General features: G+C 38.5%; 1 protein-coding gene across 4 annotated transcripts; it reads left to right on the top strand.

The window, feature by feature from the left end:
- Positions 1-8,456: 8,456 nt before the first annotated feature.
- Positions 8,457-59,273, top strand: SCAF11 (SR-related CTD associated factor 11). Of its 4 annotated transcripts, none has more exons than XM_039726742.1 (15): positions 8,457-8,598; positions 25,435-25,510; positions 26,329-26,483; positions 35,326-35,403; positions 37,104-37,201; positions 38,230-38,297; positions 38,913-38,968; positions 41,290-41,396; positions 42,327-42,416; positions 43,753-43,859; positions 47,937-50,435; positions 52,504-52,847; positions 55,272-55,490; positions 55,935-56,054; positions 56,432-59,273. In XM_039726742.1, the coding sequence occupies exons 2-15, from the start codon at positions 25,450-25,452 to the stop codon at positions 56,558-56,560; spliced, it is 4,131 nt and encodes a 1,376-aa protein (XP_039582676.1). In that variant the 5' UTR covers positions 8,457-8,598; positions 25,435-25,449; the 3' UTR covers positions 56,561-59,273. The 4 variants fall into 4 exon arrangements, with proteins under 4 accessions (XP_039582676.1, XP_039582678.1, XP_039582677.1 ...); XM_039726744.1 differs by lacking the exon at positions 8,457-8,598 and adding an exon at positions 9,141-9,331; XM_039726743.1 differs by lacking the exon at positions 8,457-8,598 and adding an exon at positions 9,263-9,401.
- Positions 59,274-61,992: the final 2,719 nt, after the last annotated feature.

Here is a 61,992-nt window from a genome sequence, read left to right as displayed (position 1 = left end):
TAACTATAGTTTGAGAAAACAATTGTAGCTAGCATATGCAGTTTTTATTTCCATTTAAAATTTTCACAAATTATTAGTTCAGAATCAAATGAAAATTCACATTTCCCCTCTAAACATTAGAAATATGCTTTACAAAAACTAGCACAGAAATTCCCACAAACTACTGCCACAGGAAGTGTTCCCAGGAGCTGGGGGGAAGAAAGGGAGAGGGAGTATGTACAAGCTGGCTGACAGGAGTTTTCTTGTTACCACATGGAAGGCCAGCAGTGCTGTCCAGGCCACCACAACACCAGCCTCCCACACGATGCAGTGATAGGGAAAATGGCATCAAGGGAACACTGAGTTTACAGGGCTAAAGAATGTTCAACACATGTAACATTCTGGAGGGGTTGGCTGAACTCTGCTGGAGAGGGGCAGTCTCAGTGCTGGATCTCAATTTTGTTAAAAAAGTACAAAATTTTATTTGAAGTATCTTTACCACTTGTATTATAGACTTTAAAGCAGTTTGAAAGAAGTTGTTAGGCACAAAGAAATACTCCTATACTATGTACTTAAAATGTTAGTGGGCAGTGTACCTCAATACTTGAAAACACAAAGTTTGCCACAGCTCAGCCACAATTTTAATGCTGAATTTAGCAGGTCATTACTGACACCCCTTAACAGTTCAGTGTTATTAATAGCTACAAAATATATAATGTGCTCCCTCAGCAGAAATGTGGCTATTTTATTCATGCTTCATAATGCTTCTTTTTGACTAACCTGGGAAAATGGTCTTAATAGGATCTACTTAGCTCTTTTGGAAATTTGGAATTTTATAGGTTTATAGAACTATTCTAACTATTTTATTTGATAGTGGTTTTTTTTGTTTTTTTTGGGGTTTTTTTGGTTTTTTTGTGGGTTTTTTTGTGTGTTTTTTTTGTTGGGTTTTTTTTTTTTTGTGTGTGGGTTTTTTTTTTTTTTTTTTTTTTTGTGTTTTTTTTTTTGTGTGTGTGTGGTTTTTTTTTTTTTTTGCACACCTTCTGAAAAGCAGTTTGATAGAAAAGCCCGTGAGGGTCCTGATGGACACCCAGTTGAACATGAGCCAGCAATGCGGCCGAGCTGCAAAGAAGGCAGGTGTTAGGCAAAATATTGCCAGCAGGTTGAGGGGTGTGATCCTTCAATGGGGAGGTTACCATGAGCCAGCAATGCGGCCGAGCTGCAAAGAAGGCAAGTGTTAGGCAAAATATTGCCAGCAGGTTGAGGGATGTGATCCTTCAGTGGGGAGGTTGCACTTGGAGTGCTGTGTCCAGTTCCGGGCTCCCCACTACATGAGTGATATTGAGTTATTTGAGGGAGTCTAGCAAAGGACCACCCAGACAATGAAGGGATTGGAGCACCTCACATAGGAGGCAAGGCCAAGAGATCTAGGACTGTCCAGCCTGGAGAAGAGGAAGCTCAAGGGGATCTCATCAGTGTATACAAACACCTGCAGGGAAGATGAGGATGGAGCCAGGCTCATTTCAATGGTGCTCAGAGACAGAATCCATTACAACAGACACAACCTGAAACACCGCTGGTTCCCTCTGAATGTCAGGGCACAGATACATCAGGGCATATCTGATATATTTGTATATATATATATATATTCAGATATAACTGAACATCAGGGCTCAGATTGCCCGTGGAGGCTGTGGTCTCCTTCTCTGGAATACTCAAAAGCCATCTGGACATGGTCCTGGGCAACCTGCTTTAAGTGCCTCTTCCTGAGCAAGGTGAGGTTGAACCAGATGACCTCTAGAGGTCCCTCCCAACCACAAGAACGCTGTGATTCTGTGAATTTTGTTTGATAAACAAATGGATACATAACCATTCTGTGTAGACATATCACAAGGATATAGCTAATGTAAAAAGAAGACAGACAACGAAGGACAACATCCCACTAAGGAGCTGTGGGAAATGAGACCATTTACCTGCAGTCACTCCACCGAAACAGGTCTATGGTAGCAGCAAGGTGTGGGGGGAAGAACATAATTAAGATGTTCTTTCCTTCAACAGCTGGCTAATTGGGTTTGATGGCTGAAATCCCTTCTGATTTCTGACATTATATGATAGTTACAACGCAGTCCCTCTTTTTATCTGCTGGGTCTATTGGAGAGATTATGGCTTTTCCTTTCATACACCGCTCCAAATTTTCTCTTCCACTTCTGTGCCCCATAAGCCTTGCTTGGGTGATGGGTCCATACCACGGCAACCTCGCTGTTCTGCCAGGCAGAGCTGAGAGCAGCAGGGACAGGGACCCACAGCATGCAGTGTGCCACACAGCTCTGATGCCAAAGACTGCAGCAGAGTGGGTATCAGAAGGTGCTCAAGTCACAGAATTATTATTGGGAAGGCTACTTTCCTATTTTTAGTTAATATTTACAGGTGTGAAAGTACTTAGAGTTTCGGCTAAATTTTTCTTTCAGCATTTTAAATACAAAGGACAAGCAAACTTCAGATGGAAAAAGCTTCACTGCAAAAAATTGTGGCTGAAGTGACAAGAATATTTTTAATGTAACCATAGAACAAAATAAACCAAAACAGTCCAGAAAAAAACCCAGAGCATGGGATGATGGACCTAAGAAATAATCATATTTCTCTTTAATTTTATAACCTGTGGGTAATCTCAGCAATTCAACAAAACTCTTCCTAGAGCATAAAACTAACACCGCCTCTAGTCCAGCCTTGATGGTGGCTGCATGAATGTGAGCACCATAACATTAACAACTCCTCCACCTAGCTGCCTTCTTCCATAATGTCATCCTGAGCAGCTGCAGACAAGCAGAGGCTTGTTAAAGTGTTATTTTGGGGTAAATGTCAGAAATAATTAATTTCAACATGATTTTGAACATACTGTTCTCAGAGTGTATTAAGTGGGGTATACTTTTAGTAGAGTGGATCCTTAGTTCTTCTTTTGAGTAAAAAGATTGTTTAGTATGCACTAAAAATACTCCAGTGGTATTATTCATGATTAAGGGATGTTCTTTTTAGTGGTGCCCTTATTAGCAAGTGTGCTATGAACAAATGTGTTTATTTGATAGCGAATAGCACTTCAGTTTGCATTGGACCATCAGCGAGCAACCTCTCGGCTGACTTCACTGGGTGATCAGCTGGGGATTACTGTCTAGGGACTGTAATAACATAGCCCAGTTTGGGTGCAGTAAATCACTAATTATGCTGTCAAGATAAAGTATTTGATAATAATACAAAACTAAATGATTGTTTGGAAAAGCTGATGGCGGTGGCGTTGGCAACTGATGTAATTCATATGAGCTATACAGCAAGTAATCTGAAGCCTGAAATGATTATTTAAAAAGTTATGGCGAAGTTTTGTTCTTATTTTAGTCACTTGGATTATTGCCTGTTATGCTTAGGACGTGACATTTTGAATGCATTTAAAGAAACATACACAGTTCTAAAAGTAGTTAGTAGAAAAAATGGCCTGAAAGTTCTCCAGGAAGCTTCCCAGCCCCTGAGATCTGCTGCCTCAGAGCAATTCCTTTTTCCACCTGATAGACACTGAGTTACATTTCTGGTTTTTGCCTTCTGTGAAGAAGAGCCATGCAATCATCACAGAGAATCAACTTGGCTGACTCAGACTTGCTGAAAAGATGAAATTAACTATCTCAAAATCAAAACAAGTAAATTAAGTAAAATAATTTTTTCTCATCACCGCCTCACCAAAACATTACCTAAAGTGAACGTGAATTGTATTCTGCCCTCTCTGGATACTTCATGACAAGCTTTATTGACTGATGTGGAGCAATCAAAGAGGATATTTCCATCTCTGGTTATCTGCTGCTCCATTTTGCTCACGGTTACCATCTCGCAAAAGAGAGCAGAAACAATGTTTCAAACTGCATTACAGATTATTGTAAAGAACCATCAGTTTGTGATTTATTTGTATTGTGTGTGGTCATTTTTTCCAAAATGGAAACTGTTGGGAAAGGGACAGATTAGGCAGGAGGGGAAAGTAATGTCTCTTGGTATGAAAAGACACACATTTTCTGGAGGCACTGCTCTGCACCATGTTTGTTAACTTCTCTTACACCACATCTTGATGGCATGGTAGGTTGGATTTCAGTGAGTCCTGTTCATCCTGCTACTACCACTGCTAAACCAAAAAGTTATGGATACAGATTTCCTAAACAGGAGGAGTGGCAAGTGCAAGAAACTTTGAGAAGTCTGCTGTATGCAAAATCTCAAGGAAGGGCAAAGGACACTGCAGGATTCAACATGCTGGACAACTAAGGAAGATGAAGATTTCAAAGCACCTTTGAACTGTAGTAGTTAATCAATACTTTGGAGAAAGTAAATCTGTGCTAAAGATTCAGCATTTTAAATTAAATATAAGGAGCTCTTCTATATTAGAACGACCAAAGGCCAAAGAATGTTCTTAATCTCTCAAGGTTAAATAAGGGATTTCAGAAAAATCAATCTGTCCATATCTGTCATGTAAAAAAATCAACTAATGAACCTTTTTCCATCTGTTTAAAAAATAAAAATCTTTTAGACATTCATGTGAGTACAAAAATATTGATTCGCATGAAACAAGGCTATTAGATTGCAGTATTATAATGTTCTCCAGTAGGGTTCAGATTGCATAAACTCTTGATAGATAAAATGTTTTCATCCCTTGAGGTAAACAAACAAACGGAAAAATAGGGAAGGAACACTATTTTCTAAGTTTGTTGATGTCTGTGAGTGTTGGGACACAATAAAAAGCAGTTCCTCTGTCTGTGGAGTGCAGCTGCCTGGGGCTTGGCTGCTGGCTGGGGTTAAACCATGGCACCAGTTAACTTCATTCCCTCTCATCCTCCTCTCGCTCTGTCATACACAGTCCCAGGGCAAATCTTTTCATCCAATGAGTTCAAGCTCATGTGTGGCTTTAATTTGAGTTAAACTTTGCTTTTATGTAGCTATCTCCTACAGTTCTGCTATGATGAAGGCTGGTACTTACAGACAACACTTTAAACGATATTTATGTCAACCTGTTGTTACACCAAGTTTGAGTGAAACCAGTAAGCCTGTTCAGAATGGTGAAGAGAAATATTATGTAATATAGCTCAGCTTAAGTTCAATGGACTAAATTGGTTAGACAGGTCATCATCCCACAAATTAGAACAAATAATTTGGAACAAGGAAAGAATGGTGGCTATTTTTGCTAAGGAGTGCACTGTTGGATTTTTGTTAAAAATAGTTAGGTATGCACATAGTAGTGTTAAAAGCTCAGAGGATTTTTTGTCTTAAAACTGAATAAATGTGGTTGGTCACAGCACAGTACTAGGATGCAAAATGCTCTTGGGAGCTCTTGGAATAATTAAAGAAAGTTGACAGGATAACACCCATCCCATTTCTTGCTGAGGAAACAATATGGCTATATATTATAAATTATGGCTAATTATCTCACATCCTGTTTCCTCAGAGCCCAACACAGGAAGCCTTTTCTGCTTCCAGATATTCAATATTGCAGTTAATAGCATCTTTCATTTCTACAGTGGGATGCATTCCAGAGAATTCCAGTCTATCTCCATGGAGCACAGTCAAAGTGTGGCGAACAACCTGGCATAACAAGAGAAAAATTCCAGCCAAGACCATTACAAAATTCCTCTGAACCTATACAAAAGGGTTGCTGCTACCCACAAAGAACTGAGAAAGTCTGATATGCCAAGGTTTTGTCCAAGATCTTCAGCTTCAGAGCTAGAACATACTTTATTTGAACAGGAAACTCCTGGGAACTGACACGTGGGTATTGAACATAGAAATACTGTGAATCTGAAATGTGTGCTGTCAAATTTTCTGTGATCTGATCCTGTCCATCTTTTGAAACTCAGTTTTGTCAAAGATTAGGCCAACAGGGACAACTGTATATACTTTACTAAATGGCAAACGTGGCCAGTTCTAATGTATACAGCAGAACTGGTAGCAACTGACCAGTATCTTTGAATGAATTAGAAGACCAAAAAACCCACCAAAACCAAACCAATCAAACAACCAACCAACCAAAATATCAAAGGAGAGGCTTGATAACTTTGTTTCCAACATGGTGGCTAGCATTTGTGATTCTTGGGTTTGTCCTAGGGCTAGCAGTTGGACTTTCATGATACTTGTGGATCTCTTCCAACTCAGAATATTCCGTGATTCTGTGATTTATTAAAACAAATAGAAGAAAAAGGAAACAGAACAGTTCTCCATACTGTGACTGACTATACTCTCAAAAAATATTTTTTTTTCAGGTAGACCATACTTTTATATTACCTTTGGCTAAAAAGAACTCTGAAATTCCTCACCAGTCATCTGTGTTAACTTATCCAACTTACTTTTATTTATAGACCATCAGCCTGTATTTCTAAACAATGAAATTTGCAAGCAAAGACATACTGCACACAAACAAAAAACGAGTCTCTCAATCCAAGTTTTTAAAACAAGAAAAAATTAAAAGCTCCATCACTTAAATAATGTTCTTTGTGCAGCCAAGTATTTGAGGCATCTTAACAAAGAAAACATACAATTGACTTACTTGGAAATATATGTATGTATAAATATATAGCAGAATTTCAAAATTAAGAATTCCCTAAAAAGAAATGAGAATGCCAGTACCAAAGACAGAGACTTCAGAACACCACATTACTGGAACAATGAGCTAATCTACTTAGCTTATTTTCAGTTAATTGGGGTTTTTGCATACTATATAAACACAAGACAAAGTTGAATTTCAAACAGTAACAAAAATTTATTGTTGGAAAGAGGGACAGACAGAGACCAAAAAAACCTCTTTGAAAAAAAATATCAAGCTAACGATTTTTAATTATTTCAAAGTTAAGAAGAAGACAATGTCCAACACTAATTTTTCAAGAACAACTGCTGCCAAATCACTCTGGTTTCCTTTTATAGGAAAATATGAAGCCCCTTGGGTAGGGCAGACAAAGAACTTACCATATATTTGATTTTGGTAGACCTTTCAATGTTGTTTAACCCAAAAGAGATTGAAAATTAATTAAAAATGGTAAAAGCAAGTAAAAATCTGTTGCAAAGAGAAAGGGAACAATCTGATACCAGGGCTTATGGTGGACAGCGATAAATGAATGGGTAGTAGGAAGGATCATAGATATCAATCAGCACAGCTTTTCAAAAGCACAAATTTTAAACTAGAGAAATGGCCTGCTTGAGGAAGGAGACTTTGGAAAGAGAGTCCATGACAGGAGATCTTGAAGAACAGACTGAGTGAAGGAGCATCATATACATGGCTGACCCTGCACGGGGCAGAGAGGGTGAGCGAGCTGTGGACAAACTCAGAGTCCACCTTTTTTATGCCATTTGCATAAATATCTACATTCTTTAATACACCAGCTGTGTATAGTATGCCCTCCTTGCAACAAAACCTGACCCCTGTGACTGGCTAGGCAAGCACACTGTGGGTTTGCTGCTGCAGGTCCCCCTTCCTAATTGCTTCAGTGTCTAGGTCTAGTTCATTCAAGGTCTGTGTAGTCAAAACACTTGTGTTTATAACAAAGCTTTCTTTAATGCAAATTTTACTAACACCTTATTCCTTTGTTTATATAATCCCATTGAAGAATTTGAGGAATTTATTAACCTTAATCACATTAAGGTCAGATTTACCTTAAACATTTAATCTCCATTCCTAAATCTATGCTTTCCAATATTTTCCAACTATGGGAGTGTTCTTACTCATTACATTTCCCTGAAGCTTTCCAATGAACATAGTCTTTTCCTTCCTTCCTGTCACTCTTTTTATTCTGTCCCACAGCCTGCTCTTACTTAAGTAATTACGATTACTTAATACTCTCTCAGTAATCATGATAACTAACAAGGTATCATAATTCTTGATAAACAGACGCTGACACATTTTCCTCTGTTCAGGCCGTGACTTCACTGTGAAGGCAAGGAGACACAAACCCGAGCCTGCGGACTTGGGGAGCCGCCTCCCCTTCCCGCTTGTTGCTATGGCCGGCGGTTCAGCCGAGGGCTCTCGGGCCTGTGAGCCCGAGCGGCGCTGCCGCGGAGCCTGGGCAGACGCAGAGCCCGCCGCTGTGTGAGGCAGCCCTGGAGGGGCCAGCGCACAGAGGGACAGCCGCACCGCCCGGCTCTCCTGCCTGCGGACCCGGCCGAGCGGCCCGGGCACGCCGCCTGTAAAACAACTGCGTGAGGCAGCGCCCGCAGCCGGGCCATGGGCCCCGCGGGCCCCGCCTCCTCTCGGCGCAGGGCCGGACCCCGCTGCCCCTTGTGGCCGCAGAGCTCCGTCCAGTGCCCATCTGTGTTAGAGCGCTGCTATCACTGCTACGAATAAAACAGATACAGTTAAAAAAGGGTCGGCGCTCGGGGCGCCCCGCGTCGCGGATAGATGACGTCATCATCCGCTTCCCCCCCCCATGCCGCTGCCGCGCCCGGCCGCCGTGCCGCCACCAGAGGGCGCCCCGCCCACGCGCGGACATGTGGCGGCGCGGCGGGCGCTGAGCCCCGCGAGCCCCGGCGGCCCCGAGGCGGCGCAGAGGGCGCGGACACCCGGACTCGCCGCTCCCTGCGGGGCACAGAGCGCGCCAGGGAGCGTCGCGGCGCCAGGTGAGCTCCGGCGGTCGGTGCCCGCCGCCTCCCTCGGGAGTTTCCGCGCGGCCGGGGGAAGTGCTGAGGGCCGCGGGCGGGGAGGGCAGGCTGGAGGCGTTGCAGTCCCGCTCCGGCCGGGGCCTTCGCCCCCGCGCGGAGCCCGCCGGGCTGGGGCGCTCCCGCCGCTCCGTCGGGCTGGGGCGGAGTTTGCTGCCGGCTCCGGCCGCGTTTCCCCCTTCCCTCCCCTCCCCTCCCTCCCCTCCTCGCCGCCCGCGTCGTGGCGCCGAGCGGGAGCCGGCCCGGGCCGGGGCTGACGCTCGGTCGCCGCGGCGAGACGCGGGTCCGGCTCCCGTGCCCGCCGGACCCCCGGGCGAGAGGGGAAACAAAGCGCGGCCGCCGGGGCCGTCCGCCGGCCCCCTCCGTGCCGAAAGCTTTGAGAAGCCGCCCCGGGAGCAGCAGCAGCCGTGCCCGCTGAGCCGTGAGCGGGGCTGAACAAAGATACGGCCCGCGGAGCTCCGCCGTCCCCCCGCTCCCGGCGGGGCGGGAGCACGAGCGGGCGCCTGGAGCTGCGAACACCGGCGGCTTCTGCTGCAGGAGCGGCTCCTGGGACCTTGGAGTTGTGGAGGAAGTTGCACGGAGAGGTTCAGCTCAAAGCCTCGCTCTGCTTTTGTGCTGCTCTGGGATCGCGACTCGGGCATCAGCAAAGTTGTGCAGGGGGAGCGCTGGAGCCTGGAAGCAATTTACCGAGCCAGTGAGATAATCTCCAGTTCTTGTGTTTTATAGTACATGGTGTCCTAGTTTCTTCTTTTTTTCCCCCTTTGGTGAGTATTAAAGAATATTATTAGCCTGAGGCCAAAATCGGGTAACTCATCTTTGACAGTCTATGTCCACGTTTGTAAGTTCAAAACAAAGCAGTATTGTTAGGACTAAAATTTGTCCCCGCCCTCTCACGATGTTTTGCTCTTAGACTACTAATTAATTTTAAATTCTGAGGGACAACGAGATAACAGAGAGAAAGGCCGGGTAGTTACCGTGTGTTTAGTATCAGTAACTAGGTGCTGTTGGCAAAGAGTCATTTGCTTAAAATGTCAGGAGACCGTTAAGGCTGTGCCCATCTAAGTAATTATTATATGATGGATTGGAATGGCAGTGATTATTGAACAGCTATTTTAAGTTTAGAATTTTATAGCTTTGGTAACCTTAAAGGGAAATTTAGCTAACTGAGTATCCAGTGTTAAGTCTGTAGATTGCTGGTGTGTTAGGGGCTTTTGATTTTCTTTGCAGTGGCTCATAGTTTTAAGTATAATCTGACTTAAATTTTACTATGTAGGTGTTCAGCCTCTTACACATCAGAGAGTCATTTTGTCATGATTTCATTTGCTCTTAGCAGAAATTAGTAGTAGGCTTCTTAAATGAAATGGCAGAGGGACAAAAGATTTGCTGTTATTTGGTTGATTATGTGTGATAATCCATGTCTCTTCTTTTTTAACTGGAAAAGCTGTATTTAGGAACTCACAGTATTAAAAGAAAATGGATAGCATTCTCTTCAGTGGCATGGAAAACACTTGGAAATGATCCCAAGTACTTTATCAAGTGTTTCCTTTAACATTTCTAGGAATACAGTGTTTGATTTTGTGATTTCCTGAGATAAGATGAGACATATTGGAGGTGGGGAGGCTGTTTAGGCTTTTAGTCAGAATATTACATCTTTTTAAGCTTTCTTTTCAGCAGTGTACATTTGCTGATGTGTCAACTTTCAGAATGACAAATTACACAAATATAAAATATGTCCTTTTTTTTCATGTTTCACTGACCTTAAAGTCTGCTGTGGAAAGAGCAGAGTGGGTGACTGTGTGTCTGTGTGAGGAAATCTCTGTCTTCCAAATGGTCATGGAAGAGAATGTTTTTTCTGACCTTCCTGAATAGCAGTAATCCTGGGTTGAGTAGTTTTTACTTCATATTTGGGTTGTCTTTGGAAACACCTTCCCAAAGTTGCATGGTGAGTCTTTTGGCCATGATTTTATGGTTTTCCATCACATGTGAAGGTTGAGTTTGTTGCGTGTGTGAAGATGGTTGAGTTTGACCCAACAGGCAGTTGTAAGTTTATCTTATTCTCCGGTTAGCCAGCTATTGCCTTGCAAACATCTGGATGATAAAGAGTTTCTCTGTGCTCTCAACTGGCTGTAGTTTGGTGCAGTTGTTGCATGGCTTCTAGCCCCTGGTTCTATAAAACTTGCAGACAGTTCTGTGCATCGTACATGATTGCTCTTCTCACATCACCTATGTCTGTTGGTTTTTGGTTTTATCCTGTTACAGGGTTTCTTTGCAGAAGCTTCTCAGTCTTCCACTGTCCCGAGTACTAAAAAAACCTGTGCAAAAACTTTTAAGTTACTTAAGTTTGCTTTATATAGTAATTAAAAGGTAATTTGGCTTTCAAATAATGATGTATTTAAACATATTTTATATTAATAGGGGTGAAAAAACCATGGTTGGTAAGTTTGCAGGAATGACTTGACATAGCTACAGCAAAATTCTTGAAGCCTGGCTTTCTGTTCAGTGTTCAGATTTTCTTTGCCAACAGTCTAAGGCGAGGGACAAAAATTGTGTTTCCAATTAATACCTATAAAAGACATGCAGAACAATTCCTCATGATGGCTAAACTGACTGAATAGTCAGTGCTGTCAAACTTGGTTATCAATTTTTCTGAAGGAATTTTTAAATGGTTGTGGTAAATCTGCCAAACCCTTTAATGCCAGAACAATTCCTCATGATGGCTAAACTGACTGAATAGTCAGTGCTGTCAAGTTGTTATCAGTTTTTCTGAAGGAATTTTTAAATGGTTATGGTAAATCTGCCAAACCCTTTAATGTTGAAAAGTAGATTTTATAAATCTTGACATTGTCCAGTTTTTCTGCCTTTCTTTAAATTACAGGTTGGAGATGCAGTGTTAAGCATCCTCTGTACTCATCAGTGCCAGAGATATCTAAGCGCACATGCTTTCGAGCGCTTCAAAACAAGGGGTAGTTCCTCACTTTTCGGCAGTGTAGACACATTTTGTTTCATCTGTGTGTACTAGTCCGCCTTGCCCTGAAAAGCAGTGAGCTTGATTGGAGAGGGTGTGTGTGCGCTGATATTGTATCTTCCCTACTTGTTTAATCTCTTTTCACCCCTCTGGTGAGGATAGGGACACAATTTGCAAGAAAGTTGCTTAATTTTGATACCCTGAACCAATTGATTCTCTTATGTAGCAACATAGCTGCGGTCATGAAGTAGCAAAGAGAGGGCTCTAGGTGGAAGGTGAGTGTACCTCTACCTTTCTGTTCGCTGAAGCTGCAGCTCTGCTCTCTCCAACAGCTCTGTTTGAAAGGTTTGTCAGCTCTGCATCTGGCTCTAGCGAAGCACCAAAGGCATGATGAGGGCGATGCCTTGGAAGGGCTCTCAAAGGTTGAATGCACATGATCTGTAAGTGCCCCACACCACATCCAACAAGTAGTTTTTCTCTGTTGGGAGCTGCAAAAAAACCCCAACCAACCTTGTTGGTTTAATGCAGCCTGGCTTTTAGTGGGGGCAAAGGAAGCCGCAGAGGCTGCTTCTGAGAGAGAAGCTCCTTGAAACTTCTACTGTGTCCAGCAGAGCCAGTCCCTGAAGGGTCTGATGGTGGACATATTGGCTGGCCTAATTAGAGAAGTTGGTAACACCTCTGTGATGATATATTTAAGTAAAGGAAAAACCATGCGGGGCAGCTGCTGGGACCCTGCTGCCAGGGGCCATCCCGGCACCACCAGTGGCCACGCAGCCAGGGTGAGCCCCTGTGCAGCCGGGGCTATCTCAGCGTGGTCTGCGGAGAGCTTTTAACCAGCTGTGCCGCAGGCAGAAGGGCAGGGGCTGTGGCAGCAGCTTCTCCTTTTTGGCGCCTCTTTCGCCATGAAAAGAGGCGCTGAATGGAGCCAGCGGCGGTGCTGCCCGTGCAGTGCTGGAGGGGCCATGGCTGACAGCGAGGGGCACGATGAGCAATTCTCTGATGCAGAGCCCAGATGGGATCAACCTTTCAGCGCTACAAAACCCTATAAGAACTCTTCAATTGATAGAACTTGAGAGCAAACGAACCTACAAATGACAATTCTCTCCTGAGTCAGAGAAAAGGAATAGGTGAAGACGTGTGAAGAGAACACAATGGAGACACTAAGGGCTGTGAAAGGAGGGAGTGGGAGGAGGAGGTGCTCCGGACATCGGAGCTGAGATTTTTCTACAAGCTGTGGTGAGGACTATAATACAACAAATTTTCCTGTAATTCATTAGGTGCAGGGAGGGATGTAGAGGTCCATTTGCAGCCCATGGGAAAAGGTGCTCATGCTGGAGCAAGTAGATGCTGAAAGACTGTAATCTAGTGGGAAACTCAAACAAAGAGAGAAGACCCTTGCTTCCAGAGATAGAGAAAGGACCTTTGCTTCCAAAGTAGAGCAGCTCATCCTCAAAAAACTACGCCCCATGAATTAATGACCCACGAAAAACAGTTGTAAGAACTATTTGCCTGTGGGAGGAACTCACATTGCAGCAGGTTGGGCAGGGCTGCTACTTGTGAAAGTTGAAACCACGCTAGAAAAGTTCACAAAGAAGTGTCTCCCATGAGGAGGACCCCATGGCACAGCAGAAAAAAAATCAAACTCCTTTCCCTAATCAAACTGAAGATTTTTTTAAAAAAATAACAAACTTACTAAAGACTCCCATGCTTTGTCTCTGTGCTGTTGGTGGGAAGGAAGGAGGGGCTGGAGGGAGGAAAAAGGTGTTCTAGAGGTTTTTCTTAGTTCTCAATATCATCTTTTAATTCTGCTAATAAATTTTCTTTATACTATTTAAGCTTATTTTGCCCTTTTTCCTAATCCTTATCTCAACTCATGAGCTCTTAAGTTTTTCTTTCCCCTTTCTCTTCTCAACTGTAGCAGAAGAGAATGAGTGTATTGTATTTTTGTGGGTGCTTGGTGTTTAGCCAGTGTCAAATCATGGCACTAAAAAAAAAAATAGAGAAGAGGAAGTTGCCTCTTCTTGAAAGATTTAACTTTTCTATGTCCTTTTGTTGCAGTGCATCAAGTTTCCTAAAAACTTGCAGTTGGAGAAACAAATCCAATGTAACTAAATGTGGAAGTTGTCACTTCTAAATTTGGGAAATTGTTAACTGACTTTACAAAGGATGATCAGAATACTGCATTTAATTTATTCAGGAAACAAATACATACACACACACACCTGTGTAGGCATTGTACATCTATGTCTTACATTTGTATATATTGTGCTAAGTTGAGTATTTTCACCTGTTTATTTTTTATTAGCAAGTTAATGCCGTCTCAAAATTATTTTGATGAAACAGTAGTATTGTTCTTTCTTTTTTTCCTCCATGAGAACGCAGAACTGGAATTTGAACTCAAAAATACTGTCATAGCAAAAATGAAAAAGAAATATTTTAATTTTATGGTTCTGTGATTGGTGGTATTTCTTCTTAGCTTTCTAAGATTTTCAGATTTTGCGTGTGCATATATATCTATATGTGTGCGTGTATAAAAGAATATGTAGAGAGAATTTGGAAGTAGAAATGTTTTCCACTAGCTGTTTTCTAAAGCCTAATAAATTGCAGTATCTGATCACTTTTTCTAAAAGACACTAATAATGTCTCTCTTAATGCATTTTTTAGTTTAAGGATTGGTGAGCTCACATTAAAATGCAACGGTTAGGGGTGAAAGTACTGGTTAACTGTGATCTGCCTTTGCAGGCTCTATTTGTGAGTAAACCTGAGTGATGCATTTAGTGGTATTGGAAACTTTTTCAAGCTAGTACAAAATTGCTTGGAAATATCAATTGAGTTAACCCTTGTTGTCTCTGGCTTGCGACCTGGCTTTTGTTAGACTGCCAGCAGTAATAAAGAATGTGAAATTCCATGTGATCAGTGTCTGTTAGAAGTCTTCATCTCTGTCCATATCTTTAGATAGCAACACAGGCCAAAACTGGAGCAATGAAAACTTGTGCTTTTCTTGCTCTGCCACAGGAGAGATGGAGACACTTACGTGAAAATGAGTTGAACTAATATTAAAAATCTGGACGTTAAGGTAGACTCTGAAGGTAGGCATGTGGTCTGAATTGGCCTGCTCACTATTCAGAGTTCAACAGTTCTGTACATAGGAGGGGCAATGAAATTCTCCTATGCTTTCCATATAGTTACTGAATAAGCACTTTCTATATGCAGTTTTGCTTTTTTAAAATGTTCTTGGTTTATCAGTTGTTAGGTAAGAGATAGTGATCATTGTGGATAGGTGGGTGTAACAAAAAGTAATTGGAAGTCCTATGAACAGCTGGAGAAGATCAATCTGTTAGGGCCGCCTTGAGCTCATTGGAGTTTTGGTTTAGAGATGTCACCAAATAAAGATACCTATAACAATGAAAGTAAAATATATTCTTCTCTCTAAACCTATGCAATTGTGATTTTTAAGATGCAATTTCATTAGCCTAAGCAAGAAAGGTGCCTTATGCAAGTCTTGGATAAGTTAGTGGGTTCCAGTGGTTATTTTGTGGTTCTTATTCTGGCAAGAAACTTTGAATGACAATGGAGTTCCTCATTGTGGGGAGCTTCTAGTGTTGTTATATGGAAAGTTTAACTTCTTTTTGCAATGGCAAAGAATAACAATTATAATAAAGCCTATGTTGGTAACTTAAGAATTCACAGTAAAGTACGGTTGTGTTGTAGATAATTTCTTGATGCCATATATATGGTGAAGCTAAAAAGATGATTAGCATGACTGTCTATTAGAATCACTTCACAAATTGGAAGGAAAGGTGATGGAGTTCAGGTTGTATTTTCAAGTTCAGATCTGAGGTTGCCATCTTGCATTAGTAGTTTGTGTTACCTTTCTTTGCACTGCTGTTCATGTTAAGAAGGAACTTTTCTTACAAACCTGTCTTCTGTTCCTGGCTGGGGTTTTCTAACTTTATTTTAGCTGTCTTGAAAGTTATTGCTGAGTAAGGGCTGTGAAAACAAGATCAACAGTAATTGAAACTGCTTACTCCCCATCTATCTACTACTTCTGAAATGGCATTCAACGCATTCTTATTCTACAGATATTGTTGGTGATTTTGCACAAAATACAATAATGCTTAAAATTATTATAGTAGTAATAAATCCTTCACAAGCTCTCTTTTCTCACAAATACAGCATTTATTTTTGTTCAGGTTTTGTAAGAGGTTAGTGTAGGTCTTTGACCTGAGCTTACGAAATGCTGTTATTCAAAGCAAGAAGGAGCTCGAGGACTGTATTTTTGACACCATAGCTTTCATCTAGTGTCCTTTTTTTTATAAAGTGTATGCCTCAGAGAGGCAACATGTGCTTTTAAATGGGTATGTTATTTCCTCTCTGTTGTTTGTTTTTGACTCAGTGTCTGTATATTTTACTTGTAATCTGAAGTTGTTTTTTTTTTGCAGAAATGCAATTTTTTAAATCATGAACATGTCATAAACGTGACACATGTCTAAACCCTTGATTTGATGTTTCAAATGAAAGAACAGTGTACTTTCAATAGGGGACTCAAGTTCAGAGTATTTTTATCAAGGCTGTGTCTATCATTCTATGCAATCTCCTGTAGTCTTTTTTTTTTTTCCTGTGTAAGTTATAGGGAATCCTGTTCATTACATAAATTTTGTTAAGAGAATGTTCTTCATTTTGCAGGGGTTCAACATGCAGAAGCTAAAAAATAGGAGTACTGTGGCTTAGGTAAAAGAAAAAATAGTGGTAGACTGTAGTTGGACAATTGCATTCTGTTTCTTCCTTTGCTGCATTTGTTCTTTTTGTCGACAGCTCAAGATGCTTCTCTAATCATCTACCACTCTTGTTCTATTGCCCCATTACTTTTTGCATCTTAAATATGCTTCTTGCTGCTGCCCCTGAGCTTTTCATTTGAGCTCAGTCTTACTCCATCAGTTTCGCTCATCATTTTTCCTTCCCCTATTAAAAAGTCTTATTCTTTGCTTCTGTCTTTGCAACATCTCCTGGTTCAGCTCCTGCATCCCTGATGTTTGAGTCTGGCTTTTTGGGTATGATTAGGATGGTATTAAGAAAAATAAAGATGGTCTTTCTAGTTTTTTTAGCATCAGAGAGATGACTGCAACAAGTCCTGCTGTGTTGCCATAGCAGTGGCTGAAGTATGCTCATTCATCTTGTGGGAATGTTGTATGTGCAGTGTAGCAGTGGGATAGGAACTTAAAATTATTTGTGTATGCTAAGCACATATCAAGTTTGGGGCGGGGGGGGAAATTAGATGCAACAACTAGCAAAGATTTATTGACTAAATGCAAACTTCTTTCCCCCCAGATCTGTGACATGGCTGTATTTGGAAGGGTTACTTGTGTGGAAAGCATGTTCTTACTCTCCATGACCCACTGCCAAATGTCTGCACTGTGGTGGAAAGCATGAAAAAATACTAGTGCTTCCAAGTGGCTAGAAAAAAGTACTTTAAAAAAAACAACCATGTTCTTGGAAATGGCAGAGCCATTTTTGCTGACTTTGGTATGTAATGCTATCCCTTCCAGCTGCAAAAGTATGCATGTGACTAAGGAGCCTGAACAGCAGAAGGCAAGGTCTTGAGTTTAAGCTGATTCGATTTAGTTGCTTGAACCATGTGCACTTTGAAAATAGTACCTAATGCCTAATGAGTTCCTGTTATTTGTAAATCTCAATTTCATCCAGTTTAGTTACAGACTACGTAGAGAAACACCAAAGTGCTGAATTCTAGATTTTGTGAGAGCATGTTATGCACACTGTTTTCCCTTTCATATTTTTTTGTATTATCATAATTACTACAGTATTTTAGTGTTTTGTTGTTAGAATATGAAATGATGTGACTTAGCCAGTGGCAAACACATGTTCTTCCTACAGGGGTGGTTGTGGTGTAGTTCTTCTTCTGTTGGGAGTGTTATCATACAGGTGCATGCACAGGAGACACAGCAGCACAGTGCACATTGCCTTCTGTTCAAAATACTGGCTTGGAAAGAAAAATAGGTGGGCTTTTATTTTCTGTGAATAGATATTTCATCACCTTGTATCAGTCTTTAGAAGGTTTTATTCATCCTGTCTTCTGTATAAATGAAGCTGTTTTTTTCCTAAGGGACTTAACTACAGCTCCAATGAATGTTTCCTCCTTATGGCTATTTTGAGCCCAGCTGTGCACTTCTGTAAAGATTGGGTCTGGAATTGACTTATATAATTCAGAACATCTTTGGAAAGCAATGTTATCAGTGCACACTTGCTGAGTAGCTACCCTGCAAGATTGCCTTAGTTTAGCATGTAGGGAAGCTGCACAGCTTTGCCCTCACTGCTTTTGCATTGTCAAGAGCTGACAGAGGCTTGAGTAACATAATTTGTCCTCTAGCAGAGTAGGAAACTCTCACAGACTTGAGAAGTGTCACTAAAGAGCCAGCTGGAACACAAGCATAACTTTATATTACAGGTTAGATTGATCAACTGGGAGCATATACTTTGAATCAAATTAAGCTGCACTGTGACAACTAACTCCCCTAAGTGCCTTTTTTTTTGTTTTTCTGTTGCTTGCTGAGGCAAGTTTAGCTTATCTAGTTTTTTTGTCTGTAAATTGAATTTACTAAACACAGGGCCATCTTGGTTGTCAGTGGTTGCCCTGAAACGCACTGATAGTATGGAGGTGCCACATAGCTATCCTTTGACATGTAATGTCACATGGTCTTATGAGCTAACCTCACAGCTGCTGCCAGATACTGAAAATCTTGTGGGATAGTTGATGTACATTGACTTGTATACTTCAGCAGATTTCTCCACAGTTTATTATCCCTTTAAAATGAGTTCAGGAGAGATCCTAAACTTCTGCTATCCATTTTACCTTTTTACACTGTCCAGTAAAAACAGAATGTTTTGCTTGCAAAACTTTAGAGTTCAGTCTGATTTGTAGCAGCACTTCAACACCCAACATTCTGTAAAAGACATGGTGTCCCCCACAGTTTATAGAATATTCTCAAATATGTGAGGTCTTATTAAATGGCATCTTTCTTACTACTCTTATTTTTTGCCTAAGTGTTGCAGGAGTTTATTGAATATTCTCAAATATGTGAGGTCTTATTAAATGGCATCTTTCTTACTATTATTTTTTGCCTAAGTGTTGCAGATACTGTTTTGTTAAACTTCATTGAGGAGCACTGCCTATGCCACTGATTTAACAAGATCTGTACTGCAGGTTTTGAGACAGTTCATAGGCATTATATATAGGAAGGTGATTACCTCGTGTGTGTGTGTGTCCACTGTAAGGTTCTAAGTATTTCTTAAAACTCTTGATTTTCTGGATGGTTAGACAGGTTACTGAGGGACAGTCGCTGCATCTGAGTCACTGCAGCAGTTCTCAAGTACATTTTGATGGAGTTGTGCCTGCCTCCCCTGTTTAGGAGGCAGTTATGGTGTTGTCCTGTCCAGTGCTGACTGGACATGAGTGAGTGTTTGCAGCTGCCATTCATGTTGTTATTGTTGAGTGGGCCACAAAAATGGAAGCATTGATTCTAGCAGGAACATAGCTGTAGCCACAGCATCTATAATTGAGGTATACGTGTATCTTCCTGCTAGATTGTGGAAAATCTGAGGACCATATCATCTGTGTTGCTTTGGGTGGGGTGACTTTTTTGGGGTTTTTGTGTAGGGAAGGAGAAGAGCAACAGACAGCAGTGTGCTGTTTAGTATGGTATAGTTCTAGCCATTTGGCTTTGGTAGTTTTCTCCTGTGACTTTACCTTGCATTTTCATGGACCTGGCAGCTGATCTAGCTAGGTACTGCTGTGTCCTTGATGGGGATGCAGTTTGACAACAAAGTCTGAGCTTTTTTTGCACCTTACCACTGCCAGAAGGGGCAATGACTTTTTATGTCTTCCCTCACTCATTCTGTCTCTTGCACTGTCTTTGGACCCCTATGGCTCTTAGTGAGTCTGCTCACCATCACTAGTGGTGACACACATAGCTGCTTCTTTGGGTGGCAGCAAGCTGTCAGCTCTCTTGGGTAACTGCATCCTTAGAGGGTCTGGAAAGAGTCTTTAAATCAGCAGTATCTCCTTGCCTGAATAGCAGTGATTCTTTCCAAGACACTGGATCTACATGAATAGGCTTAAACCAACCTATAGAAAAAGACTTCTCTCTTTATTCCCCAAGGCATAGCGCTGGTCTTTCTTTCTCCTTATCTTTATTGGTTCTATTATGAATAGGCTTAAACCAACCTATAGAAAAAGACCTCTCTTTATTCCCCAAGGCATAGCACTGGTCTTTCTTTCTCCTCATCTTTATTGGTTCTATCGGATTTGATTTGGGAATGCAGACAAGGTGCAATTTGAGCTTACAAAGAGTAAAGATCCTCTTTAAAAGACTGCTTTTGAGTGCCGCTGTTGGTTCTGTTCTCACTAATGCTGGACCAAGAGATTTTACTGCACAAAGGAGAAAATCCAGCATAAGTGCTTCCAGATTCTCAGTGTAGCCCTCATTTTTTGAGGGGCAAACAACATTACTCAATTGTCACTTGAAGCAAGTCTACCTTCCAGGCTCTTCTGACAAATCAGATGTTTTTCCAAGTAAAAAATAAAAGAACTGTGAAGGTTCTTGATGTACTTAGATAAATACCCAGTAATGTGGGGGTTCTTTCTCTTTTTTTTGGTGTATCTCTTGTGTTAGGCGCAGTGATACAGGTAGGTCAAAAGCTTTTCAAATGTTCAGCTGCCATTGGAAATAATAAGTGTTTTCTCAGCCCATCTCTTAGACAGCACAAAAGTTCTGGAAAAATGTTTAAAATTTTTCATCAGCAGCTGAACATGTTCCCAGTAATGGTCCAGAGATTAGGATGAGCTTGTATGAGGAACTTCAGAGGATATTTGTTCTGTCATTAACTACTAAAACTACAATAGCAAAAACCACCACCATCAAAAATCTGGTTTTGTGAATGTGACTAGTTGTTGTGGTTTATTTCTTTAAAAACATATTTGCTGAGGAAGCAGCTTAAATGTCTTTCCCAGGTTTCTTAATGACTATGAAAATGCATAGGGAGAAACAGAGTCCTACCTATTACTGCCCAAAAATTTGATGGGACTAAAGGGTGTTGTTGTTGTTTGTTAAGCAAATAAATTCTGTGTACTAAATATATGTCTGTTGTTTCATAAGTGAAACTGATTGTTTCTCAAGTTATTAAAAAATCAAAACACAACTAAGAGTCCCCCAAATCCTTTTTAAAATAAAATATTTTTAATAGAAACAGAACAGTCAAGTAAATGCTACTCTGAGTATTAGTGCAACATGTATCTAAGAAGCTGAAAGTTTGATTACAAAAGTTTCCTGAGTTAAAGCTGTTGCAGAAAGGAGTAAGATATCTTTGGCATAATTTTGCACTTTCTCACTGGAGACTTCTCTGCACGTGTTCTTGATTTCCATCCCCCTTTCCAGCTGAACTGGGGTACTTCTGTGTAGATAAGTCTCTAGACTGTCTGTGTGTTGGAGGAAGAGTTGCATTATATTTACAGGGTATAAAGAATGCTTGTAAAGACTTTGTCTTGTAGTTAGGCAAAAAGGAGGCATGTGCTAATTTCATGTGTCACTTACAACTAGGCTTCTGTAATTTTTTTAATCCAATGCTTTTCCTATGTCTATTTAAGATTACAATATAATAGATTCATTAAGAAATTAAGAGGCATGACTTTGAACAGACCAAGTCTTTTCTTTCCACATGCACAATGAATTAGTGTTGAAATACATCTGTATTTTTAGGTTTTGAGTTATATGAAGTAGTTTGTGTGAATCACAGTTGTACTTTTGTGATATAGGAAATAGTTTAATGTGTGTATGGCACTTAGTCTGCTTCTTGGAGTTGAGTTCTTCATGAAGCTGTGTTCCTCAGATGGACAAGGGCAAATCTATTACCACAATCTACAGTCAATTCTCTTTAAGCACTTTTATTGGCAGATGCATTCCATTGAAACAAGTACAGGAATTTAATTTCCTTGGAAGAATAGCCTGGAAAGTTAAACTTTTAATTATTTTAAGAGAATAGGGAAATGAGGTAGTGTTGTGTACCTGTGCTAGTGTCTCTGATCACTGTTCTCAGTTTAATATACCAGAATACCCTTGTCTTTATGTCAAATATGAAATAAAGTAAGATATTTCTCTTAGAAAGTAATTCCATTGAGAATGTACAAGCACCAGAAAAATACCATCTTGGCTCTAATGTTATGCAGTCTTTAGGCATTCTTAGGAAGGATTATCTAGAGTTTGGAGAGGGGTGTGGTTTGTTGGGGGTTTTTTTGGGTTTTGTTTTGGTTTTTGGGTTTGTTGGTTTTTTGGGGTTTTTTTGGGGGGGGGTGTTGTTTGGTTTTTTTGGGTTTTGGTTTTTGTTCTTTTTTGTCAGCACAGAATTCACAGAATCACTAGGTTGAAAGAGACATTCAAGATCATCAAGTCCAACCCATGTTCTAACACCTCAACTAAATCATGTCAACCAGTGCCACATCCAGTCTTTGTTTAAATACATCCAGGGATGGTGACTCCACCACCTCCCCAGGCAGGCCATTCCAGTACCTTATCACCCTTTTTGTAAAACACTTCTTCCTAACTGGCACTGTCCAGCCTCACTGTCCCCAGCCCAGAGCATTGCAGGGGGTTATTGTGGCCAAAATGCAGAACTCAGCACTTGGACTTATTAAACTTAATGGACTTTGCCCATCCATCCAACCACTTCAGATCTCTCTGCAGAGCCCTTCTACCTTCCAACAGACCAACACAATCCCAGCTAAGCAGAGCCCTCCTACCTTCCAACAGATCAACACATGATCCCAGCTAAATGTCATCTGCAAATTTATTAATGAAAGACTCAACAGCCTCATCCATGTCATCAATAAAGATGTTGAACAGAACTGGCCCCAGCAGACCCCTGAGGGACACCACTGTGACTGGCCCCAGCTGGTGCAGCACTGCTCACCAGCCCTCTCTGGGCCGGGCCATCCAGCCAGCTCTGAGCCCAGCAGAGTGCTCCTGTCCAAGCCGTGGGCTGCCAGCTTTTCCAGGAGTGTGCTGTGGGAGGCAGTGTCAAAGGCATAAACATAGTATAGATTTGTTGCTGTCTTATCACATTTTGGGAAAAATAAGTATTCTATTTTTTATGCTGTTTGCTCTTTCTAAACCACCAGGTTCTCTTTTCCTAGCTCTGCTTTTAATCATATAAATGTAATAACAGTCCAGTATTAACTCTTCTGCTATTCTAATGCCTGTGATACCTCTTTCAAAGTAGTGGAGAAATTACATAGTGTGTAAATTTTGATTATATCTTTTACTTTATTTACAAAAATTTAAGTTGTATTAAATTCTTCTGCTGTGTTGTGCAAAATGCAATGTCAAACTGATGAAGTTGTGCTGTGCAAAGTGATCTGTGAAATGCATTAGCAGCACTCAGTATCTGTTTAAATAATAGGCTTGTGAGAAGAATGCAGTAACACCACATAAATGTTTTCAGTTGCTGCATGTCTTGGATTACTGATACTTTGTCAGAATTTTAGGATTTCTGTTTTTCTAATTATAAGTGTGTCAGAATTTATGGGATGTCTGTGTCTAGAAAGAGTACAATGGAGTAAAAGGTTACTTTTTCTGGGGAAAAACAAATTTGAAGAGCTTCTGTATTCTGTTTCTGCAGTCTGTTTTAGTGTATTCACAACCTCTGTTATAATAAGTGTGAACTCAAAAGCTACTCTTTAATTTGGTATCCAGGTTGTGTCTATTTAAATAATTTTTGTGGATGTATGTAGAGAGTAGAATTCTTCATCTTGTCTTGAAACTAAGGTGTCCTGGGGCTTCTAGGGTTGAAACATGTTTGAGTACAGCTTGTGGAATTTTCAGCTTCTGTAAAGCATTGCTGAGGTTTTAAGTTGTAGAGCAGAAAGGATGTTCTTATATTTTGTGTACAAAAGCATCTGTACTGCACACTGCTGCATGATTTACACTTTCTGGGGCTAAAGCCGCTTGTGCAAATCAGAGTGAAAGCAACAGACCACAATTTCCTAAATTCATATGTGGTTTTTGTGGTCTTACCTGTCCTAATTTCACACAGATTTTGCCTGTTGAAGACATAAAATTTTAAAGGAGCAGCTTGACTTGGGTTGGGTTTCCTTTTGCTTAGTTTGCAAAAGGTGGAGGTCTGGACAGTGGTTGTTCTGCCCACAGAACTTGCCTGTAGCTTACAGCAATGGCTGCAATTTGGTTGGTGTTAGTATTAGTATTAGCTACAGCTGATGCCATGTATTAATGATATCTTTTGAAATAATTTTAGATATAAAAATGTGATAGCAGTGTAGGGGGGAAATCCCTTAAATCTAGGCTTTTCTTTTCTTGTCCTTTCACTTTCCCCTACCCTCAGTTGGATTGATTGCCATGTTCCCTTTGGGAAATCAAGTAATTTGTAATAGGAATATTGAAGCCAGTTTGGATTCTAATTGCAGGTTTCTAATTAGTTTCATGGTTTTGGCCATTTCTTTAGCAAACTGCCTGTGTTTTGAGACTCGCAGATCTGAGTCCTGATTTCTTGGGTTGCCTAAAAAAATGAGAAGTATATGTGATGGGAATGTGCAGCAGAGTTGCTTTTCTTAGTATAAAAAAATTATCATTAAAACACTTCTGCTGCCAAGATCAAGCAATAAAGACTTGATCAGAAAAAAAGCTTGGGGAAGCAAATTCTGTGTCTCCCTCTTCTGGATGTCTTCCAGAGGAAGGTAAAGGAAAATTATTGTAGTTTTTGAGTGAAACAGGAGGAAGTTTAGTTGTGGAGCTCTGTCCTGCTGCTTTGTCTAGCAAAACAAAGTGTCTTGTTCAAGTGTGAGAGTAAACCTCAGCTCGTTTGCTTCAGGTTTGAATGCTTGAGTAGCAGATCTTGGTAATCTCTGATTTCTTCAATGTCTTCTGAATTTTAGTTTGTCCTTTTAAATACTAATAATTTTTAAAGCTTCATATAGTTTTAAAGAAACCTGTTGTTCCCTCTGGTGCTTGAGGTGGAGCTTTAGGTGTGTATACTATCTCTGCTGTGACTACAGGAGTTTTGAAGTGCAGGAGATTCAGTCCTTGGTATAGATAATTATTTTCAAGTGTGTTTCTTTCTACATGTATTAAGTAAGCTTCCAAAGAACACATACTTGCTATTTCTCATGTATGGTCAAATTCTTTCAACTTTTGTGATGTGGATCACGGGGGGGTACTTAATCTGTGCTGTCTTTTTCACAGAGCAGTTAAAAAGTGCATCCCCATTCATGATACTGCACTGCACCTGTGCTTGTGGCCTGTCCCTTGTTTGATAGAAATTTCTCTGTGTTTTACTGAGACCAAATAGTTTGACTTATTTTCTTCTCCCTTTTGTCATACAAATATAAGCTGCTTTCATTTTTCTCCCTTGCCACTACTACGGTGACTCTAAGTTTCTAAAACAACAAACTCTTCTGGTGCTAGAGTGTTTAAAGTTTGTTGCTCTAGCTATTTGCATAGGGCAGTTTGCAGGTGTTAGTTACTGCAGTGTTGCATGGGGTCGTTTGCATGGAAACTTAGCAATATGTTGCATTTTTAAAAATAAAGGCACCAGTGGTAGTCTTAAAACACTGCAAAAACTTTGTATCTGTTGAACAAAAGGAAATTTTGAAGTCAGAAACATCAGTTGCTAGACAGCAATAATAATACTTATAAATTGTAAATGATCTCTTAATTTCTAATACCATGTATTTCTACTCTACAATAGAGAATACTCATAAATTTTTTTATTTTCAAGTTGCAATCTAAATAAACTGTTTCTATGTTTTCCAGACTACATTTTGTAAGATGAAGAACAGAAAGCAATGTATTCAAGATACTGAGGATCAGACTCATGAAGACATGGAAGGTAAAATTTATGTGTGTAAAAATACTGAAGATATGATTCAGGTTCAAGCTGTGAAGGTCTGATATTTTTCATTTGCTCTCTCAATTAGTATGCTGCTTGTTTTGAAATAAGTTGTGTAAATATAACCACTCTCTCATAATATTGGTGTTGGCCTGTGAGTTCCCCAAATAATTTCCTGTCTCTTCTCTTTTTATTACTTGTTAACTTCTAGTAGCAAAACAAAAATGTTGATAGCAATTGCTATTCAGAGAAAACAAGTATTCAGAATAAAATTCTTTGAAGAGGAGTTCATACATTTTTGTGTTCTGAAAACACTTTCCAACTCTACCAAAATCGGGAGCATTTTTTATTTAATGTATATGATTAGGTAAATATTTGAAGATACTCAGATTAAGATAATTCTAAGACAGAAAAGAAGAAGTAAAGGTAGATCATATGTATATAACATAATATAGAATATGCTGGTGTAATTTAAGTCATGGAGTGAGTGCAGACACACAAGGAGAAATAATGTAGGAGAATTATATCTAAATGACTACATAACCAAGAAAAAACACTGTGATACCTGCTTTATTGAAATATGCCTGTAACTAACTTTGTTTTGATGATAAAGACTGGTACAGAAGTCTATGAAATAAGTTGCTTAGCTTTCTTCATCTGAAACACAGTTTTCTGTGTTTCAAGTTAAATTCAAGTTTTCAGGTCTAATGCTGCCAAGAAGCTGGCCAGAGGAGTACTTGAAAGAGTTCTTACTTTTTTATTATTCAAATCTAGAAGGACTTTATTTCAAAAACTGTCAAAACTTCTAATAATAACAGGTGAAGAAAACGAGGAAAGTTGTTCCTGTTCTACATTATTGTATGATGGCAACACGTGCCCCATCTGTCTGAACTGCCTTCTAGAACAAGAGATTGGGTTTCCTGAGAACTGCAGTCACACCTTCTGCATGACTTGTATTCTGAAATGGGCTGAGGTAAGACTGAGCACCAAGGTGTGTTTTTATTTTTCAATGAAATCTATTGCGTCTAATACTTACAGATTTTTTATTTTTTTTTAAGTTACAGATTTTGGCTTTGCACAGATGTGTTTAGTGACCGATTTGTAAATAGATTTTGGAAAACTTTGTTCTTAATGCGATCATGTATTTTGAGTTTCCTTTCACTAGGCAGTCTTACTGTAGTAACTTAATGGTTGCTAGAGATTAGGGATAAGTAAACAGAGTGGTGTTGGCTCTTTGGAAGATCAGACAGTATTATGTACATGCTATAATATTGCATTGTTGCTAGCTTAATCTTACTTTGTGATAACCCTAAGGTTGTTTGTCATAGTGTCAACTCAGGGCTGGGACCAATATGTATTCATGTTAGTCTACAAAATGAGTGATACAACCCTAGTTTTCTACCTGTAAAGTAAAAAGAATTCAGCTAAAAGCTTTACTGCTGTTCTGAAAAAAAAAATTAATGATGGCTGGTTTTTGTTCTAGGTCAATAACTTAGTAGATAGTTCTGGAATGTTAAAGAAAAATTACTTGTTGAAGAAATCATTGATGACCTTGTTCTATTTAGTCTGTTTCCCTCAGCTATGTTATGCAATCATTGCATTCAGTCTGGTATCTTTACCTTTCCTATAATTTTTTTCAATTCAGTTTTTTATATTTTCATTACAAAACACCAAACTAATATTGCTGTGTACTGGGATGAGTGGAGGTTGCTGCCTTTTGCCCTGCTTCTATGGACTTGAATTCGTTTGTCACTTTAGTGAGACCACTGTTTGGTTTCTTTCATTCTTTTGAAGTAAATGATGATTTTGGTTGCAGTAGTCCCTTTAGAGCATTGGTATCACTTGGTTGGTTTGTATATATGCAATATGCTTATTGTTGCTATGTTTTAACCTTCATTTTTGTGCTATTACTGAAAGCCAGTGGTAACACAATTTTCTGAAGAATTTATATGAACTTTAGAGTATTAAAAAAAGTTATTACATTGAAATTGCTTTAGATTTACAAACCAGATAATAAACACAGTTTCCTGTTGCCAGATTTTCTGTTTTGCATTTGATTCATTGGAGCAATTTGATTTGTAAGGGAAGAGGAAATTCTCACCTGTAATTTTACCTTGAGTGACTTAGCTGGTTGCTATAATGGCAGCTGAAAAGCATTAAACAGTGACATGCACAGGGAAGCAGTACAGTACATTGGCTCGCTGCTGGATTCGAGTTTATTCACATTGTCTAACAGATGCTTTTAAGCTCAATGAGGAAGAGAAATTTTCTTGTTCTAAAGGGGCAGGTGAGTGATACGACATTTTTCTTGTCATGGTAATTTTTTTTTTTTTGTGGTCTGAGGTGCTATTCAAATAGAATAAAAGCAACTTCTCTTAAAAGTTGTCAGGTAAAGTAGATGCGATGCCATAAAAAAGATGAGGGGGTGTTTCTAAAGCTACATAAGGCTGCTGCTGCTGCTTTTCATCAATGACATCAGATAGGTAAAACCAGCCAGGCTTCCTTTTCTGAGGTTACTGGACAGCCAGGCCTGTTGAGTTCATGGAACTCCACTGCCTAATCTAGTAGTTTTAATTAAAAGTCAAGTGACAAAATAAGTGTTGAAGCCAGGGTGACAGTTCACAGGCTCCAGCTGTGAGCAGCAGATGAGGTTCTGTAGATTTGAACGATAGAAAAATATTATAAGCATGTCACCATTTAAAGCATGCTGATGCTGCATGCTTTTTTGCCTGTTACTAATATTTAGTAACTGAATGTGTTCTTTTTTTGAGAAATGTTGCATAAGCTTTTTCTGATTCCTGATTGATTATAACCATAATTTGAGTAATTCTGAGTAATGAGGATATAAAAAAGATACAAAAATTACCTGCTGTTTAAAAAATACACTGCCTGATTCTGGGTAAAGATTATTTTTTGGAGTATAAACAAATTTCTTTTAGAAATGGTATTTTCTTCTTTAAGTGCTGAAGAAAAACAAAATTGAGAATAAAATAAAATTAAATTTAAAAAAACCCCAAACTGCTAATATTCACATTATTTGACATGTTCTTTTGTGTATCTTCAGTTCTGCTCCATACACTTAGAGGCTTTGCCAGCAGTCTATATTCAAGTTGGGTATTTATTTTATTTTTCTGTGTTGCATCTGGACTACAAAATATAACAGGATAAGCTGCTTCTTTAAACTGTTGTTTTCAAATTGTACAGTGTGTAATCACTGTTCTCCTGAGAGTTTATGGCTTTTTAATATAACTACCTAGGCTCTAATGAAAACCAGGGTAGTTTAGGCAAAAGAGTTCTAATGTTCTGCTCCCTCTTCAATCTACAGGAGATTTTCAACATTGCAACTGCAGTAAAGTGTCCTGTACCACCAGATCTTCTGTCTGAAAGCAGCAGTTAGAACATTTGGAACCTCTTACTTTTTAAGAAGTGAGAGAGTATGGATTTTAAAAAATCACTTAAAAGCAATAAAAAAGCAGTATATAAAAATTGCCTTTATTCCCAAGGCTAAAGAGGGATAGGAAACTTGCCATGGAACAGGTCTAATGCATTTCATCCTGTTGGCTAAATCTGAACATTTAGTTTTGGAATTAAATAGCATTACAGTTGAGTCAGGACTGTATTTTCTTTCCCTTTGAAGAAAGAGGTCGAAAGCCTAAAAGAAAAGTGAGGGGCCGACCAAGAATCCCCACAAAGGAGTTAATCTTCAGAGTAATATGTCTCTTGAATTGTTCTGCTCTCTTTGGCTGTGTTAATTGTGGCATTTGAGAGCATTGCTATGCACAAAATCAGTTGCCTATGCTATTAAACTCTTCTATAGTATTAGACTGTCAACTTGTGTGCTTTTGGCCACGCTAACTAGTGCTCTCCCAGTCACTGCTGGGGGCTGTTCTCAGCAGGCACATGAAGGTTAACATAAATGTTTGTCATCCTGTGCCAGCTGTCAACCACTTCTGTAAACCAGCATACTAATGAAGACTTTCAAGCTTGAGGCTTTGTATTTCAGTGGGTCTGTGCTGGAAGATCATAAAAGGTAAAAGGTGCTAAATCAGGAGCTGAGGTTACTGGACACACCCTTCAGTGGGAATGTAGAAGGTTGCTTTCAGTGTAAAGAGCATATATGTGGTAACATTACTCCGTCCACATATAAGAAATGGGGAGGGTCTAGCCAACAACAAAAAATCCCCTGTCTAGCATCTTTAAACACCACCAGTAACGTGCTACACCAAAGGAAGCAATTACCTTAATGTGTTTCTGTCATCTGTAATATTATTAGTATATTTAAACTAATTTTTAAACTTTTTTTCTGGTAAACATGTATTTTGTATTTTCATAGATAAGCACATATTTTAGTTCATGATAATTGGTTCTGAAAGGATTTTAGTGAAACTGATACAAAGAAAAGTTAACTAGGCATCTGTGGCAAACATGCACAAAGTAGTTAATGCCACCTCAGCAAGACAACTGCTTTAGCAGCTGTGGTATCTGTATACATTAGAGAAAAATCTTTGTTTTTCTATTCTATTCAAAGAGAACAAGTCTTAGAAACAATAAATATTTATTTTACTGTAGGCTTTTTAACTTCCTTTCTGTTCTTCAGAGTGCTAAGAAATGTACCAGAGATTTCTATCTCTGTTCTTCTATTAATTCCTCTTATGAACTGTGATGAGATGAGTGTTGAAGAAAAGATTCAGTATGTTGTCTGCATTATTACAATGTTTGTTTAACAGACATTGATTTCAGTGACCCTCACCTATCAAGCTTATTTATCTCATGCTCTGGTCCTGGTTTCCCACATTATTTTTTCCCCATATGGAGAATTTGAAGTGGAGTATGTACAGTCATAAATTCTCCAAAGTGTTGGGGCATATTCAGGTAGGCCCTGTACAGGATCTGTAGTTGACTAAATAAAACAAAGCAGTTAGCAGAAAGAGCTGTCTTGCAGTATGTTTCTAGTGGATGTTCTTAGGTGTTTTGTTCATAGATGTTGATGTTCAGTTCTTAGAGTAGTCATTGTCTTTGTGCTCATACAAGGTTTGGATCATTGTGTATGTGGAGTGTACTATTGCACATGTATATTCTTCTGAGGTTAAGGAGAGTTACCTGTATGATAACTGGGATTCTTAATGGGTATGCTTTCTGATCTGGATTCTTTTTTTCTGAAGGATATAGGAAATAATCAGCTTAAGTGGCAACAACCTCCACAGTGATCTGCAGTACAGTGCATTGTGGGCAAGATTTAAGATGACACTAATGAACAAAACATAGATTGTGTTCAGAGAAACAGAACCTAAAACCCCAAAAATAACAGTGGAAAAAACCTTATTGTTCAAGTATACCCAAAGTGATCTCTACGTAGACAGTTCATCTGAGAACTGATGTTCAGAAAAACTGTATTAATCAAATTGTTTTGGAAAGTGTAGATTTTAGATACCTTTTTGCAAATTACACGTTTGCTTTGCAGTATACAGTTGTTCTTGGCTATTTCCCTGCTTAAGCAGGGGGGTTGGGCAAGATGACTTCCAGAGATCTCTTCCAACCTCAACCACTTTGTGATTTTGCAAGAACGTTTGTGTAGCAACTTACGAATGTTAATGCTGTTGAAACACAGTGCAAAAGTCTGAGTGGTTTTCATTTTACTCCGGTTCTTCCAATAGTGTCAATACAATTAAACTTAATTTGTCAACACTTTATGGCAATTTTGAATTGGAACTTAGACCTAGCCAACTGTGTCATGTAGCTAGAGACAAGAGAGCTGTTTAGATTTGTAACTAAGTAGTCTACTGATCAGGTGTTAAAACTGTAATCTGTTCTTTTGCGCTCTGTATCATTACTATCAGTGATTTTTCCCTCCAAAAAAGACTTGTCAGAAACAGTGCTTTCTTAAAGTATAACTATAAAACTTTTAAATGTACTTGCTTTTTAAAAGTAGATTGAAAAAAAAATAATGGTAAGTTTTTTCCATGCTTCTAGAAAATAGAAAATAGCATTTTCTGATGTCTTCCTACTTTCATTAAAATGTGGAGAGGGTGTTTCTCGCTACATGTGGTGTAATGGTGTCCCTGTTCACTGAAGCTGGAGGTGTTACTGTGGGCTTTTTGCTGTACTGTTATTACAAGGTGAAGTGAAATATACAGACATTTCTTTAACAGTCTGTCTCACTTAAAGTCTGAATTCAGTTAGGAGAATCTGGTATTATTTGTGTTTAACAGATTATCTAAGAGTGCAGGATCATGTTTCTTTATCAGCTTTTCAATACAAAATTTGGAGAACAGACTTTATTATGAGCCACTTGAAGAAAAAAAGATGGGAGAGGGATTTACTGCAGCAACTTGAATTCTGTACTTGCATCTTGTTTGTATAGCTTTCTGAAAATTCCTGGCTGGAATATAGTAACTGCTTCATCCTTTTGCCTATCTCACTTTGTTCAAATGCTGTTTGAAATGATGCAGTTAAAACCGGGGACTATTGCTCCTTGAGTTCAGAGAGCACAGTTCTGTGTTGCTCTAGCTGTTACAGGAATATAGAGATTAAGTTATGTCTGTGCAGCTAAAGTAAGATTTTTCTAGAGGGTCATAAAAAACAAATAAAATACAATTTTTTTTTTAAATCTGAAAATGAAACATATTGCTTGTGGTTAACTTTCCAGGGCTTGCAGATTTTTGTGAATGCTTATGTATTTCATGAAGCGAATTTTTCAGTATCACAGGATGGGTGAAAGGATAAATCACTGTGGAGTTATCAGGTTTAACAGGAAAACTCTCAATAGTTTCATGTGGGGAATAAAACAATCAAAGATATTTTGAAGTGTGCTGAACTACTAGTGTGTGCTTTTCCAAGGAAAGAACTGTTCGGAAGCCAAGAAAGCAGGCCACTAATACCCGTGCCGAGGTTCTAATGATATTGATGATTACATTAAGTACTGCATGTTTTGATTTTTAAAGCTACGGTAAATAAAGATATTGTAAAAATCTGTGGTTCTTCTAAGGTTTTGATGCATTTTACATACCTTCTCCCTTGTGCACAGTAAAAGTGGTAGCTGCTCATCAGACTTGTTCCGTCTCAGCATCTTCTTTCTTGTTTTCAATGTTCTTTATCAAAAAGTACAATGTACATTCACTATTACTTACAATGTTCCCAGAATGGAAATCTCAGAAGAGTAGAATTCCTAACCTGCCCTTGAGGAAAGAAAACTCAACACCTTTGTTACCTGAACCATGTTGTCAAAAAACATGAGAAATTAGTTAAAGGTCACCACTCCTCATAATTGCTTCTTGTAATGAATGTTGGCTTTTTTATCTTTATTCCTTTCTGTAGCAGTATAAATCCTGTTTTGCTGTTGGGAAAAGGGACAGGGGAAGAACTTTGGGTTTTTTCTATCATTTTTTTCAACATTTTAAAGGTTTGCTTTTATTTGTTAGCAGACAGGTGAGAGCTGATGCATGTTTAGACAGCAGTAACCTCTAGTTTCCTTCAGGGTGCCCAACAACTGTACTCCACCTGAGGACTGGGGATGTACAACCAAATGTCCTGAGTTTACTGGAATTTCTCTAGTGATAATGTTGTCAACTTACAGAAAATGCTAAGGCTACAAAAAGCAACTGAGTAGGAGGGGAAAGAGCTTCTGCTGTTTCTGAACATATCTGAACCTAATGGTAGTTTTTGACTCTTCCAGAATGTTTCCCTCCCTTTTTACTACTGTGTAAAACTGTATTAAGTTGTTAAACATTTGTTCAGAAGAATTGAACATTGAACATCTTTCTAGTGGAGCAAAAGCAGCTGTTATTTGGATTTGCTGCTAGTAACACTTAGTATTCTATGATACTTTATTGCAATGAATAAACGTAGCTTGGTGTGACTTAAACTTGGGAAGATAACTTGACATTCATCTGTAAATTTAATGTAGGAAGAGAGTATTGAATAAACATTTCAGCTAAGGTAGATTCTGAAACGAGAATAGAAATGGCTAAGAAAAATAACTTCCTCCTACCTGTCTTTTACAATCTGGTATATCTAAGAATGAAAGTATGTACCTTGATGTTTGCAGTGGGTTCAGCAGCTACAGTACATTGCATGCTATCAAATGTCCTGATGGAACATTGCACTGCTATGTTACTGTGGGTTAGCTGTGCCTTGACTACAGGACAAGAACTGTCTTCACGATCTGAGTCCTTAGGGAACTGGCTTAATTACCAGTATGGTTTTCTTATCTGGGGCCATGACACTGCACAGAACAATGGTATCCCCCAAAAGAGGAAGTTTTTAGTTAGGACAAAATACCAGAGCATCAAAGGGTAGGTGATGGCTTTAACTTACATTCTTTTCAAGAGCTTATTCCTGAAACTACCCCTGGGGATTTTTTTTGTTTGTTTGATGGGTTTGGATTTTTTTAAAATCAATCTTGTTTGGTTCTATCTACTTCAGTTGAAATCAGAAGCTCGGAAACTTCCTGAATGCTCCGTGTTTGAGGGCTGGTATGTGAAAAAGAAGTTGAGCACTTCTTGAAATTGAGAAAATAACAAAATTAACAGGAATATTAGAAGGCAAAGACAGACAAAATTAGAATGAAAAGATAGGAATTAAGTGCATGGCTGGATTTTGGGGCAGAGTTCATATGCAGATTTTTCCTAGCTGCTTATGTTATTGTAGTACAGCATCTTGCTTGCATAGATACCCTGTAGGTCTCTAAATTGCAGAAATTATATGCCTCTTCAGGGCATGCAGTTCCTATACTGGATCTTGTTCATTGAATTAATTAGGGCTGGAGACTGGGTGTGTGTTTTGGTTTTTTAATTTTGTTTTACGAGTGTTGAACTGAGCTGCTGAAGGCCAGTGGAATTAAGATGGGTGTGGAGGGTGTAATGATGACAAAACCCCCAAACCAAAGAACCACACCCCCACAACAAACATGTCTGGAATTAAAAAGAATAAAGAGTTCTCTCACAGTCATAGTTAATATCTAATGTAGATTTTTCTTAAAGCTGATTCACTACATGATCCACGTACGTGGCACTTCAGTTGAAATTTCCCATTTCTGTGCTTAATAATGTGTAACTGTTCTGTGTGTTTTATCTGATGTAGTGCAGCCTCAATAAGAGAGCATTTAGGTGATCAGGGAAAAACAATAAATTTTCATCAAACAGTAGGGTAAAATAGCCTTCAGTTCCCTTTTCTTGAAAATTGATTTGTAAAACTTTAGATGTGTTACTTGTGGGAATCTGTTGTCTGCTGACTGCAACAAAGGAGATGTGTTATAACAACTGTTTGCTTTTTGCATTACCAGTTTTATGTTTTGGGGGAGATGCAATGCAACACACGTCCTGTTGAAAATAGAATTAAGAAATAAAATGTTAGAACAATATGAAATGTTGAGGACATTTGCACATGGTTATGCTTCTCAGTGTGTTATCAACATTAATCTTACATAGAATTTAAAGCAGTGTACCAGCTACTAAGAAAAAGTAGCTTTATCCCAGCCAAAATCAGGACACATTGGTGTAAAATTAGTTACCTAAAAGGAATTAAAAGACCAGAAAATGAAGGTAACTTGATGTGAAATGCATTAAATGTATTTCCTTTTTTAAACACAACTTCTGGGTTATATTCTGGTTTCCTTTAGATTTTTCCTGAAAGAGCAATCTGCTTATATAAAACAAAATACCGACTGTATGGATAATGTGTCCAAATGCATTCTTACTGTGAACAAATTGGGATTTTGTGTGCTTCTGTAAGCTACTATAATAGTGAATAAAAGTTTAGAAAATTAAGGCTTCTCTTAGCTCATTACCAAGTTTGTAATAAGAAAAACAATTTTTCAGATACAGGCCTCATGTCCTGTTGATCGCAGACCATTTCAAGCAGTGTGCAGGCTGGATGCATTGGATAAGCAGATAAAGGTATGTTCCAGACTTATTTCCTTAAATAACTGCCCTGGTAGGAATGTCCAAGTTATGCTGCAGCCTTTCATTCATATAAAATTAAATGTGTTAAATAAGCTTTCCTAACAAGGTAATTACTGTTTCAATGTTTCTATTACATATTTGAAGCTAGGAATTATTCTTAATTACTTTTTCAGAGCAAGTATTTACCATAGTAATAATAATCATAAAGCTGCTGTTGATATTTTGTAGTATCTTTGAGCGTTCATGATATATCCAAGAACAGAAATATAGTAATTGGTCTCAAAGTGTTTTTTAAACTAGGTTTTGTAAACAACTGCTATACCAATTATCCTGCAATATTGCTTTTTTTGTAGATGAGGTAAATCTTCTACTGTTCACAGCCTCAAATTCTCAGACAAAAACACATAAAGGCAAGAGGAATCAATTAATGTTAAATGTTGTTCAACAAAAATCTGAATTTTTTTCAGTTCTGAATTCTTCTTAAAAATACTGATACGGAGAGTAGTTTATCAAGTAGGAAAAAACCTTTTCTGATTACTGATCTTGAAAATGCATATAGAAAGATGCTGGTAATTCCATGTACAATTTGGAAATTTTGTGATGAAATTATGCTTATAAGTAGTTCATAAGCTGCTGGTCTTGCACTTTGTGACATTTAGAAAACAGGCTTCCACTTCTGGAGGCCCAAGCAGTCACCTGTACAGGAGCTGTGCTAGAGATGCTTCCTTCTCCTAGGAAACCGTGCTTGCGTGTTTTGTCTTCTTTATTTCTGAAAAATCAAGGAAGCAGTTAAAATGAGAGAAACTGAAGTTTGCATTTGGAAAAGTGTAAAGGCTATATCAAAATACAGTTTGAAAGACTGTCTGTTCACAGAATTGCAGTGTAAACAGGTGGGCAGAGAAAAATGTCCTTCCCTGAAAAAGAGCCACTGGAGCTGTAGGAATAGATGGAATATGTACCAAGATGTACAGACACAGTGGTCAGCATCATCAATGGTGCTATCAGCTGACAGCTTTCTCTTTGTGATATTCAGAATTAGAATGCTAACATGTTAGGGGGCTGCATAAAAAAAGCCAGATTTTGGGGATGAGGAAATACAACGTTTCTAATGCAGACAATTGCAAAGTAGCCATTGAAGCAACTTCACAGTGTGAAATAAAAGTTGTATTGCTCTCAGTGTTTTTGAGATGTGAAAAAACCTCAGTGTTGTATAAAACACATAAGTTATTTTACTCTAGAAGAAAATTGGGTGTGTTTTAATTATGAGGAAGCATATTAAGTTGAGTGCTAGTTCAGCATTTTCCCAAGGTGAACCTTGTGTATTCTGAACAACCAACTTAGTTTTAAAAAACTTAGATTATAGATTCTTAATGGAAACTAATGCATAGCTCTGAGACACTTGCCATGGCAGTCAAAATGTTTGGGGCTTTTTTTGTCTTGTGAACTTAGTATGCATCTCAGGCATTGTTAATAGCATATCAAGGTGTAGGTTTTTTTCTATTTTATGAAAAACAAATGAAAAAATCTCCAAACTGTGAAGTCAAAGTCATGTCTACTTCAAAAAAGAACTAAGATTTGATGTGTTTTCTACTCCTTCTGTTTGAGTTTAATTTCTGTACAGACCTGAAGAGACTTTGTTTAAAGCCCAAGTGTCATGACATTCTAGATTGGATTGATTCTATTTTACAACACAGGTTCAGGTTACAAAACAGCTAAGGAGGAAGGAGGAAGAGGAAAACTGTGCCTGCAATAAGGAAACTTACAGCCATGTGAAGATGAGAAGTTTTGTGAGGTTGGTCTGCCATGTAATTTCTAGCATTTGAATTGGAGTATTCAAAAGAAATAAAATCAACTGGTTTAATATGTACAGCCTGAAAATTTTGTGAAATTATTTTTATTTTAAAATATGTTAGTTTTCATGAGTGATAGTTTAATTTTACTTTTATCATTGCTGTAATTCCCACTTAAATAATTAAAATAGCAAGGAAGAAGTAAAAGGCAATGTATTTCTTGCATTGTGCTCTGTGAAAGTTCCATTTTTCAAGCAATTCTGACAAATTTTGCATTATTTTGAAGTATGGCTACATCAAATTCTAATAATATAAATCTTTTTCTTTGTTTCTCTAAGCAAACATCCACCTTCCTTTCATGTTATGATAAGTACTGGTGATGTTCCTGTTCTGTAAAACATAGTTGTAGTCAAGAACTGATTTTATTCTAGTAAGCTTGAGAGGGAACATTTCTGTTATATGGAAATAACATTTCTGTTTTGGTAAACTTTATCTTGTAACATTTGCTGCATTGTATAAGGGGAAGCTCAGGATTACAGAGATGAATTTTGCTAAGTAGTGCTCATCTAAAGTCGGTGTTTAATGGAATGTATGAAAAAATACAGAGTTCTTGAAGTTTAATGTGAAGCAAACTTCATTACAGCAAAGATAACTGGAGATAAATTACCTTTTTTAACTCATACGAAAATAAGATTCACCATTCTGAATCAACACTGACTGATATTCTTAAAAGGAGGCGGGTTATAACATCTTTCATGTGTTGCCATGAAATCAAACAAAACTGAGCATTTTGATTTAATGCAGGATATTAACTTTTGTGTAAATTGGTTTTCTTTTTTTTTTTCCTAAGCTGTTTGAAGCACTATGGCTTTTGATATACAAAAGATGATATTCATGATGCAAGTTCAGGTTTTAATAGCAGTTAGAACTTGGTTTATGTGCACAAAATAAAAATACCTTCAAATAGGAGAGGATTTTGTTTGGATGCCTAGAAACTGGTTTTTAATGTCTTTTTTTTTTGATCTTGCAGAAGAGCTGAATGTCCAGACAGAGGGCCAGTAACAATAAAATTAAGCAGAATTGTGAAGAAAAAATACAGTAAGTTGGTGTTTGCCAGAATTGCTGTGTTTTATTAAGGAACTCTAGAATATCTTTTCTTGATGAGCCAGATAAACTTTTTAAAATTACTTACATTTGTATATAAAACTCAAATTCCAAGTAGTAGAAATGTGGAACTTTTAGAGCAGAATTACAGTATGTGACACTCCTGTTTTTATGTTACTGGAAAACTGCCTCTTCAATTTCAGTCACAACTCCAACGGATGTGGTTTCAGCCTCAAGTAATTTTCTGCATCAGGCAGCTGGGGAACTGCTAATGACTAGCTTTTATTCACAGAAGTTTTTTTGTGAGAGTTCAAACACAAGCAACACTTAGCTGTGTTTTGGGGTTGCTGTTCTGAGGGACTTATTCACTAAAAGTTGTAGGATAAGTCTATTCATAACTTAGGAAATGAAGAAAATATCCGAAGAGGTAAAAACTGCTTGGTATCTAAAAAGCTGTTGTGAAGGTGCATGCATTTTCATTTTACTCAGTTTGTATGTAAACATTGTAAATGCACTCAAGATACACATTTTGTTAACCTCCCATTGCATTAATGATTTTGATGAACAATCAAGAACTAATATGCTAAAGTTTTGTTCATTGTTCCACAGGTAATATTTTGAATGACAAACAAAACAAGAAAGCTTTCTCTGTAAAGATAAACAAGGTTAGTTCTGATAAGGAAACGTTTGTAAATGCTTTATTTTATTAGAGCATTTTTAAGATTACCTTCCTACTTATTTTTAAGTTTAACTTGTATTTGTTAATTTTGGTATGATTCAAACTTGTTTATTTTTCTATTTTTGTCTTGAAGTAATTAGAATATAGTGCCAGATTATATGAGCTTTTCTCAGATTAAAATTAGTTTGGTGGTGGTGGTAAATATTTTAATTTACATTACATTATAAGATCCTGAACCCTGTTTTCATCCATCTCCTTTCATCCAAAGGAAGATGGTTTCATGTACAAGCTGTCATCCAAGCAACAGTATATGAAGGTTTTCATTATTTTCAATAAAATATATAGACGTAATCAACCAAGTAATTTATGTGAATCTGGCGTAGACATTATGGTTTGCATCAAATTGGGGTTTTTTAAGTGTGAGGTTTCTGTAAAGAAGGTTTCTGTTTCCAAGTTTCTTGTTCATAAATCTTAGCCTATAAACACAGGATCACCAGATGCCAAATTTATAAGGAGCTGTAAAGGCTCTTGTTTGATTTCTACCATCCTTCCTTTCAAAAATACTTTGTTTCTCTGAGACACAAGTTTTTGATCAGTGCTTTCTTACTTATAGTAATACCTGTAAATGAATGTGCAAGAAAAAGTTTTTGGCCATAAATTTAATTCTGCAGTGCAAATGCAATATTTGTCATCATTCTGTCTTACCTGAAGTTTGAATATTTGAAGGAAAAGCTTTGTTCAAGTCCCTGTTCTGGCTGCTGCTTTTTTCAGGTAGTATAGGGCATATCCTGTGTATTTTCAGCAGCTGATGTCCTGAATTGTAACTTCTGTTTGGTACTCATTACACCATAGTTGTCAGAGATATTGTTAGGTCTGGTTTGCCCCTTCTAATTCAGGTATTTGGAAATTTGGGTTCTGGTGTCCTGTAAACTTAAAGTACATTTCACAACATTGAGGGGGTTTTGAACTGGAAAGATAGGGCTTAATGCTAGATCAGCCACTAATGTGACTTCATGGCTGGGGAATGCCTTCATTTTTAGTTTTACCGATTTATGGTGAAGTATTTAATAGCATTAATGTCTCAAATAGTATTGGTAGCAAAAAAAAAAAAGGTACCTAAACAAGAGCATAACCATTAAAAACCTTCAGGAGGAAGCATGGGACTCAATTATCCAAGAAATGTTCGAAATTTAAAAGAAAGCCATGATGTACTAGCAACTACTTCATAAGGATATCTGTGGAACATCTGGATAGCTCTTTTAATTGGAGGGAGAAAGGTTAATATTTAAAATTTATATTATTCTTAGAATAAAACTTAAACCCGACAGTTTTTTAGGCAAAACTTAAAATTTTTATGCTGATAAAATAGGGCATTTTCCCTGCAGAAGCAGCTCTATGTGCCAAAGTTTGATGGAGCATATGGATGACAACTGAATATTCAAACATGTATTCTTATACATTCCACTACAAAGTTTATTTTTTTCTGAATTAAAGTTACGGGAGAATTCTAAATTCCTGTTCTAAAATACCAGTCCTAGGGAGTAAAACAGGAAAGTTTTAGTCAGATTTGAGGTGGTATGGGCTCTTTAGGTGCTGTAACAAAAATGGATCAGTGTAGGTATATATTAGTGTGGGTGGCGTATCTGGGGGACTGTTGATGGTTTGTTGTTGGGGTTGGTTTTCCCCTGCAGCCCCAGAGCTCCCTGCAAGCCTGCGAATGGCAACGGGCCAGCACACAGCGCGTGGCTGGGCCTTGTTAGCAGCATAAATTGGTGGTGGTGGTGGTAACTTTTGAAATACTAAGTGGGTCTGAGTGTTGTGCCTCTGTGTGAGGGTCCAGTAACTAGACGCACCAAGACAATCTTCATATTCCATAGTCCTACCTGAGGACAAAGGAGAATCCCAGCTACCCTCATTAGGTTTTCGTGTTACTTGAAACATTTGGTGAATTGCTGTGCAGGGGTGTGAAGGTGCTTGAGCTGTACCTGCTGTGGTGCATTAGATAGCAGAATTGTGCAATAGTGAAGATCAGGCTTATTTATTCATAATGTCTGTGTGGAGCATGAAAGATTTTGCTTTATAAAAAATATGAAGTTTATCTGCAAAGAGCAGTTGTTGAAAACTTAGAGACTGAATAGGGAAAATTTGTTTGCTGTAACTTCAAATATCTACATATACCTATGGAGCTATTATGGTGTCTCTTTTTTATGAACTAAAGTCTTGCTGACCTAATTTAATTTCAGTGCATCTTCATGTGTTTAATGTTAATTATTTTATTTTGGTTTAACTCATAATTTTTTTGTGTAGCCCAGAAGACAGACCTGCTGGAATGAGCGCATCAGAGCTAATTCCTTCAGCACACTTCTGGCTGGTGGTAGCAGTGAAGAATCCTTTTCTAGCTGTAGAAATGACTGGTTAGTGTGTACTAGTGCATCATATAAATTGATGGGCAACTGCATTATAGATTCTGAAGTTCCTTCTGCTCCTACCTGTATATATACTGCCTTGAAATATTTTGAAGATTAGCAGAGTATTTATTCATTGATGAAGAGCAGTTAAAGGATAAACACAAACATTTTAATATGAGTACTGTTAAGGGCACACCCCAATTTCTGTAGTGTGTTCAGCATCAGAAGCATGTACTTGAGTATTTTAATCTCATTGATTTCACAAGAGTTTTATTTTTAGTTCATGTTTAATTCCTTTCTGAATTGAAGCCTTGGATAGGAAAGGCTTAGCCCTTTTACTACAACAGCAGTTACCAAAAAAGTTAATGGTTAATATCCTGGTTTGTGTCAGAAACACTCTACTTTGTTGTTGTTCTTTGATTCCAAGATGAATACTTTAAACGTCCATGAAGCAGTTTTGCATGAAGCAAAATACTTAATTTAGACTAATACTTAAGAATGCATGTATAAATAAATTTTCATTGAATAGATGGAAGAAAAAGAACAGTCTAAAAGAATGTTATTTGGATAATATGGCCCAATTAAAAAAAAAAAGTATGTATGTTTTTGACAGTCTGTAAAAGATTAACTTTTTGCCATCCATGCAACAGAATTTATTAGTCAAGGATGTAAAGTTTCTCCATCTTTCAACTCTCCAGCAGACACATTTCATCTCCTGTTTTCCATTCCATCTGCTTTATTTATTTAGGACTTCTTTTATGTTTGCTGAGACTGTGATTTTCCTCTAAGCAATAACCACTGCTTAGTTTAATTATGACTGTTGAAAGTTCTAATACAGTTAAATTAAATTCATTGATAGGAGCAGTTACTGAAATACAAAATTATCATAGTACAAAGTTACTTTTTATAACTTCTTGAATGAAATTTGTCTTTCAGTACAGAATTCACAGAAATCAATTCAGGGATCAGACAGAAGAGACAAGAACTGGAATTGTCCTGTTCATCTCTGATTGCTAGAGTTGAAAGGTCTGTGTTTTGGATTCGTGGTGGATCTTCATACTTCAAGTTTGGAGTTTGATTAATTCAAATTGGTCGTTAGATAGAATGTAACTTTTATTAGACTAAATAATGTTTGCATTTAACTTGTTAATTTTTTTTGTGTATTTTCTGCTTGGTGTTTTTATGTCAATGGATTTTTTTCTGTATGTCTTAATACTTTTTTTGGTACTCATGACAAGCATAGTAGCTCCACTGACTTGTGCGTCTTAATATTTCAGCTTTTCACAGAAATGTGAATTTGAATATGTTTTCTATTTGGAAGCTAATATTCAATGAGCTTTTAAAATTATTTCTGTCCCTAGATATCAGACTATGCTTGCTTTAACATCAGTCTGATTCTGATTCCCCACAGTACTCTGTACCCTGCTTTCATGGGTTGGTTCTATCACTTTTTCTGTAATCATTTATAAAAATATCCTGTTTACATCTAAAAAGAACGAACAGGAGTTGTGTCAAGTGAAACACAGAATATAAAATAATTCTATGGGTTTTTTTGTCAGGCAGCAGATGTGTGTTAAAGCATACCCTCAGGGTATTTTTGTAAGTATAAAGCAGAACCATAAAAATAACTTGATTTTAAAACAAGACAATAAGAAATTGGTTCTATGATCTTAATTTCATTACATATTTTTTTGCTTTTTTTGGTGTAAAAAAAAAAAAGATTAAACTTAAAATTGCAAGTAAAGAGTTTTTAGATTATAATAAAAATTTCATCTGGGATTGAAATAATAAATTTATTACATGTACATTTTCTTAGGAGAAGTTTCATTCCAACTCGGCAATAATGCAAAAATTATAGATCTCTATCTGAAATCTCTTTTTGATCAAGGTTTTCTGAGGGAGTCTGAATAAATTTTTTTTTGTTTTGTTTGTATGAAGAAAAAAATAAAGGAGTATTTTCTAAATTCTTATGTAGACTATTTGTCATTTTTCTGCAGAAAAGGCTGCTGTTCTGCTGAAGTACTAAATCAGCACTCATTCCCTTATTTCCAGTGCTATAACCTACTACTTTGGACTGGCCTATTACTGTTCTATATTTGACTTTAAAGAAAGTCATATGTATATTGCTTTAACATAACATACCTTGTTCAAAGAGTTTTAATAGATTAGGCAGTAAAATAAACCTGAAATTAAATATGACAAGGAAAGTTTTGTTCACTGCCAGTGTTGTGTTTCCCTCCAGCTCTGGTGAAGTTAAAACGATTGTAGTTGCCTAATGTGTTTTGGTTTTGTGCATTGTTTCCAAGACTTGCTGCAAACAGCTAAAACAACTAATGTTACTGCTTTTGCTTTTACTTTGCAGTGTTCCTTTAATATCTTATGGAGCTGAAGCTGAGACCTTTCTTCTCACTTCTTCTGCAGTGGCTGGAAGAGTTCTTCCAACAAATATCAGGCCTTTGGAAAACTTTGGTAAACTTTTTTTTTGTAAGTTTTCTTTATAGCTCGTGTGGAGTATTGTTAAAATATGATTATCAGAAATCAAATAGAGTTAGTTACACTTAATGGGGGAAAAGAAAATATGTTTTGATGCAGTTTGGTACTATTTCAAAGTCAGCTACTTTATTTCTGAAATAGGAATACAGAACATGAATTGTCCACCCCAAAGCTGGTGTAACTTATTCTTTTGAAGATTAATAAGTATTTCTGTAACTTAATTCCATTTCTAATTGCAATATTTTCTCCATTCATGCTCTTCTTTCTTCATTTCCCGTTGTTCGAGGATAAATCTTATTTTGATGCATTATGAATGGCATATTTCAGAGGTATATTGTGCAGTGTGAGGAACAAACCTTTCTAGCAGAGAAGAACATTAGTCAGGAAGCAGTGAAATGTAAGGATCTCTTTCAATTTGCCTACAAGCTCTACAGGGCAAAACCTTGCAAAAGTACTGGAGCTCCATGGTCTGTCAGGGAAGCAGCAGAAGGCAAGACATGGAAGGAATTGCCTTCCTTCAGTTACTGTAGCAGCCTCTGTCTCCATACTCAGCAAGAATGTAGTTTCTCTTCCAAAACACTGCACAAGTTCAAAGAAATAGAAACAAAGGAGTCACGTATTTTATAAAGCTTGAGTTAATACATTCTTTGAATTGGGAATTACACCATTTTCACTTGTCTAGTAGGCAAAGAGATAGGACAGATTTGGGTCTCCTGGCTTATGAAAATAGTGTGGAAATAAATTGGAAGGAATTAAGTAGTAGTAGGATCATGAAAAAGTTGCATTCATATTCTTTATTCTTTTTAAAGGCATGTATTTCACCTCCACATTTCCCTAGTAGGCAAAGAGATAGGACAGATTTGGGTCTCCTGGCTTATGAAAATTGTGTGGAAATAAATTGCTGGAAGGAATTAAGTAGTAGTAGGATCATTAAAAAGTTGCATTCGTATTCTTTATTCTTTTTAAAGGTATGTATTTCACCTTCACATTTCCTAGTGAAAAATGGATAGGTTGCTTCCTCAGGTCTCAGTGCAATGTAACTGATCCATAACCATTTTGTTTCTGGTATATACATGCTAGCTTGTACCTCTTGACTTCCCTGTCTACTTTTCTACTTCTGTAGTCAAGCTTTTTTGTTAGGATGCACCAGAAGCATTAAAAAATTATGTTTAGAGCAGAATCTTTTCAGTTGTTTTGATTAGAATTTTGATACTTGTACTGTGGACAAAGATTGAATTTTAAGAGAGTGCCACTACAGGGTTTTAAGATTCGCAGAATCTTTTCAGTTGTTTTGATTAGAATTTTGATACTTGTACTGTACAATTGCATATTGATACTTGTACAATTGATACTTGATACTTGTATAATTTTAAGAGAGTGCCACTACAGTGTTTTAAGATTGAGAGTTTTAAGTCATCTTCACATTTTATTTAAATACTTTCTATTGATAAGGAGCATACAAGAAGTAAGAGTCTTAAGATTACCTAGTAAAACAAGGGGATGGTGGATATGAAGATGTCCTTGGAGGATTTTAGTCACATTCTGTTGAGTGACTGTTCCTACCCCATTCCATTTTTATATAGCATCTGAGTAAAAGAATGACATGCATAAGAAAGGGTAATGACAAAGGTAAAGAGACACTTATTTGAATATTGCTAGAGATGCACAGCAAGTATATATATATAAAAGGACACTGACTTTTTAAAAAGGTGAAGAAAAGGAGAATGAAGAAAATAAATGCATTTTTAAAAATATACAAACTGGTTCTTTCATTTCCTACTAAATTGTGCCTGAAACATCATAGCATAAGTGTTTTTAATTTTCTTTTTATGCTTCTCTCAACTTTTGATCTCACCTAAAGTATACAGTTTTGCAGCACAGTAACAGCTGACACTGGCTTCCAGGGTTGTAGAAGGAGACATACAAATATCAATGGTGACCATATAACTGTAGTGTCTGAATCATTCCTGTAGCTGCTGCAGTTTTAGTAGTGTGTTACCATTAAATAGTCCGTTCTACTAACTTGACCTGAAAATGCTTTAGTGAATCTACGAATACCACTAAGATTTATGCTGGCATTATGCAGTTTTTGTGTGATTAAAATATATTTCAATAAAGAGTCAGTGAGCTGAAATGCCTTTTATTTGGTCCAAGTCCAAAGCTTGTGAAGCTTTTCTGTTAAAATTTTACAAGTAGTAGGGCATGCTAAAAAAGGGTTTGTGCTTCACATGTAGATTTTGAACGTGCTAGAAAAATAACTCGCTTTTTAATTCTGTCCAGATTCCCACATTCCACTTGTATTCTGCTGGGGTTTTTTTATTATTGCAAGATGATTTCTTCTCCCATGAAGAAAATTGTCACAGATATTAAAATTTGAAATGTCGTGTAACATCTGACTTGGTTTCCTGGCTATTGTAATAGGTTTGAAGACATAATTAGTCTGAGACAGCCACCTGTTGCTGAATAAGTGCTGCTTAACCACTGTAAAGTCACTTCACAACAAAATGATTGGTGAGACTGTTAGAGTAAATACCTGAAATACTGTCAGTCACCTGAAATTCCTCTGGAAGTTCTTTACCACCATGTTATTTTCTTTTCAATACTTGGTTCCTTTTAAATACGTGGTACCTTCTATACCTATACAATTGATGTTGGTTTTCATTTTCTCAAGTGATTATTTGATCATTAGACACGCAAAACCCAGAACCAGTAATTTTTTTTTCATGTTCAGGCAAATTATTGTGTGTTTGCAAGGAAGGTCAGAGGATGTGATTGTAGTCCTGTGCTCTTTTAAAAGCTAGCAAGGTGGTTATGGAATTCATTCTCTTGAGATTGTTTGCATTTAATACAGTGATAGGTTTTCTTGTTCTGCTAACAAAGTAGTAAGTGGTAGGAAGAGGTTTTTTTTGCAGTTACTTAGTTTTCTTATTCCAATCTTACTTCTCTAAAATATCTTTGTGAATACATTAGCCAAATATTTTACTGTAGCAGAAGCATGGGAAATAATGTACAGAGTTAAAATCACATGTTTATGATGTGAGAGATTTATTGCAAAATCTGTAGCAATTAATATTTCTTAGTTTGCACTGTTTGTGTATGAAATTGAAGCTGTGAAAGAATTCATTTTAATACCACATCCTTGATGCTTCCTGAAATCTACACAAAGTGTGAAACAAATTAATGGACATCCCAAGAAATTAATTTAATTCTGAAGTATTACATTAAAGTATATTTACTTAATTATAGTTAATCTTTATTTCCTGAATTGTCCACCAGAAGCTTTCACAGCTGACAGTGCAGTCTCCCTGTGCAGTGAATATAACCTTTAGCTTCCCTACCAAAATTTTTGTCAAATGGTAGATGGCATGAAATAAATTAGTGCAGTACCAACACAAGAGCTGAGCTGCTTGCTAGGTGTGCCTTAGTCATTCTTTGTAGAGCTTTTGGTTTTTTGATGCACTGTAGACTGTACACTGTAGGTGCTGCTGGCACCTTGGGTGTCTTGTGGCAGAGTTTAAGTTCAGTTTGCCCTATAACTGGTGAACAAGTTTGCACTGTCATTGCTGTATCTGATCTACTGCTGCACATGTGCCATCAGTGGATGATGGCCACTGGAAAATGTCGCTTTCTCTAGTGCTGCACTTCACTATCAACAAGCCTGTTATAGTGACAGGAACTGCTATATGCTAACACTGCTGTGTGGTTAATTAATTACTTTTCTAACAGCTTAAATACTGACAATCTTTGAGCAGCCGTTTCATAAATAACAAATAATACTTTCACTGTGCATGCTATCAGTGTCCATGTAGTCATGCCAGCACTACTTTTAAACTGTGTGTTCAGATGTCTGATGTGTCACTTTACCTTGTTTCTGTTCTTTAAAGCAACCAGTTTTCATTTAAAAAGAAAAAAAAGCTGTGGCGGTATTACATACTAAATCTTAAATTGTATTATTTGAGGATATCTGCTATGCTGCAGAAGGTCGTTTTATGCTCTTAAATATGTTCAGATAAATGGTTATTATCAAATCTTAATGTCTTCTGTTTTTATTAGAATATTTAGGCAAAGGATATGCTGTTGCATGTACCCAAGAAGGGGAAGAGAAAAAGGAAGCTTCTGGTTCATCTGGCACTAGAGGAAGTAGGAGGAAATCAGTTGCTACTACTCCTACGAGAAGGTCGGCACGAAACAGCAAAAATGAGGCTCTGACTCAGTCTCGGAGCTCCCCTCGATCAAGCAGTTCTGCTTGCAGTGCCCCTGAAAGCAGTAACCCATCTCTGAATAAAACTCATTCAGAAGCAGAGAATGCTCCTCCAAAACGCAAGTCTAAAAGAGCAGTTAAACAACAAACACCTGCAGTTAAAAAGAAACTGAGAAGTTCTGCACGTTCTGAAAAATCACCCCGTGGCTCAGTGGAAGATGATGACATTGCTGAGCCTGAAGGTGTCTTAACTTCAGATAAAGACCACCAGTCAGATAATGAAAGCAATAATGCAAGTCTCCCACAGAATAATGTAGAAACAGAATCTGCTAATGGATTGGAAAGCTGTAATGAGCATGCAGAAATTGAGGAAACTACAGGAGAATGTGACAGAGATGAAGACACTTCAGGCAATGCAGATATTAGTTTTTCTCTTCAAGAACTCCCAATACTAACTTTAGGAAGTGAGAGTCAGGAATTTAAAGGAAAAGATGTTACTGAAAACAATACAGATCTTGCCAATCAGGACAATTGTGAAAATACTCTTGAAGAAGTGGAAACAGTAGCTAGTCCCAAAGATGATGTATGTGACCATGCAACTTCTGAAAAAGTAGATCAGACATCATGTAGTCCTCAAAAAGAATTAATGGAGAACACAGAAACTTTGACAAAAGTAGATGAACCCATAGCTAGTCCAGAAAATGAATTGTTGGAACATTTGGAACCTCTGGGAAAAGATCAGCCATTGGAGAGCCCCGGAAGTGAATTGCCTGAGCATCCTGAAACCATGGAAACAGATAATTCTGAGACTGAACTAAAACCAGTAGTAGACTGTGCAAATACAAAACCTGTTCAAGATGAAGAACCAGGTGCATTACTACACAGTATTTCTATGGACAGTACATCAGAACAGCCCTTAAAAGAGAACACCATTTCAGAAAGTGAAGAGGGTGGAGCTTCAGAGTCTCCCCCAGTAAATGCTGAAAATAAACATTTTGGTGAAGATAATAATGAAATGATACCAATGGACTGTGACTCATTTTGCAGTGACCAGAATGAACCGAAGATTGAGCAGTTAGTACCACCTGAAAGTACAGAGCAAGGAGAAGTTAACTCCTTACAGTGTGATGTGGGAAACTCTATATCAGGTTCTGATGAAAAAGATGAAACTGTTCCTCAAGCAAGAGAGTGCCAGCCAGAGCTCAAAACAGAGAAAAAGGCTCGAACTAGAAGATCTAGATTTCACTCTCCATCGACAACTTGGTCTCCTTCTGGGAGAGAGGGCAGAAAATCTCAATCACCATCTCCTAAAAGGGAGACAACTGGAGACAGGAGCTCACGATCACCCAAGAAGGTAATTGTGAAGGAGGGAAGGAGATCCTTATCTTGTTCTCCAAAAAGAGACACACACAGAGATGAGAAAAAACCACCATCTCGATCTCCCAAAAGGGAAACTGTCAGGGAAAGCAGGAGATCATCTTCTCGATCACGAACTAAGGATTCATCTCCAAGGCGAAAATCTAGGTCTCGAAGCAGTGATAGAGATAATCAAAGAAGAGATCGTGACAGAGAAAGAAGAAATAGGAGGTGGTCTAGGTCACCGTCACGCTCTAGATCAAGATCACGATCTAGGACTAGAAATAAAGGTTCTTCATTCACTAGAAATGAGAGGGAAAGTCATTCACCTCGATGGAAAGAGAGATGGGGAAATGACAGCTGGAGAAGTCCCAGAGGAAATGATCGATACAGGAGAAGTGATCAAGAGAAACAGAATGAAAATCTTAAAAAAGAGAAGGACAATAATACAGAAAAAAGCAATGATGATCAGTGTTCTTCAGATAAGCAGAGAAATGATTGTCCAGACTGGGTAATGGAGAGGATAAACTCTGTTCCTGAAGTCAGGAATAGAGAGAGAGAGAAACCTCATTGGGAAGAGGGCAGGCATGACAATGCAGGACAGTCTTGGAATAAAAACTTTGGTTCAAGTTGGATTCCAAATCGAGGGAGAGGTCAGCGTGGCCGTGGAGGTGGCCGTGGCCGAAGTGGTTTCATGTATGGAGACCAGAGTGACAGTCACTGGCAAAACAGAAAACCTCTCTCAGGGAACTCAGATGGTTCTGGGAATGAAGCTTCAAGGTTCTCAGAACAGCAGCCATGCAAGCGTAAGAATGAGCAGGAGTATTCCTTCGATACACCCGCTGACAGGTCTGGGTGGACATCTGCGTCCAGCTGGGCTGTGAGGAAGACTTTACCTGCTGATGTGCAGAATTATTATTCCAGAAGGGGACGCAATTCATCAAGCCCACAGTCCGGATGGGGAATGAGACAAGAAGAGGAAACACCTGAACAAGGTATTCATGGTTTTGAAGTATAATAGCTTAGTCACAGATGCAGTAGCTGAGCACAATTCTGTCACATTCTCCTGTGATCTGATCTGCTGATATGTTCTTAAAAAAATTATTTGGGGGGAATCCATACTCTTTTTGCAATATGGAGGGACAAAGGTGGAGTTTGGTGATTTCTTGTATTTTGATGGCTTCTTGGTTTTGCTTAAAGCCCAAGTTCAGGTTTAAGGACTGTGCATCTGAAAAGTGCTGCTGAAGTAAATTGATTTGGCTGAAGAGAAAGCATATCTTCATAGTTACTTTTAGTAGCTGCACAACTTTAAAAAGGCTATTTCATTTCAAAAAGACATGAATTTGCCTGTGGAGACCCACATGGCAGATTTTAGAGATGACCATGCACAGCATGTTGATGTTTATCTTGCTCCTCGATACGCATAGTACTGTTTAAATGCTTAAAAAAATCTAGGGTAATTTATAAATACAAAACCAGCGCCTTTACTGTATTTCAGTTTTAAAATTCCTCCAAAATGTTAATATAAGTCTAATTCACTTTTGGAGGGGTCTTTATATCTAAAAGACAACTGCCCTGACAGAAATAAACTTTTTGGTAGAAAGTAAGTTAACTGAACTGTGGATGAGATTGATTCTGAATATTTTAGAAGTCATCCACATATTATTAATGCCCTGATTAGTAATCTTTAAGGATAGAAGTGAATTGAATTCAAGAATTATGAAATACATTTCTGAAGACAACTACACGTGCACTCTTGCACTCTCTCCTTGTTTTGCCTTTCATTTTTATCCATTTTCATCCCATGTGCAGGCAGTTTTCTCCCTCTTCTGAGAGATAAGTGCATCAGTGGCTTCCTAGTTGTGAGGGAACATTGTCACCCAGTTTTCTCCCTCTTCTGAGAGATAAGTGCATCAGTGCTTCCTAGTTTTGAGGCAACATTGTCACTCTTTTATCTGCTGCAGGGAAAACTTACCAAACCTGTAGGTGAAAGCATTTTGTGATTCAAAGACTTTTTCATGTAGTTCAGGAACAGTCATGCTGTTATTCACTTTTGGAAGCTGAGACTAGTTATCTGATAACTGGATAAAACAGGCTAGGTTGCCATCATGACATGGTCCTCCAAGGCAACCTGCTTTTGCTGACCCTGCTTGAGCAGGGAGGCTGGACCAGAGAGTCTCAATGGGTCCCTCCCAACCTCAATGATTCTGTTATCCCATTATCTTTAAAAATGAGGATTTGGGCTGACATGTAAGGCCTTAGATTGTGATCCCTGTGAATTAGATGACAGGGTTCCTTAAGGAAGGGATTCTAGTGAAGGACATCTAAATGCAGCCTATCAGTCATTTCTCCAAACTAATTTATTGACTTCTGGAGGGCTTGCTGCTTGTGTCTAGATTTTAACTTATTGGCTTCTGTTGAAGAGAAGATGAGATATCAAAGTAATTTATTTAAGAAGAGCTACCTGCTAGTCCAAGAGGTTATTTTTACTTCTAGGTTTTACCTGTTGTACCATTACAGGGTTTTTGAACAACTCTTTCTGAATATGAATATCTCCTAAATGGTTTGAGGATGACTTATTGCTCAGTGTGAAAAATCCCAGCAGAGTATTCCTGTAATTCCCAGAACTGTACAGTGAGTGTGTGTGAATCACACTCACTGTACAGGAGCAGAGACTTGCTGATGTGGTAATGTGTGACTAACCTTGTGCAATTGCAGAAGCCAAATTTACTGGGTAAATTATGTTGTCTTCCCACTCTTAGGTGAAAAATTACAGTTTCATTGTGATGAAATAATTTATTGGATTTGTTATGGGAACAAGTATAGAAAACAAATTCAAAATGCAAGCTTTCATAGTAACCTACATTTTTTAGACTTGGAAACTAGCATTTGCTTTCATGGCATGTGTGGTGGTGAGTGCTGTGCAATATCTTGAAAATACTGAGATTATAGAAAGATTTTTGATAATCCATCCTTAATTAAGAGTTCAGACACCTTGCTCCCATTTTGCTTTATGAAGTACAGAATTCTTCTTGATATACTGTCTGGTTTTTGTTTTGGCAGATCCAAACCTCAAAGACCAAGGCAACCAGCAAAATGATAGTTCTCAGTTACCAATAAATATGATGCAGCAACAAATGAATGTAATGCCGCAAGTGAATGCACAGCACCAACCTATGAACATCTTCCCGTATCCAGTGGGTGTCCACCCTCCCTTGATGAATATGCAACGAAATCCTTTCAACATCCACCCTGCAATGCCCATGCATCTCCCTACTGGAGTGCCTCTCATACAGGTAGCTGCTCCCACAAATATTTCTCAGGGATTACCTCCGCCTCCACCTCCACCCCCACCATCTCAACAAGTCAACTACATTGCTTCACAGCAAGATGGAAAACAATTGCAGGTATGCTTTATCAGAAGCCATGGCAAGAACAGTGGTGAAATAATACCAGTTAAGGATTCTTTATCTTGAATACCATAAATTTATACTTGCAGTTTCTTTCTCTCTTGCCTGTTTTCTTCCACCCTGCACCAGATTTGAAGTGGAAGCATCCATGAGCATATAGGTTGTAGCTTTTAAAAAATAACAGCATACAGCATCATAACCAGGTTTCTGTGGTAATGGAACACTGAAAAATTTCATCAGTGTTGTCCATTATCTTTTTTATTTTAGAAGTGACCTGCTTCCAAAACTAAATCTTCCCCTTTCCAACCTGATTTTTAAGCATTTTAGCAAATGCTTGAATGCTGTTTCAGCAGCATGCAGGAAGTGATCTAAACTTCTGTGTTGCACTTCTCATCCCATGGGGGTCTACCAAGAGAGGAAAATTGCCAAGTACTACATGGCACCCATTTGTTCCACACATCCATTCTCCAGCTGTCACCATCTCAGTGGCTTCCCCACACATGCATTTATTCTGTTTAATCTTTTGAGCCTTTTTATTAATAATTTCTGAGGTCTTTTTGGTGTTTTTTACTTCTAACTTCTTACCCGATTCTCCTGATTTTGCATGCCCTGTTTGAGACCTAACTCCCACTTTATTTCTCCAGTTTCAAAAAGACTCTGCCATGCTTAGGGCAGGTCAGACCATCTTTTTATGATTCTCAGGATATCTTTAAAACAACTCTTATGTATGTGAGCTCCTCCTGTAGCTGGCTGTTTATATGAAGAGCTTTTTTGTCAAGGAAAATAATATGAACAACATGGAGGAGAACCCATGGCCCTGGAAGATGTAATACTGTATTTATGATAAGTAAAGGGCTCTTCAGGAGTTGACTGGGGTTTGTGCTTTTCTTTTGCTGTTGCTTTTTCTAACCTAAACCACTTTCCCCTACATTCCAGGTTGAAAAAGTGAGCAAACTATTTCTAACCCTCTGTTTTCATGCATCATCTGTAAAGATCTGAAGTGAGCTGATAAATGGCCTACATTGTTCTCACTTTTCACTGCTGTCATCTGTTTATAGTCATTAACTTAGAAAAGGAGAGCTGAGTGCTGTGGGAAATACTGAGTGGGGTTACAGGCCATATGAAATAACTTAATACACTGCAAAGTAAACCAGCAAGGTACTGCTGGAACTAAAATACTGGTAGATTGCTTGTTGATTTAATTAATGCCTCCTGTCTTAATTAAAATATTTTCACAATTGGAAGTCCAGTAGATTTAACCTCTAAAAATGTAAGAAGTCAGAACACAGGCTTCAAACCTCTGAAATGAGTATCCAGTGCAGCAATAAATATGTTTCTGTAAAGACTGTGTGTTGCTGCAAAACGCAGTTACCTGTTGTAAAGCCCATGTTACACTTTTTGCTCTTACCTGCTTTTGTGGGTTGGTGTCCATGAACCTGAATGCTCTTGCAGCTGCTGCTGCTGCTTTTTCTTTGAGCTTTCATTCAACAACCCCTCAGTGGTAGCACAGTAGAAATGACTGAATACTGCAGGACACCACCTGTCCTTCCTGTTGAAAGGAAAATGAAGGCAGCACACTGGTGAGCGTTAGCATGCTGATTATAACAGCTCCATTTCTGTGTCCTTTGCAAAGAGCTCAGATTCCTGTTTCATTATTTTCCATCTAGATAAATGCAGATGTGTAAAGATGACCTGCAAAAAAGCAGTTTAGTGTAGCCTGCCAGAAACATGTCAGGAGGATGTTCTGGGCTTTTGCTAAAAATGGCCTCTATCTGAAGTCTGAGAGCTACTTAATTTCTCAGTTCTAAAGTATGTACAGTGCCTTTTGGGGATGTTTGGAAACGGCCAGAAAATGGCTTTTCCTGAAAAACAGATCCTGGTACTTCAGCCAGCGTTTCGTCTCTTGCCTGGGTATTTATATTTGCAAGTTCAAGCTGATAACAAACATGAAAATAGATGTTTTCAGAGCAACATCATTATGATGCAGGAATGCAGGTGTAGCTTTGGGTGGTACCTTTTGCATGTGTGTTTAGGTGCTGATTTTTTTTAGAAAATGTCTACTTATCACATCCTTGTTTTGTAAATCAGATTGATTCTGCAGCCATAAACTTCCTTCCCCTTGTACTAACAGCCTCCATGCCTGTTTGCAGGGTATTTTGTTACTGGGATCAGAGCTAGAAATTGCAGCCATTGTGGTGACGTGGAAGATGCTTTACTTTTCAACTTTTCTTTTTGTTTTTTTTTCTTTGAGTCGATCTAATGTAATGTGTGTATTTTCCAAAATAATGGGCAGTGTGGAAATCGGGTAATGAAGCAAAGCATGCAGTATTTGTGCTCGTTCTAGAGCAGCTGAGACTCTTAGAAAGCCACATTGCCATATAGAAGAATGATGTATTAACTACTGATAACTTTTTAAAACAGGGTATTCCAAATGCTTCTCATGTAAGTAACAGCATGAGTGCTCCAGCTTTGCCTGCTCCAGCAGCAGTCCTGGGAAACGTGGGAACAGTTCAGGGACCAAATTCGGGTAATGCAACGTCATCAGGTCACATGAAGAGCTCTAATGCAGCTGTAAAATTGGGAGAAAACAAAGCAAGTGTCACAGTGGAAGCCAGTGCAGATAGCTCGAAGAAGGACCAGGCAAGTTCAAAGTTCAGCATATATTTTATATACACTGTTTATATATTTACATTAAAACAAAAAATTTAATTTTTATATAAATGCATTTTGATTTACTAAAAAATAGCAAGCTATGACAATAACCCTTGATTGTGATATACTCCATACCATCATGTATGTAATATTTTTGTGGCAGCCATAGGACACAGATTAGCCTCTGACTCTTTTTAATGTAGTCTACTTTAAAGCAGCACTATTATAAATATCACTTGAATTGCTGTGGGAAAAAGTTCTGTGCTTAGCAGAGCACAGGCAGCTCCCATGAGAGCTGAAATGTGTGTGTGGGGAGGAGGGGGGTGGTTTTCTAATCTTCTGTAGCAACCTTTTTCCTGTAAAGTTTTAACTTGTGATTGATAAAGATACAAAGGCAGTGAAATATAACACTCAAGTTTGTTTTCTCTTCAGAAATTGTTAATTCAAGAAAAAGCAGCACAAGAGGTCAAGCTTGCAATCAAACCTTTCTACCAAAACAAAGATATCACTAAGGAGGAATACAAAGAAATTGTGAGGAAAGCTGTAGATAAAGTAAGTTGGTCCAGTAATCCAAGCTGCACATGTTTCACCTTGGGGCGAGCTTTGGGGTGGGTTTCTCATTTTTGGGAACAGCTCATAGTTGCTGGAAAGGCGGAAGAGGGAGAAGCAAAAATACCTTTCTTCTTTGTCCATCCACAAGAGCTTTCTTTGGCTTCTCAGAACAGAACTTGGTTATTGTGTGGAAGAATTGAATGGGAATTCAGAAGTATTTAGGAAGCAATTGGAAAGTATTAGGAGTTTTAAAATATGTTTTGCCTGGGATGGAAGAATCAAAAGTGTCGGGAAATAAATGAATAATGTGGAACTGTGGCAAATCAATGGAAATGTTTGAATCATTTCAAACGTTTTTGTTCTTTAAACTGTTGCAGGTTTGTCACAGCAAGAGCGGAGAAGTTAATTCTGCAAAAGTGGCAAATCTAGTGAAAGCGTATGTAGACAAATACAAGCATTCACGGAAGAAAAATCCTGAAGAGGCAGTCTCCTGTGAAAGGAAATAGAATATGTTTTCATTTTTTAGTTTTATTCTATCTGCAAAGTGCAATTTCAATGTGAACTGTTAACTGAAAATTGTACATGACAGTGATTTGAATTTGGTTTTGATAAAACTATTTTTCAAGGTAGTGTATGATGTTTTGTTCTAAAGAAATATAGATCTGCAGGGCAACTTCTTTATTCCTTTTTAAAAACAGATTTCTAAAAAGAATAAAGGTGTAAAGAAGAATCATTAGGAATGTACGGTTGTGTGGATACTTAGATGTACAGCATTTTGACTTGAATAAGAGAGTGCATTAACTTAGAAACTTCGAGTACGTTGGGTTTGGAACAGGTATGTACAGTACATGTGATCAGTCAGATTAAAGTAAATTTTTTCTTTTGATTGCTCCCTAATTATAGCAAAGATAAAAGAATTAATTGCCTTGACAAATATTTCTACTGTTAACTGGACAGGCTGAATGCAGGGGTCACAATGTGTATATTAAAAAAGCACATAGAGTTGTCTGAACACAACTGTTTAGATTTCAAAAAGAAAAGTCATAAACAGTAAAACGGGGTGCCCAAAAGCATGGGTGCTGCACAGCTGTTGTAACACCAAATAAAAATTATGCTGCTTGGTATTGTTTGTGATGTTTTTAAATTTGTTTCAAGATAGTGGATAACTTGAATAATTTTTATGTGTTGAAAGTCCTCAGTCACCACACGCTGATAACCTCAGTTTAGGTTATGCACTTAGGCTAGCAGGAAATTAGTGTACCAAAGCTAGATGTTGAGAAACAGAAAAGTTTATTCTTCAAGTAAAATCAAAAAAGCTGGAATTTATTGTTAGGTTCCCAGTTGACCAGAGACTGCCACTTGTGCCAATCTCAGCTCCATGCTTTTCTCCATTAATTATGGACTGTGGCATGAATCACCAGACTGTTATTGGTGAGCCCATGCCATCAGAGGCCAAGTGTCTTCTGCTTCCCTGAGCACTGGAGACAGATTAATAGAGGTACCACAAGCATTCAAAAAAGAGCTGTCAGGTCACTGAATGTGCCTGCAGAAAACTTACACCTCAGGTAGAACCAGTTTTACTGAGGCAGCAGCAGGGAGGTTGCTGGAATACTGAGATCACCATGTGTTCCTTAGCAGATCCTTCTGCAAGGAGCCTTACTGTGATTTGCTGCCTTACTCTTACACAGTGCTGTTAAAATCTTGTCACTAACCCTACAGTCCTGTTGGGCCATTGGTGTTGGATCAGCCTGGCTTCCACTCCAGCCCAAAGCCTCCTGGTCCAGAAGCAGGAATAAAACATTTTAACAGAAAGTATCAGTTGAGATTTCTGAGGAATTATCTCTTTGTAGCCAGTAGTTCCCAAATTACCTGGTTTTGGCAGAAAACAGTCTCACCTTTTAAGTAACTTTTGCAGAAGCCTAAGGATGACATAAGGGATATCCTCCCATGTACACGTGTGGTGTAGAGAGAGAGGTGTAAAAGCATGATGTTTGTCACAGCAGGTGATTGCTTGGTTTTAACTATAACTTTCTGTAGACTTAATGAAGCATTTGACTGTCTATATTTATTTTTGTGTGCCTAAATACAAATGCTATGTAAATTAGAAACAGATATAATACATTTTCTACAGTCAAGTCAGGTTTTAGGCTTTTCAATATACACAGTTTTACACTATGATAGCAATTTGTAAGATCTCTTGAAATATTTTAAGCTACAATTGGTTAGCACTTTTTGAAAAATGTAGCAAATTGCTATGTGTATCCTGGTTTATCACGCCATGCGTACTTTATTATATTTTCCTTCTCTGAATTTTTGGATTTTAATCACTTTTATATCTTTTTCTAGTCTATACAGTTGAGCCTTGCTATAAAGCTCCTTTCAGGAGTCAGATAAGTGTTTCAAGGGTTTTTTTTCCCTCTTTTGGAAGAGAGGTGGAAATTGGGGGAGATGGGAAGAAACAAGGGAGGATTTGAACTGGGAGAAGGCAGGGGTGATTAGTTTCTTGTTTTGCAGCTCCTGGGTGGAAGAGAAGCTGTCACTGGCTTCCACATTGTTGGGGCAGTGACTATAGTGATGCTCCACTGTATTTCAAAACCTAATGAAGAATACCAAATAGAGTAGCATGTGATCAGTAACTTTATTTTTTACAATTAAATCCTTCAGAATTTATCAGAAAATATGCAGTTTGTTACAATTTCTATGTTGAATTAAAGAAATGCATTGCCTTAATCTGTAGACTCTGCTCCTGTTTCTGCTGAAGAGCAGCAAGGTCTCTGCTGGTGCAGCTGCATGGGAAGGGGAGTACGGCAACCTCGGAGTCCTGGCTGTGTTCCAGCAGGGTGAAAGGTGTATTTCTACTTATTGAAACACCTTCTACTGGAACGTCCCAACAGGCACCAGCACTGAGAGCAGAGGAGGGGACTGAGCTCCCTTACTGCCTCCAGGGTAGTGGTGATTCCTTCAATCCAAACTACCACGTGGGAAACAATTACAAAAGTGTTCCTTCTGTCAACTTATGCAAATCAAAAGGGTTTTCCTTGCACCCCTTCCCCTTTCTCACTGTGCATGTTGCTTGAATGTCTCATCCTAAAGATACACCTTACGGGCACGGTGGCTGTCCAAAGTCCACAGTACTGTGTATGTAGGCTGGAGTGCTGTCTACTGAAAAATTTAGTTTCATGTAGTGTTTAACAGTTTGTAATAAATTCTTTTCTCTCAGCTGGCAGTGTTTGGTTTTAAATGACTCTGGCTCAAGTGGTGTGGTTTGGAAAGCAAGGTAGCTCCTGTTCCTTCTGTGCACATGCATTTATCTTGTCCTCTGTTGTCTGGGCACGCCCCTGTTTACATCTCATTTGTTTTAAGTTAGTCTTCACCCTGCCTTGCCCATGTGCAGGTGCTCCAAGCTAGAAAAAAACAAATGCAGGTGGCCAAGAGTCCATTCACCCTGGACTTGAAAAACATGGAGGGGTTCAGGGTGTGAGTGGAATACTGCTATGGGAAGCAAAAGCAGGGCGGGATTCAAACCCTGGGCGTGCCCTATGCACAAGTGCCACCTAAGCAGGGAGCTGCTGCACTGAAATAGCCTCGGGGGATTTTAGTGCAGGAGAGCTGGCCTCCCTTGGGAACAAAATTCCAGGCATCTCTTTGCTTCCAAGAGTTAGCTCCACTGTCCCTGCATGAGGCAGCTCCATAGGTAGGGTTGGCACAGGTGTGAGAGTTAAGGAGATATGCTGGCAACATTTTTCATGATTACTACACCATACAATATTCACATTGAACAATACTTGATGAATAGTAGAGATGACAGTAAGGACAGTAAATCACCAATTTCAGTAATTGAAGAGTACTAATTATTACTAATGTACTAATAGTACTAATTATTACTAATGGAGTATCTATAAATTTTTTTTAAAAAGTTTTTAATCACTAGTTTAGTAAGAAAACCAGTAAGAGCACAAGTAAGTACTTGTATAGAAGGAGATGAAGCTCTGGAAGAGCACAGGCTGGGATCTGGAACTTGACTTGGCACTTCCAATATCAGTCACAACTCCTGGACTCGCCCACCAACAATAAAGCTCGACCTGATCATCATTGTCTTGCACCGTGCAGTAAGCACAGGGGCTGACAGCCATAAAGTCAATGCCCATTACACAGGGTAAATGTTCAAACCCAGAGTGTAATCCAACACAAACTACTGCAGGAGCCACACACATGAGATTTTGGCAGCAGGTTGTCTATAATTAGTCCTCAAGTTTTGAAGAAATTTAAAACCCACTGAGTATTATAAGGAGTAAAAATAGCCAGGCATTTCTTGATCCTTTGGTGCAGTAGCAAGCATTATGACAGAAAAGAACTCATGGAAGTCAGAATTCACTGTAAATTCCAGAGCCCTTTACAAAAATTCAGGGGTTTTGAGGACTAGGAATGTAGCTTACACATGGTCTTGCATCAAGGCCTGAACCTGGAATCGCAGGGCTTTTCCTAGAGGACTATTTAAACAAGTATTGCTAATATCAGTCGAGCAATCCTGGGTCCAGGGGAAATCCACCACACCCCGTACAGTGCAGGCACTGTGGTTACGTGGGCTGGGGTGAGGATTCCATCTCTGAGGGGCTGTGGGTCACCTACGAGTTTAGTTGCAGGTCAGTTACCTCAAACTTCACAGGAGCCCACTAAGGCCAGCAGAAAAACTGGAATGAGGGTGCAAGCCCGTGTCCTCCAAAGGTCAGGACAACCAGACATTGGTGTAAAAAAAAAAATTTACTGTTTGCCACGGCAGCAACAGTTTGAGCCTGTGGACATGCAGGCTCAAACCCCCTAAGAACAAAACCTACATACGCAGCAACTGTCCTGTGGACATGCAGGCTCAAACCCCCTAAGAACAAAACGCCTAAGAACAAAAACCACGCAGATTGCAGTTTGCAGGAAATCCACCTTAGACCAGCTGTCCAACAGCCACCCAGCATCACAGCACAAGACAGCCTTTACCATGGTTCACCTTTACGAGATTTTTGTCACTCTAATATTGCATTTCTATTCACCTGCAGTAAATCAGTTTTTTTCAAAGGTATGGGCTCCCATTTATTTCTGGTTATCTCACCACAGACAAGGAGAAGCCGAGACCCAAGTGATGATTCTGATACAAAGAGGTGAAAATCAGTAGGCTTCTAAAACCAAGATGGCTTTGAAGTAGTGATAATTTAAGAAGATATTGCCATCCCACCACAAACAAACTGGTGATAACTTTACTCATTAGAGGCAGTCTTGAATTGTCTGCCACTTGAAAATGATTCATAAATTCAAACCCCTCTGTGAAATCCCCCACATTCATTCCCTTAGGGGAACCACTGTGCTAGTTTTGCATTAATTGATATTTGGTGAGGAGGGAACAAATTAATGAACCAAAACCAGCTCCAGGCAGCTGCTCTGCCCCTGCAGAGCTGCAGCTCACGTGCTGCAGGTGCAGCCTCTGCCACACAGGACCCTGAGCAACTTTTTGGCTCTCTCAGCTCCTGCCCCTGCCACGCTCTGCAGCCTGCACACACCCCTGCAGAGCTGCCGCTCACGGGCTGCAGGTGCAGCCTCTGCCACACAGGACCCTGAGGAACTTTTTGGCTTCCTCAGCTCCTGCCACGCTCTGCAGTCTGCACACCCATCCCCTGATCCAGCAAGCCAAGGGACATCAGTCATGGAGCTCTCTGCACCCACTCATGCGTGGAATGTCCAACAGCCCAGTAACGACCTGGCAGAAAAGGCGGAGCAGGGAGGAAGCACAAGGGGATGAGTTCGTGTGTCTGCAGCTGCTGCATGTCAGCAGATCTTGGGCCATGATGGGAACTGAACTCACGCCTCACCACACGCTCTGGGCTTCTCCCTCCACGTTACCCCCTTTGAAGTTTGAAACTAGCAATAAAAAATGAGAACAGTGTATTTTTAG

The sequence above is a fragment of the Passer montanus genome, unplaced genomic scaffold (genome assembly GCF_014805655.1).
Source record: "Passer montanus isolate IOZ18808 unplaced genomic scaffold, ASM1480565v1 scaffold6, whole genome shotgun sequence".
NCBI lineage: Eukaryota > Metazoa > Chordata > Aves > Passeriformes > Passeridae > Passer > Passer montanus.
The sequence above is the reverse complement of the archived record's forward strand: the minus strand, read 5'-3'. Positions and strand labels throughout refer to the sequence as shown.

What these genes read in the sequence shown, in the direction of transcription:
- SCAF11 (XM_039726741.1), top strand. Translation starts at nt 17,087, where the DNA reads ATGTTCTTGGAAATGGCAGAGCCATTTTTGCTGACTTTG. An exon ending in AATTGTGAAGAAAAAATACA is followed by an intron (nt 38,298 to 38,912) that starts GTAAGTTGGTGT and finishes ATTGTTCCACAG; the next exon opens with GTAATATTTTGAATGACAAA. An exon ending in TCTAGCTGTAGAAATGACTG is followed by an intron (nt 41,397 to 42,326) that starts GTTAGTGTGTAC and finishes TTTGTCTTTCAG; the next exon opens with TACAGAATTCACAGAAATCA.